Here is a 72,089-nt window from a genome sequence, read left to right on the forward strand (position 1 = left end):
ATAAATGTTAACCTTTTGAGGGTCAGTTGGTTTTCACAACTTTACAACACAATATCCATGTATACTGCTGGTTTCTTAAAATATAATCTGCATTTATTGAATAGCAATTGTTATTTTTATTCTTTTGAACAGCATACCGCCCTCACATGCTCCCATACAAAGTAAACCAACAATTTCTGCTCCAGCTCTGTATCTGAGAACTATTTCTCAAATCAAGTTGTCTGTTTTGATTGAGTGGGATGTTTGCCAGATAGGAATTCCCCTGCCATTAATCTTACTGTGGGTCTGAGTGACAGACCGGATTATCAACTTAAACTTTCAGCCACTTGAGACTGCTACTGATGTTTGACTTTCAAGAAGAAGAAAGAGTGGGAAACAATTCTTCTGGTGGAAAAGAGCAGACATTGGTGTAACTTAAGCATTGTGGAAACCCTCAGCAGCCCTGTAGCATTATCTGGACAAACTAATATTTGCTCTTAAGACAGAGCAAACACACTCATTTACTCTGGCTTTATTCAGTGCTGTGGCATTGTTGATGGATTAACTCTAATGATGAAATCTAACCTATCTTCTTAGTTTGATCTAAAGGTCTCACTTCTGAGAGTGCTGTGCATCAATCACTTCCAAGTGAAATTACTACAAACAATTTTTACACAAAAAAGCTGACAACAAATGGCATTTATTGGTTAAAGTTACTGACTAGTTGAAGTCAAATATATGAACTATAGCTGCGGAAAAAGACAGGATCTTTGCTTACAAATTGCTCATCAGCTGCTTCACCATCAATGTGCACATTATTAAGGAGACAGCCTCCCACAAAGATGGAAACAAAATCAACAACAGTCTTTTTTTCAGCTGTGTTCAGAGGGATTGGAGATTTGCAGCAGTCTGAACATGAAAAAGGCGAGTAACGAGTTGGTTGGAAGTCTGACCACAGTGCGGTGCATCTCCGTTTGAGTCCGGTCTGCTTTGAATAAAAACTGATTTTCCTCCCCCCTAAATTTAGTCTCCAAAATTACACACTCTTCAGAGCATTGTCGGAATGCACAAGACTTGAAGGTCGTCCTTTCTCACCAGTGTAATGAAAAACTGCTTGTCGAAGACGCTGGTCATAAAGGCAAACACCTGCAATGATGAGACTGAGGGAATCAATCTTCCTTTATCCTGTCTATCAACACCAAATAGAGAAACTGGATTCTCCTGACCTACCCGTTAGCTGCATGCGATGCAAGTAGAGACAACTGCTTTGCTGCTTCAGCCAAGGAGGACGGCTGGATGGGGGAAGAACCTCATACATACTGAATAAAAACACAAAATAGCACATGCAAAATACATTAATGATGCAAAGATCCTAATTTGAGCTTATTGTTGAATGTCTTGTTTTGCCCACTCACAGTTTGGTCATTAATTCATGCAACTTGACGAGTCAGCCAGGGACAATGAACACAAGTGATATATCATGTTGTAGCTTAGATTTTATGAAGAATGTCTTGGAATATTTCAGTAATGATAAGCATGCACATATGTTTCATATTTACTAAACTATAAACGCCCCATACTTTCTTGGCAACATCAAACTGACTCTTTGTATTATAATGCTGCACATTTGCCTTAATAATGTAGCATGGAAAAAGGGTGCTGGAGATAATGTGATGTTAGTGGTGCAAGAAGTAATCAGAAGTTAAAGGACCAGTACAACATTTTTTAAATGTTTCATTACAAGTACAAGTCCTGCATTCAAACTCAAGCACATAACAAAATGTACTTCAAAAGTAAAAATACTCGTTCTGCAGATAAATGGCCCCTGTCAGTGATATAAACTTAACACAAAAAGTAAGGAAATTTGTGTTTGGTAGATTATTTCTCTGTGGTAACAATGCTTTTTGGCAATACATCTTATATCATTGAAAAGCCTGTTCAGTTCCATTTCAAATGGTGCCCCATTGTAAGGAACATGCATTTGTGGGATGAGCAGCAGCGCTGAGTATGTGGGTTGCGCCCATGAAAAATTTGCCAAATCTTCTCTGCCAATGCTGGTCACCAGCCTGGTCACATTCTGCTGTGGGATGGCATCCCATTCTTCAACCAGCATTTGTCGCAAGTCAGCCAACGTGGTTGTGTTGGTCACTCTGGCACGAACAGCACCCCCAAGCAGATCCCTCAAGTGTTCAATGGGGTTGAGGTCAAGACTGCTGGTTGAAGAATGGGATGCCATCCCACAGCAGTGTGTGACCAGGCTGGTGACCAGAATGAGGAGGAGGTGCCAGGCTGTTGTGGCTATGTACGGTTCTTCCACACGCTACTGAGGCTCCTGTTTGTGAAATGAATAAATTGTTCAATTGCCAATATGTCTTGTCTCTTCAAACTTCAATCATTCAATCCACCAAACATCAAACAAGTCAATGGCAGAATAAGCTGTTTGGCATTGGCAGAGAAGATTTGGCAAATTTTTCATGGGCGCAACCCGCATACTCAGCGCTGCTGCTCATCCCACAAATGCATGTTCCTTACAAATGGGGCACCATTTGAAAGGGAACTAAACAGGCTTTCCAACGGTATAAGATTTATTGCCAAAAAGCATTGTTACCACAGAGAAATAATCTACCAAACACAAATTTCCTTACTTTTTGTGCTAAGTTTATTATTACATGATTATATTGTTAATACTGATGCATCAATTCCTAAGTAGCATAAGGATTTGAGTAATAAGATCAATCTAAAGAAGTCATTAAATGATTAATTATGGGGTATATCATTTTACTTTCTCTAATATTTGCTATTTTCAAAAATATTGCATAATTACCTCAGGTATTTAATGGAAACATCTGTTAAGTTTATAGGGGGTCACAAGTAAAAAAGGTTAGGAACCACTGATTTAATCTTTAACAATGCATTACATTTTTTAATTTAAAATCTTTAGCTGTAAAGTAGTACTATCTAAAGCTGTCAAATAAATACAGTGGAATAAAAATACTGTTAAGTAATATTTCCCTCTGAAATGTAGTGGAGTTGAAGCATAAAGTAGCATAAAATGGAAATACTCAAGTACCTCAAAAAGTGTACTTATGTACAGTATTTAAGTAAATGTACCTACTTACAATTTTCTTTATTTCATGCATTTTAAGGACATGAAATGTATATTGGTGGCCGATACATTCTACATAACTTCATTTAACAAGCTGCTTTTTATCGTTGAACATGATTTTTTAGTTCTTTGGAAGCGGAATGATTCAACCTGCTGCACGGTGTATTTTGAGTGCAACCGAGCAGCACAGAGGCGCGTCACCTTGCTTTTCCTGACGTGTTTTCATTGGGTTGACCAGTCAGTCTTGCAGGAACAAACTTTTCTTTGGGGGAAATGTAAGCCTTCCTTCAAGAATGTCCATGTTTGCATTTGCAGGTGGACCCAAGATGGCATAATGGTGTATCCATACAGTGTCTTGTTTTTAATGGACAAAGTCTCAGCATTCTTTGGCACATATCGGCCCCCGAGTAAAACCTCGGCGAATTCATGTGTGTGTTTATTTGTTTTTTTTATTCCGTGTGACAGACAGCGAGACAGCCTTGAATTTCACTTATAGAGTACCCGAAACCTTGTTAACTCAGTAATGGATATCCCTGGTGTACACTGAGACATCCTCTTCATTCTTTTGCCACTGAAAGCAGGAAAAGAAGACAAGCACTTCCTCTATCACTCTGACACTCACCTTTTGTCTGTCTCAGCTAGCAAGGCACCAAGAGCTGCTTTTTTAGCTGTGGAGATGGTTCACGGCTTTTCTTTGCCATTTCCCATGAAAACACAAAGACATATTTAGCTTTATTGTGTTACTGTGGGATAAACATGACTATACTGTCAAGTTACACAGTATACAATACACTGTACATATACCATGTACTTGTACACTTATGTATGATGTCTTACTTTATCGAAACATTTTGCAAATATTCATGTTTCTATTCAAACCTTACTTGTGTTGTCATTTACAAGGTAGGAATCAATGTTAACGTTGACCTGGACACTAAATAATTGTTTAGACAAAACTGGAGTCCACATAGCGTCGACATAAAGAAGCACTTCAACTTCAACAAAAATAGTCCTCAGCCAGAGAACAGGAAAAATATTGTTTCTCATTAGGGTTTCACACCATGACGGACAGAGTATTGGAGCTGAAAGACAGAGGGCTCACTAGACAATTGAATGCAGTTTAAGCATTTCTGCAGAGGCTCACCTTGCTATTGTGGCTTGGAAGTGTGACTAGAGGTTGAATCAGTCTGCAGCGGAGGGTGATGACTGAGAGGCTCTCCAGTACAGAGTAGACACCCACATGGCTTTGTATCTTGTCTGCATAGGAGTTCGATGTATTTTCAGAAAAGAAAAGTGTTACTAAGTATCTTTATATTTAATTATTTAATATTACATTATTGTACTAACAGTATCAACTAAACAAAGTAGTGTGTAACAATTTGCCTTTACAGAATTCAGTGGTGTGGTTTTATTGTTTTGATATGTAGACCCATTTCATTGTATTTACATAAGGCATAGAATAGAAATGAAAGAAATGAGATACATCTGATATAGTGGTCCATATGACATAGGCACAGTATACATATATTTTAATTTAAGATGTTGATTATATATATTCAAGCACAACACCTCTGCACATGTGACAGAAAGTACTTGACTTAGGTACTGTAAGAACAGTTTTGATGTATACTTTAGTTTGCTTCAGTATTATCATTTCATTTTGTATTTCTTACATTTATCTGACAACTTTAGTTTACTACTTTTTTTTAAAGATTTCAAATACAAAACAAATCAGCTTATGAAATAAGATACATTGTTAAAGATGAAACTGAATCAATAAAATATTTCATGATTTTCCACTTTGACAAAATACAACATATAAATGCTGCTTACACATTCACATGTCAGTAAATATGGTCATATACATCTAACACTAAGGCCCCTCTGCATAATGAGTATTTTTAATTTTGATACTTTAACTACATTTTGTTGATAGTAGCAAGATTTGGGTGCAGGACATTTACTCATAATGGAGAATATTTAACATTGTGGTCGTTGTATTTGTATTTAAGTAAAGAAGACTTGTTCCACCGCTGTTCTTCAGGCTTGTGGTTTCATATATTGTTTTGCAGGGAAATATTATTTGCTAATTATTTGTGTATGTATGAGCTGTTGAAGCAACTTTCCCATCTGTCACTATTCCGACACAAAGCCCACATGGCCGGCCTTAGTTTGCATTTTAATGCATTCCTCATTCGAAACTATAAACTTCAGTTTCAACTGCACAACCCTATGCGACTGTACTGTGTAATGATTCAAATAATAAATAAAATATCAAGTATTCTCCTGTGTTGCTTATACCAAGAACATTTCAAATTCAACCGACGGACAGTTTTTTAATTTCCTCTTCCTGTTAAATGCACATTATGCCATGTTGTTTTTCAGTTATTTCCATATTGGTGTGATGTCATTTGGCTTGTGGAGCTGTATACTCCCTTCCCAGTGGAGTGGCTATATCAGACCCTTCATTCAGTTTAAAGCCATGTTTTCGCCATGCCAAATTAACAGCCACCCTTTGGGTCAATGCTGCGTGCAAGTGTTGAGATGGCAGAGGCGTGTCTGAGTGAAAAGCACCAACAACAGCAACTGCATGGTTCTCCACAACTGGCCCCACTCCGTGTTCTTCAAAGGGCCCTCTCCCTCCCTCCCTCCCCACCCAGGGCTTCCTGGGCCTCGCTACTCACGGACAGACCAAACAGAAACATTTGCAGTTTAAACCTGATGACAGTGTCAATATGGGAAAGGTCAGACAATTATGTATGTATTTTATTTCATCCCGGATGTTGCTAAATCAAATAGGTCACGTACGTTTGTGTTGATTTAGACGTGAGTCTGTCCTGGTTATCGGTCAACAAGTTCCTTAGAATCTGACACTTCATGGGTGCTAGCAGCTCTGACTGGCGCTGTTGTCACAAACGCTTAGGGAGTGGCAGCAGATGGGCACGGTCAAAGGGTTGATTAATGACAGTCAGTGTTCACCTATTGTTGCATTATCTGTACAACTCACTAGAAGGCGAAAACATTCACTCCTGGTCCTATACAGTATTTAACAACAGATTCTGCATACTTTACACCTGTACTACAGACCAGTGTGCTCTACTTTGTTATCTCATCTGAATACTGAGGTCATGCCCAGACACCACCCACACACTGAGTTATTATCTGCCTTTTAAACCCTGGTCTCACACACACACACACACACACACACACACACACACACACACACACACACACACACACACACACACACACACACACACGCACAAACTATCTGAGTTAGCATGATGATGTTGCCCCAATCAAACTTAGTAATTTTCTCCCATTTATGGCGTCAAAATTTCATCTTGAACTTTGAATCCATCTGTATGAATTTGTTAAGCTTTATTTATTCTGTAGGTCCCATTGAGATCAAGATCTCTTTTGTAAAAGACACAAATTACTATTATAGTTTATACAAAATCCAGACAAGATGAGGGAGGCACACAATTCATCACACGCTCAAATTAAAAATATGATTTTTAAAAATGGAATGAGGGATGAGGTTTTCATGAAGGAAAACATACGTACTTGCATACACACAAAAGCCTCACATCTCACTGTGATTATACAATGAGCTCACAGTGAGATGTGTGGCAGGTTTTCATGGTGGTATTTGTTTTTCCCTGCATGACCATCAACTAGTTTCTTTGACTGCAGGAAATCTAGGTCTCTGATATAGCTACAAGGCCTTCTTATTTCTCCTGAAGCCAATTAATTAATTCTTTCTTGAACCTTTAAAAAAAATAAAAATAAAAAAATAAAAATATTTAGCATTTCTCGTTATACACAGTTGAATGCATTATATTCAAACAAGCAAGGATATGACTTTGTGACCTCTGATGTGAAAGGTGGAACCCTAACCATAACCCTGATCCTCCACTGGAAGGTGTACAGATGGCATATTATCAGAATGGCAGTTTAAATTGCAGGAACTTTTTTTGGTCATTGACACAGTCCAGTTGAAATAGAAAAGAGGACTCTCTTAATGCTGTTGAAGTTTGCATATTTATACATACATTTATACATATTTATATATACTTATACATACAGTATATTTATACAGTTTATAGCCTACTTATGCCCTCGACCATAGGCCTCTTGTTGTCCAAAAACTATTAAAAACACATCAATGAGCTACACTGTTGACCTGACTGAAATGTTCTTTTATTACCATTAACACACACACACACACACACACACACACACACACACACACACACACACACACACACACACACACACACACACACACACACACTGTAGTTTATGTTGAGTCAATCCCCTTTCCATGAATACTTTAAATACAGTATAGAACTAAACATGTGTTTCTCCACAGCTGAAAATAGTCCCCAAGAAATGTACCGTTTACTCCTGTTTGAGTAGTGTTTGCTATAAATTACAATGCCCAGCTGTTTGAGAAGATTACTTAGCATATTAACAAGAAAAGAAATTAGTCGAGAAGTCACAAAGTATTGCAAGATGGATTAACGCATTGCTGCTTTGATCTTGCATTGGTATATGTTGACAATAACAAAATATAGAATAACATCAGCCATAAAAAAAGAATATATATATAATATTTATACAATAACAAAATATAGAATAACATCAGCCATAAAAAAAAGAATGGCTGATGTTATTCTATATTTTGTTATTGTCAACATATACCAATGCAAGCTCAAAGCAGCAATGCGTTAATCAATCTTGCAATACTTTGTGACTTCTCGACCCTGTCTGTGGTTCTTGGCTCAAAGCCCATTTGTTCCTACGGAAGATGTCAATCTTTAAACATATCACAAACATATAATTTCTTTTATTGTTAATATGCTAAGTAATCTTCTCAAACAGCTGGGCATTGTAATTTATAGCAAACACTACTCAAACAGGAGTAAACAGTGCATTTCTTGAGTACTATTTTCAGCTGTGGAGAAACACGTTTCGTGCTATGTATATATATATATATATTTTTTAAACTAAGTATATTCCAGTGCATCTAAACACAGAAACGTCTATTCACTCATTTCAGAGATCTAACTTCTTGCAGGATTTTCCCTTCTAAACCAACAGACAGTACGCTGGTTCACCACTCACATTTTTGGGAGAAGAGTCATCATCTTATTATCACCTAATAAGAATTTGAGCCAAAACTTAACTTGAAGGCAACCCTTAAATCCAACTCCCCATAGCTTTTTCGCCGGTAGCCTTTGGCATGCGTGTGGCAACATTTAGCACAGTATATGTTACAGCACACTTTAAATAAGTCACAGATGGGCAGTAGGGCAGAACATTAATTCTATAGTCTCCACAAATTAGAGAGGATCCTCCTGCACAGAGGACTGTCTCTCTGTCTGTGCCCAGATCTTCACGAAAATAGATTTCCACTAAAAAACTGCTGACAAATTTCCATAATGAGGGTTTTGACTTTCCAGTAAAGAACTGCACACTCCCTCTAAATGTTGATATTTACATACCCATTACTGACACTACACACAAATTACAAGTGCTCTTAGTTTTACAAACAAATACCTGCCTTCCTTCAGTATTTTCAAAGAATGCATTTTAATTGTGTTTGCAAACATAATTTCATGCTCTTTTAGTCATCTGTATATAACATTCCAAGCTGGGCTCTGCAATTCAATGTGATGTTGTGGTTATTCTCTTTATTACTGTATTGCTGTATCCTCTAAGGACCCAAAACAGCGATGGAATCTACTGAGAGCAAATGCGAAATGATACGTTTTCATTTAGAAAGCCAAATGTCATCATCATGTCTCTGTCCCTTTTGCTTTTAGAGCAGTTGGTTGATGTGGTTAGCTGGCATAGCGAGTAAGAACATGGGAGGGAGACATTTATCATCCTCTAGACTACAGAGCTGTAACTCTGGCTGCTTAGAAATCCTGTGGACAGTCAGTGGAAAAAAAGAAAGTCAATGGTGATTGCATTACAAGGATGACATCGTTACAGACCCACTGCTTTGGTGTATTAGTTTTGGGTGGTAAAAACATGAATGCATCACTCACAAATTAGCCAAATATCAATATTGATCTTGTTATTCTGTTCATGTCAACTATCGGTAAGCCTTTATAATTTTCTCTACACGCCCTGTTTCATTTTCTCCTGTTCATTAAATGTGCATCAAATTCATACATGGGCGTAGATTTTGGGGGGGATGCAGGGGACATACATCCCAATATTTAGAGGTAGATTTGTCCCCCTCAAAAAATATGAAAGACAACCCACTCCCCACAAGAGGTAAAAATAACTGTTCAGGGGGCTCAAAACATGTACGGAAAACAATAATTGTGTCTACTTGTGCTACATCTGGGGGTTAAAGAATACAGCAGAAGTGTGAAAAATAAAGATGTGATTTCTTGTGATTTCATGTCTTTTATGTATAGATCCAAACTTTGGAGTGTATGGCTTTAACCAGGTCTCATTCTCTAATAGATTTGCTGTTGAGATGTACATGATTCCTAAAAATACATCGCAAAACATAATAATAATAATAATAATAATAATAATAATAATAATAATTCCCTTAACGTAAATAAAGACAATTGCACCATTAATTGATGCAGGAAAGGCACAAATTGTTGCATACAAATTCACCCAGACCCCCGGTTACAATGTGTCCCCATCATTGTTCAAACAAAACCTACACCCCTAAATTCGTACAATGTAAACGTTAGGCTGTCAGGTATGGCAAGAAAAGATAAAAAGAAAATGATATCCTGCTTGTCAAAGGCCGTGACAAGGACATGTTTCAGCATTGTACATGTTTGCATCCCCCATGTTTCTATGGCGAGTCAATTCACTTGAAATTTCAGACAAGAAACTGCTGACACTGGCTTTTCTTTTCAGAATTTGACAGTTTTCCAACTTGCCACTCTGTCTTTTTTAAAGGTTTCTCATGTATCTTTCTTGGCTTTTTCCAAGACCTGTCTGGCCTGCCATGTGACCATGTCCTAAGATGCTCTCTTGTTGACTTTGAGTCATGCAAAGGCAGAGAAGTGGGTGAGTGAGTGAGTCCTGGCCAGCCTGGGGTAGTTTCCCCCTCAACATAAAAAGTACAGATAATGTAAAATGTCTTCAATCATACCCAACAAAGAGTCAAACACATAAACTGAACTTTGGTCTCAAAAGAACACTCAATCCTTCCAGTACACTTGGCAGACATTGATGAATTGTTACAATTGAAGATGGGAGTGCCTGTTCTTGCTTTTTAAGGAATCTCTGTCACCATTTTGCTGCCTGGATTATTAATACTGCTTAATATCATATCCATTAGGATCAAGGAGGCCAAGTATTTCTCCATCTCTCCAAGTGTCTGTTTAAGATTGTGGCATTTGAGAATCCTTTCAAGTTTGAGTTGGAGAGGTAACACTCTCAAGAACCTGGAGTAAGAGCAGTGTACAGTGTTTAAGTCTGGGCATCTGTACACTTTTGTGTGTCACTAGTTTCATTGAAGGTTTGGCATGCAACTTCCTTATGTTTTGGGTCCAACAATTACTCCAAATATAGCCTACATATTACAGTGGACACCAGAATATGTAACCAACATGTTGGCAAAATATTGTATAGTGATAATGAAATAGTTTATTGAAATAGCTGTGTATATGTTAATAGCACACATGTTTTAACTTATGAAATTATGACATCATTAGAAAAAGAAAAAAAAAATGAAACGATGGCTCAGTGGGAACTATTTAACAATGTTCTAAACACACAAATCCTAATGGTAATTATGGGTTGATAAAAGTGGCCTCACTAGCATATTGGCACATTGCACCCATCTAAAAGTATACACATTAAAATTGAAGAAATATTATGTTTTTTTGTGCTCTGTATCAATAAGAAACAACCATCTAAAACTAGCCCACCTGCTGCCCCTCTAACACAGAGGGTCTGCAGTAGACGCAGTGGGGGGTATCACTTGCTGCCCTGATTGATGACCATAGGTCCCACAGGAAGTAACCCCGCCACCATGAAGGAGTGTTTTCTGAACCCCAAGTGGTATCCGGGAAAACAGAACGACTCCAGTCAGGGAGCGTGTGTACTCATAGGCCATCTTAATATTTGGATATACTGAGTCATTTGGGATTTTGCTGCAAAAAGGGGAAAGGAATCAATGACTGCAAAATAGAGCTCAGAGGGCACCCAAATTACAGGGTGTATCCTAAAACCTGCTATTAAAACTGATCAGTGTGACACGTCAGTGCTTTGTCTTTTGTTTGTAGGATCATAATTCCTGTTAATAAGTTGCTTCCCTGTTTCCAGGATCCCTTTTCAGAACTCTCAACAATTTTCCATATCAGTCAAAATTCAAAAGTTACTGGTGACCTGTAAGTGAGGTTGATTATTGCGGCACATTTTACATCATATTTGCATGGGGGCTTGGCAGGTAAAATCCATTAGCATTTGTGTTTACATTTTATGACCACAAAATTAGGAACAACTTTTTAAAGCCCAGCAACATGTTCAAAAAGCACACTGTTATCTCTAGTTTGAAAGTAACCCATATATTGAAATAATACTGTCAGGCCTTTTTTCGTGAATATTTCTTTGTTCTGTGGTGGTTCAGCTTGAGTTCCTAACTGTCTCCCATAGCCATAATCAAGAAAACAGAATCAAAATATACATATCTGTAAATCCACAGTCAGTGAGAGTAGCCTGAAACGTTCTTTGTTTGGGATGAAGTGGATTTGTAATTACCACAATCAACGTATGTCCATATGGTACATAACTGAATTCAATATTCATTTTTATGATGAACGCAGGACTCTCCAAATTGATCCTCCCTCCAGTCTCACGTTTTGTTTTTAAGAGTGTTAAAACCCTGAAGGTGATTTGGCTGATCAGGTTTATCATTGTTTACAAAAGCAGATGCAATCAATAGTCTCATTGATTGAGCCATGTCTCAGCTCAGTGGAAACCCAGGCAATGTACAGTATTTCTTGATCTAAAAGAAAGGTCAATGGGCCTATATGTTCGGAACTATAAAACAGTGTTTTTAGCATTACATATTTCATTCATAAAGAACTCCTGACACCAAAAAGGAAAGAACGCTATACTGAATAACATATCATTGTGTCTGGTTGCGTGCTTACTCAATCAAACTTTACTGGCTCCTCACTAAACCAACCATGTTGCACACATTCCCCCTGAACTCACCATCCTGCATCATGTAACAATGTGGTGATGTGGAGCAGGCAGCACCTTAGAGTCCAGTTTAATCATTGAAATTGTACTAGTTGAAAGCTGTCTACACAAACAAATGACCTACTATAACAAATATTCATATGTTAAAAAAATATGTATTTTTCTTTCTATTGCTCCAAGATAATTTTGGTTCACAATAAGATTAGAAATACACTATTAAAAATGAACTGTAAATTCAAATTTATGACATACTAGATGTGTGTTATTTTGATTTAAATGTTGGGCTGCTGATATTAATTAAAGGAAATTAGTAAAAGTATTGATTTGTTGTAAGTAGAAAACAAATTCAAAAACTAGGCCTACTCAACTTCGATATGATAAAACGAATTATTTGTTGATGACATTTTAGCCAAGAGGTTAATTTGCTAATTAAGGCCACATAACAAAGCATTGAACTTTTCTTTGAAGGGATCCAATGTTTTAAAAATGATAATAACAATTCCCTATGAAAACATATCTGCATCGCACAATCTTATTATTAATATTAATTGTGTATAATATTTTGGTAGTATTGTACAAAAGCGTTGTACAATATAGACAAAGATCGGGTCAGTTGACCACCCCAAAAAAACAGAAGCCACATCATAGAAGGCTAGAGGCTGTGAAGAGGCTTTCTGTTGAAGCAAACAGGCCACAGGAATTAACAGTTTAGACTCTAAACTGGTAATTCCTGTGAACTGGTAATTCCTGTGGCCTGTTTACCCTCTAAACCTTAGAGAGTGAACAGACCTAAAGGCCAGTATGGGGAAAGTCTCGTTATTTGTATACGGGAAAACATATCCCTGGGCAAGCATCTGTGGCTGCATGCGGGTAGATTTGGACTGTAAGCTGCTCTCCTGTAGGCTACACAGCGTCCATTAACGTGCATGATCAGGTCTCTGATTTCCATCATGGCAGGTATCATTTACAAGTGAGATAACATCAGCGGAGGCGCCCAGTCTGTGGACGTGTTACACCTGAGTCAATAAATGACTTAGGTAGTGTTGTAATGACCCAATATATTTCAATTCCCTTAGGTTCAAATGTTGTGCAAAAACTTCGATTATTCACTTATTATATGTTAAAATGTAGGCTATTTGTATGACACTTACAGAAAACAAAATGTCACTGATCGAACTTCCATTCAGAGAAAGTCATCTTTCTGTTCCTTCCAGTTGGAAAGAGGACAGCGTTTGGTATACCCCTTTAACACATTACCAAAAGTCACTTTTTGAAGTTAGGGAGCCGATACTTTCTCAGGGAAACTTAAATTTCCTGTATTTTAAGATGATATCATCAACACCTAACTTCCATGACTTAGACTGTAACCAACGGGATGAACCAAACAATATCCTTCGTGCCCTTCATGGATCTATACTGAAACATATAAACTAGGACCACATGGCATTTAAGAGAGCCTTTATTTTTTTATATTTACAATGAAATTATAAAAATATATAATTAAAGCTTTGGCAAATATTTTACATTTAGACAATTTACCTCTTTGTTCACATAGTTGAGTCACTGTAGAATCGAGATCATGGCCACAAATTATGATAATATATGGCGGATTACAGAGTAGCCCTTTGGTTTTTTATAATTACACATCAATGACAGAGTGGACTGACAAAAGTGTATTTAAAAAATAAAAACTGCAGTCTCCATAAGAGAATATACAGTCTAGCAAAATGAAGTATTTCAAAAAATTGGGAGGGGAAACACCGATGCATCCATGCAAGCTTACATTCATATGGCCATAAGGCCGATAAAGCTATACTGTATTCATAACGAATGTGAATAGGCCTGTGTTTGACTGTAAGCTGCAAACACTCTGAGAAACGAGCCGTTAGTGTTCAGACTTACTGTTGGAGTTGTTGAAAAGAGTTCAGTTAAATGGGTCTGGTAATTAAGGTGGTGTAAGTCCCGGTTATGATGATGAGGTAGGGAGACTGAGTCCATGCACACTGTTCAAGTCTTCATGTTGCTGCTGCTGCTGCTTGCTCAGGGGAGTGGGTGGTTTTCTGTCTCCTACACAACACAAACAAGACATACAGTTCACCTGTGCACGCCATTTCAAGTCAAATTATTATTTACACCCTGATATAAATTCGTTTAACGCGAGTTATTTCTCCGCTCGATGGTGTTTTTTGCCTCCAACGGCGCCTTCCAGGCAGCTAACCCTAACCCTAACCTTAAACCTAAACATAACCATTGCCACGCTGCCTGGAAGGAGACGTTGGGGGCAAAAAACACCAAAGACTAATTTGTCCTACAAGTTAGAACAGATCTGAAACGAACAGACTATTCAGAAATACACAAACAAGCAGTCTCTTTAACAGAATGAAGCTTCTCTTCCATTTGATGTGTGTAAAAATGTCCTCGGACCACCTGGTAGGCCAATTCTGGAAGGTCAAGATTTAATGATTGACGTATAATTACGCTTCATTTGGGATTTGGTAAATGTTTACACTCGTTGCAGTCGTTGTTTATTGCGAAACTGAGTGTTCGTGAGAAAGGCACGGTGGAGGGAGAGCGACTGTGCGGACGTAAAGACTATAAAATAATAATGCTAATATAAATACATATTGCACTGTAAACAAAATGCATTCAAATATAAAGCAACTGCATCCTAGAGCTAATTTTTTCTTCACATTTGTCACCAGTTTTTACATTAAACTGTGCTGCCAGTCCCACTCTATCTCGCTCCGTACCTTCTCGGGCCTGATGCTTGAAGGTCATCGGCGAGTGGATCTCCCCTGCATGCATGCTCATCCCGCCGCCTGGGTGGGACAGGGTCGGGCTCTGCGGCTGCCAGTGGTGGTGACCCGGGGCCACGTATCCGCCTGCTGCTCCACTGTACACCCCGTACTGGTTGGTGGGAGAGTAAGCACACGCCGAGACATAACTGGACAGTGTCGAGGAGGGCTGCAGGCAAACAGATAAGACACAGACAAAATAAGCACGACAAAACCCCAAACGCACAGCGCTTATAAATGTACGTGACAGTGACATATGTGGCCTCCAGCAGTGCTTCTCAAAGAATGTGTCTGAGTAGGTTAGAGGAAATTGAGGAATACAGTGTATTCACTATAATTCCATTCACCATAAATAAGACTAATTAGAGTATGTTTACACAGATGGATTCCGTCTGTCTGTCTCAGTCCTTAAACAGAACATTTAATCAACAGTAACAAAACTCCCTCGAGTCTCAGGGCTAGAATCTTATCAAGCAGAGTTCTGTGGCCTTAAATGACTTAGTCTGAGGGTCCCCAGATATGGAAACTTTTCACAACTCTGCCACAGACCTTTGTAGCGAGAGCACTAATTTGAAGGCCTATGCCTATTTTGGCACTAAACATGTTTCCCACAAAGAAAGGAAAATGGCGCAATTATAGCAATGCAGAGTGAACAGAGTTGGTGTAGAAACGTCACAGGATGTACACATGTTCAGATATGTATTTACCTGAGCGTATTTTATGTCGGCGTCTATGGCTGATTTGTCAATCCCGTTGACCGTGTGAGCAGCGGGGAAAGCTGCTCTGTTGACGCTACTCCAGTCCTCCATTTTTGGTGGATATCCCTCCGCCCCAGCAATGGCTGATTTAAAAAACAGTAATTTCATGTCAAATATGTAGAAAACGTGAAAAATGCTTAAAACAAAGCAGTCCTATTTAGCTTTATAATTAATGACATAAATTATAGACATATTTAAAGCGCTTTACTCATGAGCCTATCTAGGCTATAAAACACATTTCATTTTCAAAACAGCAGGCCTATTTAAAATGATTTTGAAGTTAGGGTAAATCAAACAATTATAAAATAAAATTAATATAATTATCAATATAGTGCGTAATTGTTTGTATTACGTGTGTATTATAAAAATAGCCCTGGGTTTGTGACAAAATACCCAGACAAATACAAAACAGAACACAAAAAACGATAAAGTTTTTCATTTTATTACCTATTATGAATAGTATTTCCTTATTTAAACATGTATATTAATAATAATGTAGGCTTATCGTATAAAACCCTGTATGTTATCTTTGCGTAAAAGAAGCAACATTCTCGTAAAAATAGGTTTACAGCATCGAGCTATTTTAATAAAAATAAATAAACAGAGTTAAAATATTTAATGACGTTGGACCTTATGGCACAAAAAAACACTGGGCCACGCGACTTAACACTGGATAAAAACTGACTAAAGGACCAGAAAGGCAAAGATAAAATGGCTGTAATGACTACTTGAGGGATTAGAAGGGATATATCAGGTGAGCAAGGTGTTTGCAAATGCATCACCCATGAAAAGGCCTTTTGAGAGTGGCCTAATGCTTTCTGGCTGAATAGTGAAAACGGAGGCCTGCACGACTTCTAATGGACACATTGTCCTGCCTGTTGCCTGAACCGGTTGTACGGAGTGCTATGGCGATTCACCATGCTGAATAACACACTAATAACCAGCTGCAGGGGTTTATTAAGTTCTGATGTGAGGACAGTGAGAGCTAAAAGATTATGGCACAGAGACGCACAGGCCTACGATTTCTCCCAGAGCAGAAAGTGCTTGTTTTCCTCACCTGCAGGATCCATGAAGGCTCGTATACCGAGGATGTTGCTAACGGTGTGTGCAGAAGGCCAGCCCCTGGATATGCTCATATGTCCAGCCGTCATCGGTACTCCAGGAGGGCTGCCCATTTTAGTACCAGTGGGCGACATGGTGTTGGGGTAGGAATAGGGGTATATGTGGTTGTAGGAGAGCCCGACCTGCGCGGAGGCTTGCTTACTGCTCTCATACTGGTTGGGCTGGGAGAGATTTCCAATCTTGTTGCGTAAAATCCTGCTGATCGAGCTAACCGACGGCACATTGTACTTGTCACAAACTCCATCTGCCAAAAGCCTGTCCCGGATCTCCCAGGCAAAGATCCCGGGGTCGCCTTGTTTGTATTCCCTGATATTTTTCACAACGTTAGGCGTCGTGACCCGTGGTTTGCTTCCACCGATGGCACCGGGTAAGATGGAGCCCGTCTCGTTGTACCTCGCCAAAATCTTGCTCACGCAGCCGTGGGAGACTCGGAGTTGCCGGCTTATATCGCAGGGTCTGATCCCGAGCTGAGCCAGCTCCACTATTCTTAACCGTATGGCATTGGGCAGGGGTCGCCCATTGACGAACACGCCGCCTAACTGGTTCACCTCTCCATAGTTTTGCTCTGCAGGAGAATAGAGATACACAAGTCACATATTTACACTGCATGAATGCATTTCTGACATGCAGAAAATAAAATATAATATCCTCATGTTGCCATTGTAATTCACATATTCTGCCACAAAATATATTTCCATAAAACCATTTCAATAATGTATTTATTATTAAGAAACAACTTTAAAATGCCGCGTCAGTTTGACACAGACCAGCTCCTGTAATTAACACCAGTTGCATAACATTTGACAGCCTACACAGAGTGGTAATCTCTGGTTGGTACCCGCTATTTTGCAATTTTACGAAAGTGTGTAAATTATTTCTGGCTGAGTTTCCCTTCCACTATGCCTGCATACACAACAAAAAACAACATCAAAAATGGCGAGCTTGAGGAATTGACACTCGGGAGCTCTTCAAAGACATACTTTTCTTAGCATAATTGGTGGTGTGATTTCATTTAAGATGTAAAGCTTTTAACAATGCCTGCTGAACAGCTGGGAAAATCCACCATGAAATCCACATGACAAGCTGTCGTCAAAAGACACTCTTCATTTGCGCTTTATCTGAACTTGGAGAAGAAGAAAAAAGACAATGCTTAGTTCTGCCTTTACGCAGGCGTGGTGAGCCTGGATACGCTTCCATAAGCTCCCTGCCAGTGAAGCATGCAGATGGTACCACGGGCTTACCCATTTGCCTATATGTTTCGAGATGCCGGGAAATATAGGTGTCCCTTCAAATGGCTGAATGTGTCCGAGCGAAGGCAGCGAAGGAAGGGGAACGGGAGGAATGAGCCCCAGAAAAGGAAAGATAGACCTCTTAAAAATCTCCACCGAGTGCAGCGCGCCCCCTTCTCTTTTTTTGGAGACAAGTGACTGCAAGGTACAATGGCACCAAAGTGATCTTCATCCGATAAAAGCAAATTGGAGTTATCCTGGAGAGTCCGGCGTCTGCTGGAATTAATTTGATGCGTCCTCCACGTCAATCGTTGCTGTTATACGACGAGCCTCTGCTTAGGTTTCATTGGTCGTCCTGCGCAAGGAATTCTGTCAGCCAATGCAAACCCCATCCGGTTGGGGCCGTGCAGCCTCCTTGAATATTTTGCATATGGGAAGTGGCAGAAAGGAAAGCGTTTCATCCAACATGCAGCCTTCTGGTAAGGACTTATACATCATAAGAGATATATAGCCCAAACTGGGATGACAGTATACAGTAAACCTAGACTGGTTACCAGTGTTTTATATTGGTAATATATGTGCATCAGAGGGAGTGCATGCTTGATATTAAAAATAACATCAATACACCTGGAAGTACGCCTGTGGATGAGAGTGGAATGCTGGCTAGTTTGCATGCCAATATTGTCCAGGCTATTTTAGTTAAATCGTTTTATTACGTCATAAATAATATAGAATATATATTTTTCTGCATAGTGGTTCATAAATTGACTATATAACCGCGCAGGGTTGGACAAAGTGAAGGTATCGAGTCATTTGACCATTAGAGCGAAAGTTGCACACTAGCAGACTGAGTCTTTTTTATAAGCCAGTGTTGGAGCATCAAACATGAGACGGGGCTCATGTAATCGATACCTCTGTAGATCGCAGCGCTCCCAGACTATGGTATATCGACTGGATGCCAGAGACATACATTATCACAGCGTGTTTTCGGAGTTTCCTGTGGAAGTTTAGAAGGTATCGTTTATAAGCTCGCAAAACGTTACTTGTAAAACTTAACAGTCGACCCAATGGTAACAAGGTGCAGTGTCCTTCTCCCACCACCACTACTTCCACTACCCCTCTCCTCTCTGTCTCCTGGCCACTTCACCATCCAGATCCGGGAGCAGGACACATGGAAAGTATCAGGTTGGGTCAGAGGAGCTGGGTGCTGGAGATTCTAGTGATGGACCCTTTTTTATGTCTGGCTGTGAAGTCAATTCATATCTCATATTTGCGTGATGTGGCCTTTTTGAATGCGTGTTGCAGAGTGGTGGCACACCGGAGGAAACTTCATCTGTTGCTGCTGAGTATGAGTGATGGTTTTAATGAGTGGTATTTTAGATCTCAGTCTCATTCCGTCTGTGTCCCTGTCTCACTCACTCCCTATCGTTATGTCTCTCTCTCTGTCTTTTCTCCATTGCTTGGCTGGCAGGACTCCCCTCATGTGGACAACGTAGGAATTGCATGGTTTTATCAGCACTACTTTGACATGTGCACTATATTCGGGGTATGCAAACTTCTTTCTGCATGCTTCAATAGAAAATAAATTACATGTTTTAATATGGATATCAACATGAGAAGGTGCGACTCATATTATATAGTTTTGACTATATTACTATTTTTCTTCCTGTATTATGCCTCTATACAACTTTTAAATAGCCTACATGTGTTTTTTAACATAATTTTTGCCGTGTTAATGTATGCATTGTATCACTAGGCTGCAGTCGTTGTCTGATATAATGTAATTGCATGTAACGAATGAAATGTCTGTTTTTAGACCTACAACAGTCTTTAATTGAATACTGGAATGCGAAGAATAGGCCTACATGCAAACGTGAATGCAGTATATTGCCTATACTGTGACATTTAATTTGCATTACTTAGTTGTTTTTTTCTTTATTCACCTTTGCACGGGCGATAGGTTACAAATGCGCACAGTCTTTGACATCTAAAGTAATTTTATTCTGACTGATAAATTCAACATGTTTTATTTTTATTTTATTTCTAATGTTCAGATGGTTTAAAATATATAGCCTATCAAAGACCAACCTGTGCGCGGCAGAATATTGGATTTTCTACAGTCTAAATTCAGACTATGTAGGTTAGATAAACAGCAAATATCCGTACAAAATATAGTACAAAATAGAGATCTGGTTTATTACTGGAATCTCACGGTATTCTGCTAAATTATTTCTCCCTAAAATGTGTTTTAATTTGTCCATATGGACGTTGAAATACATGTATTAAAAAATGAGGGAAATATAGAAAAAATATTAATAAATAATCCACGTGAACTTTACACACTACACCCGTTGGTGCAGTTAACTTTTGCACATATATCCTAAAATGTGTTGGCCTATCAGGTGCACGGTTTAGCAACCGTCTGTTTAGGTTTGTCGTGTGTGACAAAATAAAAACAGTCTTGAACGGCTCCCCTCATTTTCCAGGATAAACTGTGTTCATACAATATATGCCCACATAAATAATACAGCTTAACACAAACACCAAATTTAGTTCTTAATATTCCATTTGAAATGTAATGGTGGATGACGCATATGCTAATTATTATATATCTACACCGCTGACTGACTGAAGTGTCATTACTGTAGGCCTACATGTGGCCTACTGCAGTATTTTTCTTTTTTCTCCGAGGTGCTCAAGTGGCCAGTCTACTGCCATTTCATCAGAGGTGTTCAAACCAAACACAAACTTAACACTGTCTCCCCAAACATCCCAATATGGAAGTAATGGAAGGACGTTTTAAGGCTGGGAGTGCAAATTAAATATTATTTTCCGGTTATAGCCAAGCCACTAGATTCATCTTTATTATAGTGGATGTTTTGTCTGTCTGATGATTAGACCTACCGCCTAAAGGTCATATTACCGCATGTTTTAATTGCATTAGGCTACTGTTGCTGGCTGAATAGTAGGCTGAGAGATTAAAGCGTTGAATGTAGAATTCCTACTTTTTAAGAGTAGACTCTTATTAATTAGGCTATCGATTGTTTTTGTCTCTATTTCAATTTTTTTAGTGAGTTGTTACAAAGAGATCATGATTAATTCATATCCAGGGACTATATATGTAATTTCTACTGGGCCAATAATGTTTGCACAAGGCCCTATAATTGCAAACAAAAATCTTGATTTGTATTAAATACTGCTGAAGTAAGTCAGCCGCTTTTCAGTCTGACGTCCTGAAAATATAGGCTTATCTCTTAGGCCAGATCATCCTATATGTTCTCAAATGTCCATATTGTTTTTACGTCAAATGGTTTAGCGTTATGTTTTATGTTTTATTGTTTGTTCAGTTCAGTAAGATTATGACAGTAATAGTCCACAAACAGACGCTGGGCTTCGAAGTGTGACATTTCTTCCAAATCGCTTTTAGATCAGACAGGAGTTAAGTCATCCGATCGACACCTGACGCCCGCAAAGTGCAACGACCCCCGTCAGTAAATATTGATGTTGGTTTTAAGTGACATCAAAGGATTCACTTCCTCAAGTGTGCTTTGTCTTTAAAGTTTTAAGGTGAATTTAAAGTTGTATTAGTCATTTATCTCAAAGGGGTGTGTGTGTGTGTGTGTGTGTGTGTGTGTGTGTGTGTGTGTGTGTGTGTGTGTGTGTGTGTGTGTGTGTGTGTGTGTGTGCGCGCGGGTTTGTGCAGATCTATCACAACAAAATGTTACACATGGCCTACCTCTGGGGTTATTTGCGAAATAAAGTAGCTGTGATGCATCAAGTTTTAATTATTACTAATAATGTGTAGCATGTTGGACATCAGCTTTGCATCTCTCATTAGGTAAACACCATAATCATGCTCAGATTAATGCGTCTTTCCCATTTCAACAAAACAGAATCTGTGTATATTTTTCTGTCATTGTTTCAATTTTATTTCCACAAATGGATGAGCCATGGTGTTTTATTGAAGAGCCTTTTTGTGTACTAATGTTTTTGATTTAGTGTTTGTGAGTTTAGGGGTTCTGCAGTTCTCAGTATGGGAATTATTAGACAGGGTCCAGATTGTGTGCATTTAGCACACCAGGGCCAACATGCAGCTATGAGTTTGAAACAAAGTCAGAGAAAAACCTCCTGCTCTTTATATTCCCATAAGGATCCAAACAGTGTTGGCAAAAGCAAACAATATGCATTTGCTATCAATTTGCAGCAGCTACTCTGTCCCTCACATATTTTTATTTTTTAATTAAAACCAATACATTAAACCTAAAGTTTCACATTTAGTCTGAAAGGTAATAATCTCTTGTCGTTTATTATTAGAAATGGAGGGGGGGGGGTGGGCGATCAATGTTGATTCTGTTGAAAGCCAACCAAGCCCAACCTGTAAAGAAACCCACCGATTCCTCGCTCAAGTAGCCCCCCTCTACAAAAAAAAGGTTTGTCCACTCCTATCTGATCCAGAGGTGGTGATGTGTAGTTTCTTTGTGCTCCTGCTGGTGAGGTTCTGCTAAAAGGAGGCTTGGAAGGCAGCAAGCTCAGTTCTTTTATAGCCACAAGACCCACTCTGAGCTGCAGAACACGCCTAATGAGGGCGTGCAGTGGTGCCATGTGAGACATGCCAGCTTTTACCAGGCTGGGTAATTGCTTGTGACCTTCACTAAACGTGTCTCAAGTGTCTTCATGGTATGAACATACTTCTAATTGTTACATTTAGGTAGATGTCTTAGGATCATGCATGTACTTTGACTGTGTTGTGGGGAGAAGCAGACAGATCCCTTGCAAAAGTTTTAGGGAGGCAGGGTTTTTTTGTCAATGTATTTGTTTGTTTTTCGTATGTGAAGAAAAGTAATTGTGCGCACCTTCTTTACCTTTACCTCTACTTGCAGTTATCACATTTCAAAGATAATATAATATTAAGGCTTCCAAAATATTCTATTAGTACTACTTTCAGCCATTGTTTCTGTTATTTACTTTACACCACCTAAGAAAAAACTGCTTGGTTTAGAAATGGGTGGTTTCAGTTTGTTTTAATTTCATACCGCTGGCTGTCCTTGGGAATCCATGACAACTTTGTTCTGTGTTGGGAGACAAACCTGGTTTTCATTTAAAGTGGAAACATATTAGGAAAATACAATGGACTTTTTTTTTCTCTGTTACTGGTTAAAAACTGTCATTACTAAAATATGAACAGACTAGAGTGTGAGTGTTTACAATATGATCTCAGATCTGGAATGTATGAATTCTGGTAGTATTCACACATACTGTACTTTGTGATCATATACCTTTTGTTGGAATACACTTACACCAATATTTCACTTTGCATCATCTAAGAATGTAATCTGATGCCTCATTCAAAATAAGAATATATGGATGAAACACACACAAAAAAACATGTTTTAAAATGTGTCAAGAGGACATTTCTGAGGGGAAGAAGCAGTAATATTTGTGATTTCAGATGTCTCCGGCACCTCTTCTTCTGCTGTTTCTTTTAAACTAGACATTTTGTTAATGTTATTTTAATACTTTTGCCAGATTGAGTTTAAGCCTTCACACCAAGTGCTGTGTATATTTAAAGGTCCCATATTGTAAAAAGTGAGATTTCCATGTCTTTTTTGGTTTTAAAGCAGGTTGAGGTGCTATATAAATACAGTGAAACTATCAAAATGCTCAATCCACAGAGAAATGCACACAGCCTGTATTCCGAAACTGTGCCTTTAAACAAACCTTCATGACTACCAATCAGTTGTGATGTCACAAAATACTATACAGTATATAGGTAGAAAGTGCTGCTACAGTGCTGTTACAGTCATTCCCCGGCTGCAATGACTGTGCAGAGACTCTGAGATAGCAGATACGGAAGACCCAGAAACACTGACCAATCAGAGCAGACTTGGCTTTTTCGGAAAGGGGGGCTTAAAGAGACGCTTAAATGTGTTTCAAGTGTTTTAGAACAGAGGGCGAATAAGGCTATATTCAGACAATCTGTATGAGAAAAATAATGTTTTTTTTAAACAATAAAGCGTTTGAACATGTTCTAGTAGAATCCAAAATACAAGTATGAACCTGAAAATAAGAATAATATAGGACCTTTAAGTAAGTGTAAGAAAGTGTGAAGTAATGTCATAATATAGGCCTTCCACTCCTGCATTACAGCAGCTGTTTCTTCTGGAACATTGTGTTTTATTGCACAGTAGCAATCTGTATGACTGAACAGAGAGGCTGCACTTATCATGATGCACTTCATTAATATATTAAGATAAAAGTATGACTTCTAAAAAGAAGCAATAACCATCAATTCTGGACGATGTTGTTCTGTTGTGGAAATAGAAAAGATAACTCATGTATTAGTGATAAGTACACACACATAAGCATCTGCTATCAGACTACGGTCAGCAAGGTGTGACCTCTTTATCAGACATGGTTTTTAATTCACCATCACAATCTAGATGAAGATCCAAAAGTGATGCACACCAAATTGAAAAATTATGGTATCTTACTTCCTGCAGATAAATGTCCAAATTATGTCAGAATTATAGAATCCAGGTTAAATGATTTCAATTTGAATTATTATTTTTATTCGTAACAAATAACTTTTCCCTGTCTCATACTTTATTCTGGTCTACATCTCCAAAGGTTATTAATAGTGTTGACTAGGCAACACTATTGTATACCTATTCATAATAATATATGCTTTAAAATATAGGGGCTTATGATTTTCTGTACCTTTTTACATTGACTGTGCTCAGGTAAACATATTTTTATGTGGAACTTGTTGCCATGTTTTAACAGTGCACTGACACTTATGCCACATTTCCACTGCATGGTATAGCTCTGCGCTACTCAACTTGACTTACTCTTTTTTGTTTTTCCATTAACAAAAATTAAAGATAGTACCTGGTACTTTTTTGGTACCACCTTGGTCGAAGTTCCAAGCGAGCTGACCTGATTCTAGAAGGTGGAGTTAAAACAAGTAAGAATTGTTACTAGTGTGACACGGGACATCCTGCACAAACCCACCATTTTTGAATAGCTAAGCTACCGTCCAGCCCGTCCTCACCCAGAAAACGACCATTTTGGTCAATTAAGCTAGCAACTCATAACGACCCACAATTACTGTACATTTCTTGTTAAGCTGCGACCCCTTGTGGCTGTAGTTATTACTGCGAGACTAAACGAGGAAGTGAGGTGACAAAGTATAAGAGCGGGGGTTTGTGTCCCATGTGAAACCAAAAGTCATTTTGAAATTAACAAAGTTTTACCTATGAGTTTAACGGACCTTAGACTGTGATGCAATGATGTCGGTGACGTCCCGTTACGTCCTCATTTTAGTAGTTTGACGTGACTCTTTTAAGCAAATCCCTGATGTTTTACTAACGCTAAGTATTTCCGTTGCCTAAACGTAACTAGTTCTGTTTCATAACAATTACTACATGTTTAAAACGGCACAATGTTAAATAGAATGGTCACATGATTAAAGGGCCGCTTTGTGGCAGTACATAGAGCAGACGTATGTGTCGTTTTGGGAGCCTTAGGAAATCCACCTTTAATGCCGTTTAAGTATGAGGATACGATCCACCTTTAATGCCGTTTAAGTACGAGGATACGTAAACTTTACCATACAATTGACAAAGTGCAGACATTCCTCTGTTTGGTTGCCGATGAATGGATCTAGCAAGTGTTGCGTTAAAGATGATCCAATATGACGTTACATAAACTTCATGAAATATTGAAAAAAACACTTTTTAATGGGGTTGGTTACTACATCATTAAAACTCATGCTCTATCCAGTCTGTTCAGTTAGAAAGCTGGGCATTATTACATGCACCTTTTTATACTCACGTGCTTTGTTGTTGTTTAACTTCGCTGGGCTGGATCTGTTGTCAATTAAGAGGAGGAACCTTAATTACTTTTGGAGCACTTCAGACTCTATCCACGGCTGCTGCTGATTCATGCCTGCCCTACTTGGAAATCAGCCTAAGGAGTCGAAAACACTGGGTCACATGTGGAATTTGACATCAAACCTTTAATTCTGCTGTGATATTTGATTCACTTTTGACTTTTAGCTTCAGTACTTTTCATTTCACTCATTGTGTCCTCTCTCTCTTACTTAGCCCTAAATTAGTTTCTGTACTTAGATATAGCGCTGAGACACCTGTAATAACAATAAGCAGTGATTCCTCAAATGACCCTCTTTAAGCCGTAAATCCAGTCGTGTGTCATGAATTGGTGTTATTCTCTGCTTCTAAACTTAAGAATGCCAGATCCGTAATGGAAAAGCCTGCAAAGGGACATTCAAGGCCTTCTACCGGAGGCAGTGTGATATCGTTTTCCGCCAAACCAGAAATCAAGGCCTTCAACGGGCCTTTTTTATGTCAGGGATAGGGGTACTGTATGTTTTCTGACAGTTGCTCCTTTTAAGATTAATGGGCTTATGAAAACCGTGTGTCTTCTTCCAAAAGCCAAGCTCCATATCAGTCAATGTTACCAGCATAATCGGGCCGTCCTGACAAAGAAATCCCAAAGACAGATTGAATATTGATGCCACAACACAGGGGAATCAGAATCTGTGTTGTGTGTGGATGTGTGCATGCACAGGACAAGGTGGCTGGTAGCCATACTGGATTTGATTTCTTACTTCTGGGATGAAACACATGCCAACAAACTAATGCAGTGCTGGTTTTACACAAAGACTTTTATATTGACCATGCAACAAATGGTACTGCATAACAAAGCTAAAATCATGAAAAACTTCATAGATTTACTAATAAGGCAGAAAACCACGTGATCTACAAGCCACGCTAGCTCTTCTTCTGGAATATGTAGCTCTATCCTTGTGCTCTATCAGTGCACTGACCTCACTGAACCACAGCCAGATGCTCATAAATACATTCCCTTATTTCTACCCTTGTGTGGATGCCAGTTGGGCCGGGAAGTGGGTTTGTTTTGGGTGTTCTCAGTATATTCCAGCCAGAGCTGCGCTTTCACTTTTCTCACAAGAGAGCTGTGCTGACTTCCTGAAATGCATATGTATTCCTGCTTGTGGTCGTCTGTCATGGTGGTGATCTGTTGAAAGCTGCATAACTCGAGTCCAGTGTCTGTATAATGGAGACTTGTTTGTCCCGACACCCATGGATTAATCAACTGGACGTCTCTCCTGCGTGAATTGTAGTGCTGCACTGTGTGAGTTCAGATTCAAGAGTGTAAATGTGAAAACGGACTCCAGACTCTGGTTAAGTGAGCAGTTAAACCTGTGTCGACCAATGTCAGAAACTCAACCCACATGATTATTTTTCGGTCACATCTGGACACATTGCCTTTCAGCTTTCAAAATATGCATGTGTGTTTTACAGTTTACAGATATTTCAGGAATCCTTCATGTCTCTCATCAGCTTACCATATTTAGAAAGAATAAGCATAAAAGCTAATTATGTAGCATTAACAAATTAACCCTGTTGAGTACAACTCAACCTACAGCAAAGGAATGGGAGACCTTAGCTCTCTCATGCCGGTGGTGAAATATCTGACATGTTTGCGCTGAGTAGGGACAGACAGGCCTGCAACCAAGCCTGGACTTGCTGGCCAAGAAAAAGCCCCTCATAGCTCCCCCATTTTCCTTAGCATGCCCCTTCCTGAATGAATGCACTGCCTAACCTTGTAGTCGCTGGGTTTACAATAATGAGCAAGTGTGTGAAAATATCTACCTCCTGTGTGTAAATCCACTTTTACTGTCTGTTTGTTGCTGTCTATAATGACTGTAAATATATGGAAGTTGGTATGTGTAAACAGAATAGAAACCAGCTGGCAGAAAATGCATTGTGTGTAGGATTGAGAGATAAAAGCAGAGTGAAAGAGCAGGCTAAGTAAACTGGGCAAATATAAAGCACGTGACAATACAATTGAAATAAATAAAAAAGAAAACAGTATGAACTGTCTTTTCTTTGTTCTTGCTGTTATTTTTGTTTGCTATTTACAGTGGGTAGAAGTATTTAGAGTGTATGAAAAATCTCACTTAAGTGAAAGAACTTAAGTATTAGCAGCAAAATGTACTTTCAGTATCAAATTGAAAGTCCCACCTCTTGCAGCTATAACTGTGACTATTCTACTTACGCATTGATGGATCAAACAATCTAGCAATATATTGCATAGTCACAGTTATAGCTGCAAGAGGTGGAGCTAGTTTGAACTACTTTATATACAGTTAGGTAGTTAGTCCAGAGTTGGCCCCCTTTAAAGGGTCAGAAGATAAATCTTAGAGGTCGTGAGATGATCAACAGAGTATGAAAGACAAAAAATCCAAGTTCTGATTCTCAAATCTGTATTAATTTTTGCTTTGCTTTGTGACATATTGGATCATTTTGCCTCTTTAGACATTAAACACTTATTTAAATGATACCATGTGATAAGTTAAGAGCAGAAATCACTATTTGGTGGATCTGCAAACAACTCACAGACATCTAAATGTGAGCTCACAAGCCAAAAAGGTTGGAAACTTTAACAATGTAAATTCTGAAAAGTAACCATAGCTGTTAAATAAATGTTGTTGAGTAAAGTAAGTAAAGTACAGCGCTTGAGTAAATGTACTTAGTTACTTGGCCATTTAACAATAAGGTCTGTTCTCCATACACAAACATTAGTCTATTCAATAGTACCAAGCTAGTGATAGTTTGTTTCCTTTAGTGCAATGTTTTGGTTGTCTGTGAAGATGTATTGTTTGGATGTTTTGTCTGTGTGTAAATACCAATTATTTTCATTATCAATTCAGCTGATGATTGTTTTTTCAATTAGTCCATTCATCATTTACTCTATGAAAAATGAAGAAAGAACTTCCCAGAAGCCAAGGTTGTGTCTTCAAATTGCTTTTTTTGTCCTACAATCAGTTCAAAACACAAAGGTATGCAATTTGCAGTCATATATAAATTTGATAAGCAGATGTCTGGCTTTAATGCTTGATAATTGATTTCACTGATTGATCGATTATCAAATGTTCTGCCCATCGACTGCTGTAATTGATCAATCGACTAATTGCTTCAGCTCCAGTTCAGTAGTTTTGGGAAACAGTCAGTTTGTGCATATTCCATAAACACCTGCCTTAGTTGTTTTTGGAATGGATATTTGGATTTTGACTATTTAAAATGTTTCATTTATTTGCTGTGTTTATTCTACAACATATCATATCCAATAATAACTAAAGTAATATCATCCCAGACAACAGAAAGTATAAACAGCTTGTGGCTCCACTTCTAATTATTTGTGGTCAAAGTTACAAGGCAGATCACGATTCATGTCAGATATTGTTGACATGAGTTGTAATGATGATGGTGTATGTGGTGGAGCCCACATGTGATGATGTTATTAGTCAGAACAGTTTTTGACAATGTAAAACCACGATTGCTCAATGTCAGTGTTGATGTAACCATATTTGAATTGTGTACACCCATATTACAGCTAATTATAGGTTCGGTCAAAGGTCTCAGTGAGATTCCTAGAAGACTTGCAGTCTAATAGGATGTCAAGGAGAGCTTACCTTCATCCGGTGTAATTAGAGGACGTTCAGAGCCTCAGCTAGAATTTGCAACATGAGGGAATTATTCTGCCACCACCTTGCTATAACTTTCATTAACTCATTACACCGAAGACAATTTGTCCAAGATGATGAATTAAGTGTCATTTTATGCTGTTTAGTGTTATGCTCACAGGTTTGGGGTTATCACAACAGATTTGTCACTGGAAAATCTGAAGGGGTGGAAACTTTTTTGTCAACAACTGTGTTGATAAATCAAAGCCTCCCTGGCCTAATTCATGGTACAATTATCTCTAAGGAGAAGCTTTTGTGGAGGTCTTAAAGTGAGCCCATATGCTGCAGACCACAACCTGTTGCCACATCTCCAAAACATCTACAGAGATGGAACTCCACACTGAAGTGTTTCCTCCTACAGAAAAAAACATGTCCCAGACCTCCTGTCCGAGACAGAGAAACAATTACAACATCAAATAGAAAGAGTGCGGTGCACTTCCCAGGATCAGAGGGTTGAGTCTTTCCTTGGCAGTGAGCAGCGATACTGGCTGAGAGCCGCCTTCACTCAAAGACATGGCAAGGATATCCTCGTCATGACATTCTGCACAGGATACATACCCAAGGATAGGAAGATCAAGCCAGTTGTGGACTGAAAAGTTAGGCATTCCTGTTCTTTGTCACTGTAATTATATGATTGCTATAATGATGATGATACATGCATTCTGTCTTCCCTGGTAATTGAATATTAAAACATTAAGTGGACTGTGTGTCTTTTTTTTGGAAATATGAATGAACAAATAAGTTTGGTGGTAGAAAATCCTAGTAGATGACTTGAGAATCCATGAGAAAGCAATCAATTCATTATTCGTATAAGTTTAGGAATATTTTTTTTCGTATTCTCAAGAAATCTAGTGAAAAAACAAAACAATAATGTGTTAGTCGGTCTCTCATTAATACCTGACTTCTCCTGTCTGTGGCTCTCTGCCCCAAGTTTACTGGTTCCTATGGAAACGTTTAAAAAACAGGAACCAAATATATACTTTCAGTTTTTTAAACCATGCTCAATAACTTCCTAAAACGGTTGGGCATTGTAGATTTTAGCCATCATTACTCAAACAGAAATAAATAGTGCATTTTATTTTTTTTATTGCCGTGTATTAATACACATTCGGTGCTCTACTGAGTATTTACAGTGACAAGACGGTGTTTGTGGGATTGACTCAAAACAAACTACAGTAGCCACATTCCTCGTATTGACTCTGTCGCTGTGACTCAGTTATGTGTTTTATGGCACAGAGGAATAAGCTATGCTTTGGATACACAGATGAAACATGACATCACTAGACTTATCCTTGAAGAAGACAAAACCTTCTACTACAGTTACTGTCCCCTATGACTTGCCTTTCAAGTAGGCTATAAATACAAATGAGTCACAGTACATAGCTAACAGGGTAAATATTAGAGGCCCATGTTATGAGCCAGGAAGTAGTAGGCTTCTCAAATACATACATGAGTGACAAATTCAAGGAAATTAAATTAAATATAACGTGTCTTTAGTGCTGGCACCACAATGAGTTGCATAAACAGCTTCAGTGCTGCTTGGCATAGACTCTTGTAAAGAGTGTGTGAAGCTCTACTGGAGGGAAGAATAATTTATTTGGTGCTTTGATGATGGTGGAGGACAGTGCTGTATAACATGTTGGTTTTTGCTTTAATTTGTCACCTTTTAAATAAACTCTTTACTACCAATCCTACTACATAAGAATAAGAATCCCTAGAAATTAGTTTTCAAATTACCAGAAGCAACATTTTAATCAACAGCAACTTTTACACACATTTACACTGACACACACAAATACTGTAAGAAGTTGTTGTCTCATCATGGCTGAAAATACACTTTATAATCCATGATACTTGCAACATCTGATTCTTATTTTTGGAGCACATATAATCCGCCTTCAGCTCCTGTATCATAACTTTACACTCCTGTATGAAGTGTTATTGCTGGGGGAGTTAAGTCGGTGTCAGTGGTATTTCTACAGCAGGGCTGTGACCTGTCAACAAAGAGGGAAAACCTCTGAAAGTGATACTCACTCTTCAGAGACTGTTTGACTAAACCAAGCGAGACGTTATTAGCATTCTGGAGCTAAAATGTTTGAGTTAAAGCTAAAAATGGATTTGTCACTGTCTCCTTGTCTTCAGATGATTCATTCTGAGCCATTCTCGCCGCCCTCTTTCTCTTTTTCTGAACTTGAGCAAAGACAAGTGCAAGCAAGTCCTGGAGCACAGGTTTGATGGGCTACTTTTAATAGTTTTCTTTTCTTTGCACACACATCAGTGAAAGAGTTACATCAGTTTTTCCAGCTGAATTGGAAGGGAAAAGGGACATGTTTTCTTAATCACAATGTTGTTTAGCAATTTTATTTATGATTGTTTTAGTTTAGAAATGGGAAATTACTCTAGATGAAGTATACAATGGAATAGGCCTAACTTCACAGAGGTGGTGTACCCTTAAACACAGCGGCCTATGACTTTTACTGTGCAGCTGTGAAGGCACTTTTCCCTTAATTCTATGCAACTTGACAAACTTACAGACATTCCCGCCACTTTTTTCTTCACTTAGCACTCTGGGTCATATCAAGTTCTCAGAGAGAATGCAGATAGCTGCGATAGCGTCGACAAGATGGTGCAAAGTGATGACACGTCTTACGAGGCGTGGGTCACAGGTGACTGAGAACACGTAGTCAGTCGGTCATGTCATCATCGTTGAAAAGCATTGTTGAGACTAAAGCTTAGTTTCCCGTTTTTCTCTTGAGAAAATCGCAAAATGCAGACTGAAGTGTTGGAAGCAGAGCTGCACTTAAGAAATAATGACACTGATTAAATCAAACCTCAACAGATGCAGAAGCCAAAGAACCAAAATGTATTTGGGAATTTCAGTAATATCAGACTGAAGCATAAAGGGAGTTTTAACGGGGGAAGCGATTTTGATAATGATCTTCCTACTAACTTATCCAGTTACCCTTTCTGGTCTTTAAAGTTCAAACTAGTTGGACTAGCTGTGTAGCCCTTCCATGATTAAGAATGTTAGAAAAACTAAAAGTCACAGCTACACACATTTGCTATTTCAAGGTTCTTTATTTTCCTTTAAGTGTCCCACCTGAATACCTTGTATGTTGTAAAACTCTCTTTAGCTCTATCCATTAGCATTAAACTCAGCTACTCAACAGCTGCTGCCTCTGTCTTTATCATAACATGTACTATGACCAATCAAAACTCAAAGATTCCTCCTGGTTGATTTGTCATGTTGTAACCTAACATGACGGACCCCAAATAATCATATGATACTTTACTTTTGCTACTTCAATTTACAGTAGAAGTTTTACAGATTTGACATGTTTCTGTAGAAAACACTTGACAGTTGTGTATTAGCTCGTTCATCCCATGAGGAGCACCCTGAGCAATTTGTTGTCATTTTCCAGAATGCTCCAGCTCCTTCACACAGCACACTCAGATGTTGATGATGTAGTATGATAGACAGAGACAGAGAGAGAGATGGGGGGCAAAGACAGTGGAAAGAGAGCATGACCGAGCTTTATCGCCAGATTGACAGAACAGAGACCTTGGAGTGAACTGCCTCTCTTTAAGGGGAGTTTACATATAAACACCTTCAACATGCAGGTGGAAACACGGGCCAGTAGGGGTAAATAAATAGTCCTGGTCTGGAGTTCTGGGCTTTTTGCAAACAATGGACTATTTCAGATGGACTTGAAAAACAACTTTGCGTCTTCATCAGTGCAGGACCTGATGGGAAATTGATTACCTTCAGATGATCAGATCAGAAATGAGCTTCTTAAATCTTTACCTTTCCTTGCAACAACAAACTAAAATCATACTCTTCTGACTTTGCTGAAATTGATTGAAGCTCGCTCCATATCAGTGGAGCTGCAGAAGCTCATCCAGGTCATACAGGTCAGGTCTGTTAGTTTGCTGTTCATTTCAGATTTGCATACAACCCTACCTCACATTTGTACATGCCTGCGCTGCCTGGTACAGACACGCCATCGTCTGGCCTCAAGTGGAAGTTGCTCACTTGATCTTCCAATTGCAAGACACTGTTTTTAATGTCTCTTAATGCTGAAACCCAGATAGTGTGTTTGTCTCAGAAGATACTCAGAAAACTGAAAAAGTCTAAGAGGAATACATTTGTGATTAAAATACTTTCTTTTCTTTTTTTTTTTGATTTTACACCTTTTAGATGTGTATCTCAGTGGTGATACAAACTGCACAAGCCGTTTGTTGCTCTAGCACTGGGAAATAAAGGAAGATGGGTTTTTAGGGAGTGGTGTGTATATTGGTAAAAGTTTGAGTAAGTTGCACAAAACACTTGTGGGCTCAGGTTTGATTTTTTTTTTTAAACAGTGTCTTGCTGTTCAAATTCAGAGCAGAGACGTTGAATGCGGCTCAGTTGCTTCAGAGATTCATCTCAAATTACACACCATCATTTTGGTGTATCATCCAGTAGATGGCAGCATAGGCTCATAGAACAGTATGTGCATTTTGTGTACAAGCAAGGATCTTCTTCAATACTTTTGACTTATTTTTTTATCATTTACCTAATTTCTAAGAATATTCACATCCTTTAAATAAGACTTGTTTGTGTAATTCTCTCAAAGCTGGAAATGGAAATGTGCTAGGATAACCCCAAACCATTAACATAACATCAACAGGGGAGCTCAGTCTGCAAGGTTGCCAGAGGGTGGCAGTCCTTACCCACCTTTTCAGAGTAGGTTTAACATCTTTTATTACCATCTTTTTATGGAATGAGAAAAGAGAAAATAATGACTCAAAACAGCAGGCATCTTCTCTCAAGAGCTAAACTGCAATAGTCTACCACTTTTAGGATTTTGTTACTGTGTAAATTACCACCTTTTCTCATTTGTATTTTGCTAAACTGTAAGTGTGTGTTATTTAAAAAAAATGTTTAAACGGGTTTGTGTCATAAAAAGGATCCTTCTGGTCATATAAATAATTCTACAAAGCTTGTTTAGATACCAAACCTTTGGGCTTAACCACTTTTTACAATTTGGTATGTAGCAGTCACAGAAATGGTTCATGCTGCCAAGGTCCTCTTCTGATTAGAATAGGATTAAAGTGATGAAAAATTTGACCCCACATTGTCATTGTTAATCACTTCACCTCCTTCCATGAAAATGTCTCAGTTTCCGGACAAAAAGCTACAGAAACCAGACATTTAGCTGAGATCAGGGAATGTAATATCTCCATTACGAATGTCTGCGCGGAACTGCACTGAGAAGTTGAAAAGACACCTTTGATTGATGTGACACAGTATGAAAAAAAATATTGACAGCTAAGCCAACATTTCTCATCGGGTTCAGCAGTGTCAGCTTTCTTTTCTCTCCATTCTTCATCCGCTCAACCCCGTCCCCTCAACGATGAAAGTCTAACAAATCTGCTGACATTGATCCTGTCTCCTCTGCTGGCCCAATTTCATTTCAGCCTGAGAGAGACGGCAATCTCCAAAGATCTTGACAGACAATTGTATTTACTATTTTCTTTTCACAAGCCAATAAAGGGGGAGCAGTTATTGCATCAGATTATATGAAAAAACGTTTAATGATTCCAATTTATAACTCTAGACTGAATAATGATACAGTTAAGAGCTGACAGGCCATGATAAATGAAGGCTCATATAAAACATATTTAGTGTGAAGAATGGCTGGAGATGAATTGCACAGTGATACAAACTCATGATAAAGAACAGTAAGAGCCACTAGAAGACTTAATAATGTGCTATTCATTTTGAAGTGATTTTGCTGGTTAATAAAAGAGCACAAATTAAAAATATATTTATTGTACAAAGACGTCTGGGAATATTGCCCCCATGTCTCCAGACACCCACCCCCACCCAATCTAATCGCTCCCCATCTTTTTAGATTGAACCTATCAAATCCTCAGTTTCCCTCTCCATCACTGCTGACTCTCGGTGCATTTTGCTGTCTGTAACCTTCTTGATTTAGTGCATGTACAGTATATGATTTCTTCCACGGCATACATTACCAGATAGTTCTCCGAATGGACTAGCAGCATCGTTCATGCTAATGTTTGGACTATGCTGCTGAAATTTAAACCCGTAACACACTGACAGCTGCAGCAAAAGCTAAATTACCAGCTAGTACATATCAGCAAGGCTCGTTGTGCAAGAATTGATTTAGCAATTGAATATGGTTGATTGCTTCATGTTGCAGGATCCTTGAATTGCAGCGATGAAAACATTCAGTATACACATATCATTCAAAGGAAACTGCTGCATTGCTGAATGATGAAAAACCTTGGTCAAGTGGTGAAACCTCAAGGACTAGAGTCCATATGCTGTAACTAGACCAGAGAATGTGTAATATCTGTAAGGATCTTTTCACTGATTCACTGAGATGGGACATTGAATTTTCCTCATACAATTTCTGCCACAATTTCTATACACTGGCATGCTCATCTGATGTCACTAGTGCTTTTCCGGAAAAAGGGTTCAACAGCTGTTTTGTATCATTCCTATTGAAAATAAGGTCATACTCACTTCACTACAAATATAATCCATGTGGAGCACTCTAAATGGGATATTTCCAGAGGGTTTTAAGGCAATGCAGCCGTATAAAGAAATAGTGAAACAACGCCGGCCTCCATTCTCAGATGACTTATGATAGCTACATATACAGACCCTCAAACACTACCCGTTGCTCATGTTGCACATGGAGAGCAAGGGCGACAACATCTCCCATTTATCCGCCCATCCGTTGTTCTGGACAACATACAAATTTGAATAATAAAAGTGCAGAGCTAATGAGAAAATGTAAATGAGACTAAGACAGGCAGACACTAGCCTTCATTTGATGAACAAGAAATGAGAAGCGAGGTAAATTATCTCAGGATCATGTTTGCCCTGACACCTGGGAGACAGATGAAGTGGAGGCCATTGTTTTTACCTCCACGTAGATCAGCGGGGGCAGAAGATGGTGAGAAGGAAGCACATCGGAATAGGTGACCCCCCCACCGGTTTTGTTTGTTTCTAGAAGAAGAGCTGGATCAAACAGAGGGGTTGAGCAGTCTGCTGTGTGTTTGGGAGCACTGCCTTTGACACTGACACAGATTGACACAGACCACACACTCATTAATGAATATTGCATAAAGTATAATTTAGGACAATACTAATAGTTTTGGCATGTGTGCCATTTATATAAGCTACAATCCCATTAGTAGGAGGCAGTGGGTTGCAAAGTGTCACTAACACAACAGATTCTGGTTATTTCTGTCCATCCGGTCATGATTCTCACTTAATATATATCAAAGGTTCCTTAAAAGGAACAGTTAATGGAAATACCATCAAATGGTTTGATCAACCCAGGCTGTAGGGATGGTGATGTTAGTCTGTTGGTCAGTCCATCGCTCTGGTTTTTAGTAAAGTATCTTTACAGCTATTGTACGGATTGACATGAAATTTGGTACATACACCCATGTTGCCCAGGGGATGAATCACAATGGTTATAATGATCCCCTGACTTTCTGAAGCGCTACCAGCAGGTTATAGTTTTCACTTATCTATTTTCACAAATATCTCAACATGTACTAGAAGGTCTGGCACAAACATTTTGTCAAAATCAGGTCAGCATTAGTTGTCCAATACTTTGGTTTCTGACCAAATACCTGCTAAACTAATGAAATTCCCATCAGCCTCAGCAGTACTTTGTAATGAAATAAATATAAATATATATTGAAATATAAATAATTCAATAAAGAGTATAAATTATTATTAATTAGTGGTTCTTAGTGCTGCTAGTTAGTGCTTCTTAGTGCTGCTTAGGAAATGCTAGCACTAGCGCTAAACTTTGATGTTGACCATGGTGAACATTATACCTGCTAAACATCAGAATGTTAGCATCGTCATTGTGTGCATGTTAGCATGCTGGCATTAAGCTTAAAGTAAAGCCTCAAAGAGCCACTAGCATGGCTGTAGACTCTTGGTGATTCTTGACTTTTTTCTTGGGGATACAGTCTGGAGAAACATATATTATTGTAGCCTGCTCAAACATTTTTTAAGATACCATCTCTACTGTATATGCACAAGGTGTAACAGTGGACAATGTTCCACAAATAGTTTTTTGAACCTATGTTTCCTTAATTAATTAATTAATTAATTAATGCATGTTACCAAACTGTTAGATTAACCTTCTCATAAACCCTAAAGTACCTCCCATACAAGATATATCCCAATGTGTTCGCATTGTAAAGGGTTTAGAAAAATAACAATGAAGATAATGTATCTACAGATACAAATAATGAAGGACAATGATTGACTCAATCACGCACAGTGTTGGGAAGGATACTTTCAAAACGTATTCCGTTACAGAGTACAGAATACATGCCCAAAAATGTAATTTGTAACGTATTCTGTTACGTTACTCAATCTGAGTAACGTATTCTGAATACTTGGATTACTTCCACATTGAATTGCATTTTATAAGTAGGAATGCGGCCATCACATACAGCTTACTAAACAGGCCTATTCTGGTGTGTTCGTCTGTTCCAACTGGCTGAATGTGTACCTAAACAAGCAGATAGATTTTTGTATTTGTAGTCCCGAACTGCATACTACAAAAATCTAAGCTAAGTCTAAGCTACCATGAGCTAAGTTTAGCTAACGTTAGCTAACATATCAAACGGGGCTAGTCTTTCAACGGCTCTGGGGCTAGTAAATCAGCATGTAGGAGAATGTTAAGTCGCACGTCAACTATAAAATAGCAAGGTGACCAGTAAAACTACAGCAGACGACTACCCTTGGCTAAAAATAACTTACTTTAAGACGCTTCTTCAGGTTGGAGGTGGAGTAATTCGGACGCTGAAAGGAAGTTGGTTGCTGGCAAGCAGAAGTTGCACTGCAGTGCACAGTTATATTTCGTTCTCCCTTCTCTTTCTTTAATGTGAAATGCTGTTTGAATTTCCAAGATAGAAACACATTCCTGCCCTGGCTCTGTTGTGCCGGTTCCGGCTCCATCTTTAACTCTATCAGTGATCACGCAAATAGCTACTTATTTAGTTTTCCTATTGGGGCTTCTGGGAAATGCATGGAGTTGCGAGAGTGAATAAACCGGTGAAAAAGAGAAGTATCGGCATGTAATCTATTGATTTCAACAATGTAACTGTATTCTAAATACCAACTATTTAAATTGTAACTGTAACGGAATACAGTTACTCATAATTTGTATTCTGAATACGTAACGCCGGTACATGTATTCCGTTACTCCCCAACACTGATCACGCATTAGATCAAAAATCAAAAGGTCTAATTTGCTATAAATCATTCCCTCTGCAGTATACTCTGATAGGGGAGAGAAAGAAAGCGGAAGGAAGTGTGTAATAAGGAAAGCAAAACAAACCAGACAGAGGCCTATAAAAATACAGCTTCTTCCTCTCAACAGCCCCCTCCTTGAGATGCAGATCATCCGTGATCACCTAATAGTTCCGGACACAGTGAGTGACAGTAAGCTCTCGTCGACTTCTCAGAGACAGCCTAGCAACACCCTCTGTCCTTATCCTTCCGGACACCCACACACTGCCTCTCTCTTCTTTTCCACCTCCCCCAGGCCTCCCACCCAGATTATCAGTCCTTGGAGAAGACCCCAGGCCAATGGTGAACAAGGGGCTCCTGAATGGGCCCTGTACTGGCCTTTGTCTGGCCCTATACTGCAGAGTCCCTTTATTTACACAGTCTTTAACGCTGTATGTTTTTTTTGTCTCTTAATTGCATTGGCCTTTGCTGGCCCTTGGTCAATCAATACCATCTCTCCAATGACATCAGCAACTCTATTCAGCAAGGCCTTTCCAGGTGATGGGTGTTTCGTGGGAGAGCTGGTGGGAATGAGCCTTGTAAATGTAGACCCACTGTTTTCTTTCCTCCCATCACTGACCCTGTCTGTATATATATATATATATATATATATATATATATATATATATATATATATATATGACCATTACATACATAATACATATAGCAACATAAAATATTGGTCTATATATGTGGGTTCTACAACCCTCTGTGCCTTTGTTAATTCCAAAATGATGCACTCATGCGGACGTGTGGTTTTGGGGAAGAGGGTGTGTCTTCTTCAGCTGCAGGCTCAGCACTCTGGAGTCCATAGGTGAGCTCATTACATCATAAATCTGATTGATGCGACAATCAGTGCCATCAAACCAATTTTGCCGACCCTTGACTCCAGAGGAGATCAGGAGAGAGAGGGAGTTGACATGCCTTTACCAATCCTGAGTGTGTGTGACCAAGCACATTAATCATAAGAGGTCTAACCCTCTCCTGTGTCCAATTCAGCGATGATTCTCTAGTGTTGCACCATGGCAATGTTTAGACAGAGCCGGACATAATTATCTTTTTGTGTACTTTAATAAGGAGAATTCCGAGTGTTCAGACGACAGGGGCACACACACCACAAAACTACCGTGCAGAGATATTATCCCCTTCATTCAGTGTAATTAAAACATAAATAATTAAATGCCACTAACTAACATAACTGGTATGCAAATTTGACGATTTAGTGAGTTGAAGAACACAGGGATTTTTTTTTGCCAAATGGGGACCATTTAAAGTTGACCTTTGGAAATGTTATTTTGAATGCAATGTGATGGTGCTGTTTAATTTGAAGAGGTACTCATCTCAAAGTCAACATCTTACTTCTGTTTTCCTGACGTAGTTGCCATATATTAGGCAGTAGCCTGGCAACCACAAGAGACGAGCTGTACCAAATGGATATGTTTGCAGTATGACAGGCCCAGTGTGCACCTCACCGCTGACCCCGCCTGCCATTTTGTTTCTGTCCTGCGAAGGTGTCAGTGATAAACGTTACCTTGTCTCAGCAGGTGTGCCTGGATGGAGGGCCCTGCCGCACAGAGGGGGTCACCAACCCCACAGTGTTTCCCCCATTTATTTGAATAATGGGCCATTAGGACGGCTGGATATCCAATGTTAAAGTAGCTGTATGTGTCTCCTACATAAAAGACATAATTACTGGAGAGAGGGAGGATGTGTTGGTGCACACTTTTCCTCAGCTGTACTCCAGAGCTCGGAATGAACACACACTCCTGCCATTAGGTGGCGACAGAGAGAGGGTAAAGGCCTGGCACATGGCTTACACACAAACATCACCACAACTGCTGTATAAACAAAGTGTGCACAGCCAAATTGAGTCAAGAAGCAAATGTCTGAAAAGGCATCCATGGAAATCAATTTGAAACTCTGACATATTACCATAATTTTAGGGCAATCACATAGTGTATTGTGGATTTCCAACTTGGTGCTGAGTTTAGCAGCTTGTCCTTTTTGAGTCAGTAGGCACCTATTCATGTTCGAATTCAAATTTATTCAAATAGGCGACAGAACATTTATTCAGTTTCCAGACGGAAGGTTTCTCTAAAACTGCTGTATATATGTATCTTTTTGAACTATCATCAGGCAATTACTGTTCTCATTGAATTGCACAGTATCATGGTTAACAGAGAGTGGGCAATTTGTAAACCTTTGGCTTGCTGAGAGATAGAGTTGTCCTTTTTTGTCGGCCTTGTGGCTCCTTTTGCCTTTCATAATTCTGATTCAAGAGAGACTTGCCATGCAGTCAATGGAAATGTGGATGGGACATTTTGAGTGGTATTTATATGAACCAAAAAGATTGCCAATTAAGGATGAGTTCTTTATCATTTATTTGCCCTTGGGGTTTTATTCCTCAATTGCTATCACCTTATAAAAGCATCCTTTTAGCGCAAAGAATAGAAGCCCATTTTCGTGACCTCCTCTAATGCATTTCCTATCCATCTTCATTGTCTCGAAAAAAAGTTTTCACCTCTCCACAAAACATGTTAATTGCCATCATGGGCCCAGTATAAAGAAAATATCTACACGTTAATTATCCAAATACGTTGGCAACCCATCTGCAGACAGCCATTAAAATTACTAAATTGTGTTTTCTCTTTTCGCCTTTCATTTTGGACACATTGATAATCAAAAGGCTTCAAAAATGTGCAGATGGGTAATCCTTGTGTCTGCAAGGAGCAGCCTGGTTCAAGGTGAATGTTTCATACCCCTAAGCCCTTCTGTTTCTCTCCATTGTGCTGTTTAGGTTACATATCCTGATGGGATGTTCACAGTACTCCAATAGGGACTTTCCTTGCACACACACACACACACACACACACACACACACACACACACACACACACACACACACACACACACACACACACACACACACACCTAGTCACAGCAAAGCTTGGCCTTCACTATGTAATGACTGGTCATTGTTAATGTAATTACTTATTTTACTGTGATTTGAAGCAAAGAAAATGCATTCCTGCTCAGCATTGTGAAACCAACAGTAATGTGGAAAATGTAACCTCAAACTTCCAGGGTGTGTTATAAGAAGAGGCCAAATAGTTGAGAATCATTTGATGGTGGTTAAGAGACTTTCACATTGTGTTTTAAAGCTTTTCCATAACTTGTCATCTTTTATAGAAATTATTTTTCATCATGACAGCCTTGGTCCAAAAATGCACTAAAAAATTGATAATATTTAATCTCACTTTGATTACAATATTCTGTTGGATACCCAGTTTCATTAATGAGTAAGTGTGGATAAGTATTCTCCTATTCTTAAAGTGAGTTGGGCACAGTTTTCAAGAGACTGAGTGATAATGAAGGAAGTTTTGCAAATAATTAGCTCTTACTGTACAAAATATATTTCTACAATGGTTTCAGTGGTTGCCGTATCACCTTTATTGCATGTCATGTGAGCTCTTATGTTTTTCAAGTCTTATTGTGCTCCAAAACATCAGCCAAAGCAAAACCTTTGGATGCAGTGACGGTGTTTGGAAATTAAGACCCATTAACTGGTCCATCTTCTGTAAAGTCTCCTGTTTACGGTGCAATATTCACTGCAAAAATGTGCTAAATCTTCAATAAAACATTATCAGTGATTCAGAGAAACAAGCAACCTCAACTACATGCAGCAATTCTCCTTTTTCAGGTAGCTTTAGCTTTTGACACAAACTCTTATCAGGAAAAAAAAAAATCTGCCTCCTACACCTATTTCTGGTCGTCACTACCAGCGTTGTCGACTCAATTTACAGAACAATCCATAATTGCATTCTCAGTACTGACGGTTGATTTTAAGGCCCCAGGTTGATGCATGTGAATTATTTCAAAAATTATTCAAAGATTTTCACTGCAAATGACAATTTTTCAATGGAGCTCTGAATTGATACAGCACTGTGTCCTCTATATCTTTAATCCAGATTTCACGACAGTATCTTTAAATATGTTGTCAAACATCTTAGCAGATCATTGTTAACCAAAATCCTACATCTTACAGGCAGAGTTAGAGTGTGTATGTACTGCCTACTAGGGGTGTGAATCTTCACTGGTCTCACGATTCAATTTGATTAGGATGATCCTGTCAACGATTCGATACAATTTGATATCACGATGCATCACGATGCATCACCTCCTAAATATTATTATAAATTGCTACACATGGTTTTCATCAAACAAATTCAAGCAGTCAGATATATATGAACTCCCCTTTTTATTGCATCTGCTCTTAAAAAAGACACTTCCTGAATGTAGTGGAGTCTGAACACAGCAGACAACAGACAAAAGGCAAAAACAAAAAAAGCAGCCAACGGAAAAATCAACAAGCAACATCAGTAGGCAATAATCGATTATTGTCTGTCACTGCATCGATGCAGAATCATTCTGGTTAATTTCAACACCCCCTACTGTCTACCCACATGCTATTCAGTTCCTCTGTCATGCAAGTTCAGGTAAAGTGGCTGAACAGCCAAACGTCACTGAGCATCGCAGGCTACTGTATTGTGATATTTCCTGCTTGTTATTTCTGTGACTTGTATCTCTTTGAAGAACATGTTGAGATTCCTATCTCCAGAGTGTCTAAAGAAAGGACGAATACACCACATTATTAACAATAATGTGTCTATCATTTTGTCCTCCTGGTAAAAAAGTAAGGTTATATCTGAAAAGATTCTGCCAGAGGGTTCTTTACATGTATTTTTCAGCAAGATACATTTGTTAAAAAATGTCCATGAGACATCTCTCTTTTAATTCAACATGTTTTGTTAATGCAGTACTATTCAAATACAAGAATTATATTCTTCCTTCCCTCCTTTACTATTGACCTAGTGCTAAAGGTAACAGCCAGTATCCTTGCAAAGCTTTTGAATCTTTGCTCCAAAGCGGCTTTGTTCTGCTGGAGTGAAGGCAAGGATGAACTCGCCCATCTTGCAATGATCTGTCCTTGATTCATGTTACGATTCATTGTTTTAAGATGGAAGCTTTTTGCATTTCTTCATTTTTTTCTTTTTAAATTCAATCTGGAATAAATAGAGTTCTGCAGATAAACACTGGCTACCTTAAGAGACTGTTGCAACCCTTCATGCTGCTCTTCACTTCTAGGTTTTATTTACCACATGATTTGCTTCTCTACTCGTCTCAAAAACCTCTCCAACAGAGAAAGTGCTTTACTGTTGAAGTGGTCATAACTGTGATTTGATAGCAATCCTCTGCTTTTACCTTGGACAATGGCTGTTGTCCACAGTGGTGGAACTGATGCTGTCAGGGTACCTTCTTGCTAATTACATAGACGTACACCAATATAATGCTCCTTTCATAAATCCAGCTACAGAACAAGAAAGCAGCCTCACACTATATCTTGCCCCTTTCTTACAATTAGTAATTTACACTTTGAATGTGTGAGGGAGAAGTCCAGTTTCATTATGTATGTCCCTGCTCTCACAGTTGTGGCTATTGCATCCACATCAGCTGCCTTTTCTAATGGTATCTGACTTAGTCGACATATAGTTAAGTGAAGAATTTGTTGGGGTCAGTTCTTCATTATTATATGAAGCTCACAGCTTTTCAAGCCTCTGACCTTGACTAGGGTGTTTGTTTTGTACCCACATGCCACAAGGGCTAAAAAGGTATTCAAGCCCAACATCATTCATGTCAAGTAATGACCACAAAATCCTTCCATCCAACCCATAAATCTAACATTTTGATGGAAATAACAAAGATTTCATCAGTGCTCTAAAATAACTTTTCACTCAGCTAAGACTTTGACTCACCAGCTCACCACGGTCACACTATTTGTTCCCTCCCTTCTCTTTCCCTCCAGCAGGTAACATAACAGGACAAAAATGTTAAGACCGATAGCCCTACACTCCAGAGCTCCTCAAATTCACAATGCACCGTTGTCATTTAAGAAATGGTAATATTCACCGGTGTGTAGAACTGGGCACTTTGTTGGAAAACAACTCATCTCCTCCACTTTGCTTCACATCTCTTGAAGGGCTAAAAACACCCATTCACTTGCCTTAACACTAAGGGCTTGGTGATCAAATGCTAAACCTCTCTAAGTGCATGTATTTGTGAAGAAAAATTGCTAAGCCTTTCGCATTGATAGGACTGGCTGTCATCATGTATGAGTCTCAACCAGTACAAGTGAGCCCTTAGGTCTAATCAAACTTTTTTTCAAAGTGTATCTTCCATGAAAATCAACTCTGTGGCATTTGTGTGTCGAGAAGCTCTCCCTCTCTTCGTTCTCCTTGAGTGGTCGATACATTAAAACTTGAACTGATTGATTTCAGAATGCCGTGCCATCAGTGCCCTTACGCAGCCGTTAACTACATCTGAAGTATCTTAGTCATCAAGCTTTAGGCCAGGGATTGATAATAGCTTGACCGGCAGGGCCTATCTTACCCATCCCTTTTCAGGAGACCTTGTATTTAGCACCCAGAGCACTTGTGGCAAATCTCAAACAGCACAAGGGTATTCACAGAGCGGCTGAGTGGGAAGCTTTTTTTTCTTCTCATTGGTCTGCACCTCATGAATACATTCCAACTTTAACTAACTACTTTGCCTAAATGTGGAATTTCAAACGAGGTATGAGGCCAATTTATTTATTTGTATTCTTAGAGTCTTAGCGATACTCTTGAACGCAGCGATGGCAGGGAGGATAATCTCTGTCTTTCATCAGCAAAGTGGCCCTGCACAAAACCCATCAGTAATGTATTCGCTATTGATTGATGGCCGCTCCTGCACTACTAGGCAACGCTATTATTATTATCACGCATAGATTCCAGACTGCCCACAATAAAATCATTGTCTTGATTTAAGTTACCCCCCACACACACACACACACACACACACACACACCAATGTGTCATAATAGCACAACTGTTGTTTGGCTCATATTGCTTTCTTCCTCAACAAGTTCTGTCATCATCTTCACACCAACCAGATATTCTTATAACCTTTGATACAGGAGAGGGTGTTTTCTATACAGGGAAATGTTGCCAGTGAGTGTGCAACAGGTGCAAATAGACAGTGCTAAAGACACTTTTATAAAGCTACTGCATAAAATAACACATTGTTATTTTGTGTTCAACCAGTTAGTGGAAAATAAGAAATGGATTTGTAATTTTACACTCACAAACACATATTCCCCATATTACAGTATAGTGTACGTAACCTGTAGCCTCTTATTTTGAGCCAAAGTGTCACAAAATTATTACTGATTTACTTATAAATACGTATAGGCTATATATTATTATAGCCTATTTTACCTATAAATGCTAAATTAAGATGATTCAGTTAGTAATTACTAGTACTACATGATTCAAGTTGACTATACATGACACACGTTTTTAATTATTGTATTCTACTCTAGATTTAACAATATGGAAAGCAATGTATTACGTGGTAGTTGTAGTATCCTAACGCAGACACGTTTAAAATATGTTGCTATTTTTTGTGTGGGGCTTTAAGACAGATCTATGTAGCTAAATGCGTATACATACATGAACATAATAACAATAATAATAATAATAATAATAATAATAATGATAATAATAACAATAATAACAATAATAATAATAACAATAACAATAACAATAACAATAACAATAATAATAATAATAATAATAATCATTAGGCCTACTATTTCTGAGCAGATATTTTGGAATTTATAGCTGTTATTTTCTGACTGCCTGTATGCGCTACTAATGACATTTTCTCCTTTGGCCTCATCTCACATAGTTACTGGTGTCGACACGTGGATCTATGTAGCAAACAGTATGTGTTAGTAGTCTGCCTCATGGGAGATGCCCGGGTCTCGAATCATTGTCAATTACTGTGACCTTGGTTATCAATCATTGGATCAGTGTATCTAATGTAAACGCAACTGTGGCGTGGATAACATGCCACATCTGCTCTTTGGGCAGCGCTGCTTCTTGGTTACCAAGCGATTTATTAGAGAGCCCTGTGTGAGGAATAATAGGTCGCAGTATAAAGCTCAACCAGCAGCTCTTCCATAGGCGTACAATTATGTCTTAAACAGGCTGTTGCAACAGTATCACTCATCTACATTATACAGCAGTTAGTTTCGTGTTCCAAAAACATCCTAAAGAGTGGAAACTAGCTGTGCAGGGTTAAAAGGACCGTCCGCAGGGAGCTGTGTTTGCGCTCAAGACCAATTTATTGCCGATGAACATATGGCCAATATTTTGTCTCACGTCATAGCAAGGGGAAAGCAAACACCATGCAATGTTAGCCAGTCAGCAAGAGCAAAGCCACTTGGCCAGCTATGCAAACGCTCTTGGACAATATGAGAAGAGGAGCACTTGCTTTCTGGGTATATAAACCACATCAGGCTTATCTCTGCACGCACTCCTGACTCCCATTTGGAGATATTTCATTAACTCTGCGCGCTGTCTTAACGCTGGCAACACATTCAGCCCCCTCCTGTCTAGGTAAGCGCACTCGATGCTCCAGTCAGTTTACATACAGTACTTTCTGTTTTTACAACCTAATAGACACTGCTTATTTTCTTTTGCTGCAATGTTAAGCGCATCAGCCCGCATCTTAGTCCTTAGTGTAGAATGGTCTTTGAACTGTGTTTAAAATATGATGCGTATTCAGACTGTTAGGCCTGTGCGTTTTTAGCCTGAAGTAATAAATGATCATTACACACTCACGTGGGCTTCTAGTTAGACATTATCGTTGTGACTGTACATGTGAGCGTGGCCTGCACCTTCATGTCCGAGCTCAATCAGGAGAAACAATGTCCTTATTATTTGGAAATATGTAAAAGGAAAATTGTAAACTATGTTTGTTCTGAGAAGCTGTAGTGAGAAGATTGGCTTCTCCAACAGCCAACACAAAAAATAACACATGATAGATAACACACCCCCTCCATGAATGGTTACACATAATGTACTGAAGAACGTGTGTCTTAATGTAGGATGGACATGGATGAAGATAACCTAAGTCAAAAACAATTAGTATTCCTTATATCACAACATGTGTCTAATCAAATGCCCAATATATTCGTAACATTATTGGCTAATAGAAGTTGTCTAAATGGGTGCACACAATAAGAACCCCCTGTTGTTTCTTAAACGTGCCGGTAGAGACCGCTAGAGCTCTACAGATGTCAACAGCTGTTAATGTTATTACTGCACTCACACACAGGCTGCCCAACAAGGAGGACAAGTTGTCTGTACTTGTGTCATCTAGAACGGGGCAGATCAGGTTTTCCTGGAGAGGATGATTTATTTATTTATATCTGTTATTTATTCATACAAATTGTCTACACATTTAAAAATAATAGTGTCCTCCTTTTTTTGGGATTTATCTGAAGAAGTCCCAGAGACTCAAGCCATTTCTCCCTCCTCCCTGCCAATGTCAGTGCGATACTGAAATAGGAAGTGATTAAAAAATAATAAACCCCTTTTTAGCAATTCGTCTTACACAGAAAAAGATTAAGGCGAATGGCACAGCGTGGCATGAAATTCAGCGTTACAAATAAACTGGTGGTTTAACAAATGAAGGCATCTCCTCGGGGCATGGGCGCACTGCTATAATCTCGCCGTGACATGTTTAATCATTAGAGGAAAGGAGACGAATAAAGACTTTTGCCCGGGAGGGAAAGGTGGCTGGTTTTCCGTAAAAAGAAAAAAAAAGAAAAAGATTTCTACCCTGAAGCCAAGTCTCCCCGGGCTATGGCTTAGCCCCCATAATAAATAAACCGGACCCGCTTTACCTGCATATCATACATAGGCTTTTAATCATAGAGGGAGGAAATCGGTCTTGTCACTCTGTACATTTATCATGGGCACCCTGAGGCAGAAGGGGTTACCTTTATCAAAGACTAACTCCCTGCCTGAGGCATCCAAACACGCTGAAATTCAGCGATTAAAGGAGGGAATGATCAACATTATTATGGATTCTCCTGCGGCATTCTTATTTGTGCATTCAATCGAAAGATTTATTTAATCAAGAATATAAAAAGCTCTTTCTTCACTTATTTGGGAACAATCGTGGGCATGCATTTTTAGGAGGGAATTATAATTAATCAGACGGGGCCCGTTTTCGGGGGTTCATCCGAAAAATTAATTGTTTTTGGATGAGTCCATTCTGCTGTTCGTTTGATTGCAAAGCTGGGATCAGAAGAAAATGTAACGAGCTTTAATAATGAGCCAGTCAGCTCTGTTGCTTATAATATTAAAATGGGAGCACTGGCGAAACTGGTGATAGCATAATTATAACAGCAATGATCACATAAAAAGGTTTGTCTTGTGCAGGCTATGCACTATGCAGTTTTATGCACAAAAGTCAGATAAGAAATACTATTTCAATGTATCGTTTTAGAGTCAGATGCGAAGATTAAGTGCCAACTGAACTCAAATAAGCGGGTGATGGGAAGCACCAGCCCTGCGCCCCGTATTGTCCTTTAAATCCTGATGCATCTGCAGCTCAGAGGCCCTGCTCTCTGGTTTAACACCCCCAACACGCACACACACACACACACACACACACACACACACACACACACACACACACACACACACACACACACACACACACGCACGTTTCACAGGATTGAGGATGATTTACCCACCGGGAGGGAAAAGCAGTGGAAACATATTTGCAACAATGTTTCAACTTTTTAAGTTTGTTAAACGGAATAGTTCATATTTTACAACTTAATAATTACAAGAACAACACCAATAAAGAGCTAATAATGACACAAATAATAGAACTCGATATTACATCAAAAATTATAATAGCAACACTGTTATTAGTATTCTTAATAATTATGAGTATTAATATTATGACACAATATCCATCCTGTAAATATTAGTCTCAAAATGTGTCATGTATTTTTACACTGATGTCATTTTGCGTAATTGTACATAATTGCATCCTGAAAGCATCCTGAGCAGATTTACTGGACTGTGAACATTTCCCGGTGCTGGTCCTTGTCCCGCTCTGCAAAAACAGTCTGCACACTGGCTACAGTCAGAGTGAAAAGGCAAGCGGCCTGTTTGAACTACCTGTGAAAGTAAACAGGTAAACAGAGAGCGATAGGCTCTCCAAGTGGAGTACGTCCACTTAGCCTGTGCACATTTACCTCTTCTTGCCGAAACCCTCGGCTCAATTGATCAAATAGTACATCCCCAGCAACTGACCACAGTCTGCAGCCCAGTGCCGTTACCAATCCTACTGTGACTTCCCCCTTGTCACTGTGCCACACGCAGAAAAAACAAAGCAGAATGACACGGGTGATAAGCATGCGTGCTCTAACACACACTGATTTAGCTCCACACACTTTTGAGGCACTAAATAAGTCTCAGTGAAATAATGTCCTGCATGGGCCAAGTCAGTCTCCTGATGAGATGCGCATAGAGGCTACAGCCTGGGCCATTCCTCCGCGGTGCGTAAAGCTCTCTGGGTGTCTGCTGCGGGCTGGATGTCCCTCCATATGTCGGATTTAGCTGTGCAGCATTACTTGGTGGATCAGGTCAGTAACCTCTCTCTCCCTTAGAGAAGCTCAGGCGCTGCTTCAGTTTGTCCATATAGCCCGCGCTGCTCAATGGAGCCTTTGTGGGAGGTTGAGACTTGTGATTAATTCTGCCAGTCTGGTGAAATATTTACCTCAGGCCTGTATATGTCAGCTGCACTTCTATATGGACCAGAAACCTTAGAAACTGTGTTCCAGAGACAATCTGGAAATGATGCAATGGTAGTTTAGGTAAATATGTTCAATATTAAATTGTATTGCACAATAATACGATTATACTACTATGGAAAAAACGATATCATAATAATCATAAAATAATTTAGAAAGTGTCAATTCAATCAATTTAATTTAATTTCAATTCAACAATCTGTGGAACTACAAGAAACTAGAAGACACAATAATTCCTGGCTTTCCTTCATGGAGACAGACTGTGTGTGTGTGTGTGTGTGTGTGTGTGTGTGTGTGTGTGTGTGTGTGTGTGTGTGTGTGTGTGTGTGTGTGTGTGTGTGTGTGTGTGTGCTGAGATGAAGGACTTTTTCTAACATTGTGGAAGGATCCAGGAATTGAATGAAGAGATAGTCCATTGAAAGCAGTTGAATGCCATGACAACTAGGAACAACCTCAGATTTATTCCAAACAGTTAGAAAGCATTGTGCACGGGGCGTCAATCATCTATTATTTCGCCCCTGAAATAAATGCAAAAACTGCGACCGGACAAAAGCTTCCAACAGGAGCCGGACATTTGTCTACATTTCCCCCATTGTCTGCAGCTTAGCAATCGGTTTGTATTTGTGTTTGCCCGGGTCCGACCACCCAGGATGCGCAGAGGACTTGCTAAAAAACGTGAAACATTGTCACCCACATCACATACTGGATAGGAGGCAGAGGGAGGAGAACGAAAGGGAAAGTCTTGAAGGGGAGGAAAATAAAGTAACCAACAATGGTACTCGGATTTCCACAGAAAAAGCAAGATGGAGCACTTTAGAGGGGGCTCTACACACGCAGAAAACAAATATTAGGATGCGCTGCCAGGATGAAGCTGAGGAGATTAATTGAGGGAAAATGCAAACGATTTTTAAATTTGTAATAGTGTAATTGCATTATAAAGTATGCAGAAATATGTATACATAAACTGAGAAAACACTGATGTAGGCCTATTGGTTTTTTTACGATAAGCCTCTAGATTTCTGCTATTAGACATATGTTATCACCATTATCATTATTATTATTATTTTATCATTATTAATAATATTATTTCTGTTATTTTTTATTAAAGGTATAATCATTACAGGTATTGTTATTGTTGGCTTTATTATCAGTGTCCCATTTGGATAGGCCTACTGTCTTAAATACTTGCTTAGCGCTTTCAAACAAACAGAGTCCTGCTTCAGTTTCAACACAGCCTCTTGTCCTTAAGCCCTGGCAAAAATATTGACACAAAAGGTTTACATAAATTATCCCCGAATATTTGAACAATTGCCGTTCATCCTCGTGGTTCCCATCGCTAAAAAAAAAAAAAAGAAATACCCCAAAATGCAGTTTTTTTTATGCATGAATATATTGTTGAGGAAAGTAAAAGGCAAAAGCTTCCGTGGGAGCAATTTGTTTAAACGGGATTTTTAAGTATCGTGAGTATGAAGCTACTTGGAGGTTCTTTGTATGTAAATATGGTGTAAAAAAAGGCCCTCCCCGTCTTTGTAATTAATTGACACGTTATACCACTCATCATGCTCTGAAGCACCAATGGTAGAGGCTCGGATCTCCCCAAAACCCACAATTTCACATCTGCAAACACTGTCTTCATCCACTTGACTCCTAAGACCCGCCCACACGTGGCCAACCTTTCGCGTGTTTTAATGCTTTTACACTGCAGGTTCATGTGTTGAGACCAACCTTATATGGACTGATCGGACAAGGTAATGGCTTATTTCCCTCTAGCACCCAGCAGTAGCACAGTATCCATGAGCCACATATAGCACTTCAGCCACTTTGGCATTCTTCCTGGACTTACAGACACTGAATCCACTGCTACTTGCTTAGGTAATGGTTATCCACAGTGGCTGCTTTGACTGTACTTCAGCGTAGAGCGACTCTTACTCGTCCTATTTTTCCTGAAACATCGCCTCTGCTTTCTTTTCTTCCTAAACAGCGGATTGTCCGAAAAGCTGGTGCAGCAACTTTTCCCTGCATATTTCCCCCCACCAGAATATGTCGTTGACCAACACAAAGACGGGCTTTTCTGTAAAGGACATTTTGGACCTTCCTGACACAAATGACGAAGAAGGATCTATCACCGGAGCGGAGGAAGACACGGAGGGATCGGAGACCACGTCCACGACAAAAAACACTGGAGTTTTGGTGCAAAGTCCTCTAGAAAATGTTCCTAATCTACCTTTAAAGAACCCCTTTTATGACAGTAGTGACAATCCTTACACACGATGGCTTGCTACTACGGACAGTATTCAATATTCATGTAAGTAGAGTCTAAGAATCCTTGTTGATCTTGTTGATAATGACTTCTGTGATATTTATAAGCTATGCGGTTACATTAAGCCATAATTGATGGCATGCAGACTCCTATTCCATCCGAACGATGCCCCTGGGTGGCGTGCAGCATTCATTTTTATGCACCGTGCACTGCTGCGCTCGTTTTGAGGCGTTTACAGCTCAACAAATGCATGCAGTGTTTAGGCTCAACGCACTTTGCATTGTAAGAATGTGATCGATAAAGCACCGTGGAAAAACAAGGGGGCTGTAAGTTATTCGGAGTATAAGCACGGTGTGAAATATAAGACTGCATTATGTGGGGATTTACAGGCAGACAATGCATCTTTTAATGCTTCACTGACTCGTTCTGCTTGTGGAGATTTGGGTTGAAGATTTTTTTTTTTTAGCTTTCCACTTTAAGAATTACACTAACGAGTTCAAATTAGCCAAAATGTCCCGGTGTTTTATTATTTAGCCATTTTTCTGTCTTAAAAAATGTTATCTGTGTAATCCTGTTTTGACAAGTGCTCGATCAGGTTATTTTTCTTGTTACGCAGCAGCACCATTGTTTGCCAATGCACCCAAAGTTTTGATTGCTGAATAGATGGCTTGTACTTATGATAAATGTCTCTGGGAACTTTACAACATAACATTTTGACAGTGTTTCTCCCGTTTCTTGCCGCAGTGCACGGTCTATCCGCCAGCTCTCAGGACTCGGCCAAGTCCCCGGAGCCGTCCGCGGACGATGAATCGCCGGACAACGACAAGGAAACTTCCAGCAGCGGCGGCAGCGACTCCGGCAAGAAACGGAAAAGGAGGGTGTTGTTTTCCAAGGCGCAAACCTACGAGCTGGAGCGTCGCTTCAGGCAGCAGAGGTACCTGTCCGCCCCGGAGAGGGAGCACCTGGCCAGCCTGATTCGCCTCACCCCGACCCAGGTGAAGATCTGGTTCCAGAACCACCGGTATAAGATGAAGAGAGCCCGGGCCGAGAAAGGTATGGAAGTGACCCATCTCCCTTCTCCCAGGCGGGTGGCCGTGCCCGTCTTAGTCAGGGATGGAAAGCCTTGTCACACTCTTAAAGCTCAGGACTTGGCGGCCACTTTTCAGGCCGGGATCCCCTTCTCGGCTTATAGTGCCCAGTCACTCCAACACATGCAGTATAACGCGCAGTACAGCGCCGCGGCCACGCCACAGTTCCCAGCACATCACTTGGTGCAAACGCAACAGTGGACTTGGTGAGAGAAATTATAGAGACTTGGCTTGGAGGCACGGTAGGGAGTTTCACCACAAAGCAAAGAAAAAAAATAAAACGCAAAAAACAAAAGACTTTTCATTTTTGCAGCTTGACTCATATATATATACTACCATTTTTATTCGGGGCTCATGTGTGCGCCGTGTTTACATGTTTTCGTTAAGAGAACTGGGTCCGAACCTCTCCCTTATAGATTTTATTGAGAATGTCAATGCTCTTCTTGTGAATTCTTTTGTAAAGTATGTTGTGTGTTGGTTGTAGAGATGTTTTTCTCTTTTTTTTTTCTTTTGTCCCTTCGTGTTATTATCAGCACGTACGAACCACTTTATAATTATAGAAATTTTAATTTCTTGCTTCTTTTATGGACCGAAAAAATATTTATGGCCATGAATAAACACTGGCAACTTTGCAGCTATTTTCCTTTTGTTTTTATTTCCTGTAAATATTTTGTGGCAAATGTTTGCAACCTAGAGAGCTTTAGGGAGCTTAAAGCTGAAGATTGGCCTCTATATATTTACACATTTTAAAAACAACGGGGGAGTGATTTTTGGCAAAACGTTGTGACTACACATATGTAAATAACAGTCTAGCCGCGCGGTGTTGGCTAAATATCCCACATTTTTTATAAGGATTTTAAAATAAAATGCTGTGTTTTTGAAAAGAGGGTTTGGTTTATATAAGTGTCCATATTCGATTTGATCATCTCTGAAAAGACATCTAAACATCACAATGAAAGGCGAGGAGCTAAACACTATATTGTGGGACAGAATGGAGCTTGACTCTGGGAATAAATCTCTAGCGCACTTCAGTTCTTTCTTTTTAGGCAAATTTAATCCGGAGAATATTTTTTCCCAATCCGAACACCTCACTAATAAAGAGCCTAAAGTCACTTGTGAAATGGGACTAAAATCCACTCACTTAGTATAAGAGGGCTTCTTCACATAAGAAGCCTTTGAGTCAAAAGCTCTCCTTTTTGTCAGCATTCCCACTCCCGGCCTTGGGCATAAAGTGGCAGACTGTGGGGGGAAAATCGTTTTAATGCAATAAATGTTTTGTTATCTTGTTAAGCGCTAAACTGCAAATAGAGCAGGAATAATCAATGAGTCACCAGTCTTCTTTGTTTAACCACGGCCAACGGTCAACTAAAATACGCACGGCTTAGAGGGGCTTTAACCGCCTAATAAAGTTACTTTTCATATGATCATATAACGTGTTAGCAATGACATTCCACGTTCAACTATACTTTACTCTAATAGTCACCATCTTCTTTAAAGTGAAACCAAAACAAGCACAAATGGCTCCCCAGTGATCCGTAGCGCACTGCGGATTATCAGATCCAGTCAATATCTTGGGTAAATATGATAACCTAGTAGAAAAATCTATGCATCATGACAGAAATCCCACAACAGATGTTAGAGTCGCCCCTATCATCACTGAACAAACAGCCAAATTGGGCAGATTTGCTAATTATTTACAGAATTGAGTCTCAAGGGGCTACTGCTTTTGTGGGCGACGCAGACTCAATTTGTCCCGGACAGAGAGGTTTTGTGTTTCAACACTGGTTGAGCGTGTAGGTCAAATAAATCAGCAGTTTGCTTATATTTTTTCGTTTTTGATGTATTTGTGGATAAACAAGAAATTACGCGTTGCTTATATCGTGCCAATCATCGCCTATAGCATATGAAGTGTGAGGAGAAATACGATATGATATGAAAATTATGAAGTATATTGCCAGAGGTGGTGATGAAGGACTGGCTGTGATTGGATTGTTGTGGTTGATATTCTGGCTTCTTAAAAAAACAACAACAAAAAAACGGAACAAATGGGATTTAAGACTAATATTTAAAACCTCATAGAAAAATGTAGACCTTTGCGTGGCTCTTTGCTTCCAGATTTTGCCTCTGTGATGAGACAGTTTTGTGACTCTATCATTGCATAATACAGTACACGACACAACAGTAGAGACAAAAGCCCCGGCCTGGTTTTGCTGGATGTTAGAGGCGTGCATGTTAACGAGCAGCAGAAGCAGCAGCAGCAGGAGAGGGGCTGCAGACAGTGTAGATAGAGAGACTGACAGAGTTTCTTGGTGCTGTTCAGAGTCAGGGAGATGTATCCTTGGGCTTTTTGTCCTGCCTGTCACTTGGTGCCATTGTGATCTTTGCTGCACACGTTGTATCCCATATGGGCAGCTGGGCTCGGACAAGGAGAAAAGGATCTCTCACAAACCCCAAATTGTATCAAGCTTTCAAATAAAGCATTGTTGTCTCTCAAAGAAAAACGAATTAAAAATTCGTGCTATATCTATTCTGGTAAAAAAGAAAGAAAAGAAGCCCCATTCACAGATAACAGGGAGTCCTTCTTCCTTGATAGAGCTATGCCAACAACAGCCTTCTCATTTCTCTTTCCCCTCTCTCCCCCGTTCTCCAGAGTGAAAGGCGGATTATTGTCTGTCCAAAAAAAGTCGCTCGTCACAGCGCAAAAAAAAACTATTTTTAATACCAGACAGTGTTCTTCCTTATTTGCTTTGAGTCCCGCTGGTATGCGTAGGCCTGTTTCTAAAATAGAATTTGCCCCCTTTAGAGTCTGTTTTATGGATTTCCGCATCAGGTGTAAAACCGAGCTGCTGCGAACATTCTAAAGATTGGATTTCGCAAAACCTTTCCTGTATTTTGCTGTACATTAGCCTATACAAAGACGCTTTTCAAGATGGTAACATTTACAGGATATGCCAATAGAAAGGTTAATTAATCTAAGAGGTAAATGTTGAAGCTTCCATTTGCATTCTAATTTCATTATCAGTTCAGTTCGATGATCTGAAAGTGGTGCTGTAGGATGCAGATGTTTTTTTCATGGGAACCAAAAACTGGTGATACTGGCAGGTGTTTAGTGGACTAATGCGCCAAGAGTGACTGCCGTTGGAAAAACTGAACTTAAGCCATGAAAATGGCTCCTTTATTTCTAAATGTCATATTTTATTATGCATTTATATTTATATATCTATTGTATTTTATTATACATTTTACAAAGCAACCCCCTTAAAATCTAAAGCATTCTGAGCCTGTTTGTCCCCAAATTTATTTTAGATTTAAACACATTTTTAGGTCAACCCCCCAAAAAAATGGAATTGTGCACACAGTCACGCTCTGTTGTGTTTGCGCCTAAACAGCGGCAAAATAAAAAAATATCACTTTGTGTAAGAGCCTTTATGGTAAACTTTTACGGTGAACAATTTTCGCTTCGCAACCGTATTTTGTCATTAACGCACCAGAAAATTACACCACCCCTCTACCAGCTCAGCAACAGGGTCAGATTTATCGGAAATTGCTTTTGGCTGCTTGAAGGGATAAAACAGGCGACATTAAAACAAACATCTTGGCGTGCAGCATAGTTCAACCTGTGTGGATAACACTATTATATACCTTGGAATACAATACTTGAGGAAATATGCACTTGGGACACCATGGATCTCCGTCATCCTGCCCATTTGAACCTCGACATGAATCATTTTTCTATCGTGCACATCGCCAAATAAACGAGGATTTCAAAGCTGTAATAAGCGGTGCTTTTCATTTAAAGGAAGCTATCTGGGTTTTATTGCCTTAAAGGAGATCCAGATTAGATTCGCCACAGTGCCGATATTAAAGAGAGAGGGAGTGATGGTGGGTAAGGAGGGAGGAAGGGAGGGTGGTGGAGGCAGAGGAGGAAGTGTTGCGCCAAGCTGCCACAAGATGGAAGCAGAGGTCTTTAGTTGGCGTCATGCAGCGTTTACCTGCACATGTCCAACAGCCCAACTTCATCTAACTCCAGCACTGCAAATGACGGCCACTCAATGACACTGAAACTGCTGAAATGAACGTGTTTTTTTTTTGATGAACAGACATCCCAGCTTACTAATTGACCGTATTTTTAAATTAAATTAAATTATTACATTGTTCTGGATCTTAAGAGCATAATCATATCGCTCTCAACAACGAACTAGACTCAACGTAAACAGTCCGCAGGCATTTAGCACTGTTTCCATTTCCAACCGAGAGAGAGAGAGAGAGAGAGAGAGAGAGAGAGAGAGAGAGAGAGAGAGAGAGAGGGGCTGGGTATTTCCACGGTGTGGCGCAATAGCATAGGGGGACAAATATGGTGCAGATTAATTCACATCAGTGAAAGTGAACAATGGAGCTGAAGTGAGGTTTTCCAAGGAAAGTCCCAGCTCAATAGTGTCCTTCACAACAAAGAAGACTTTGAGTCCTCAGCAATATATATAAAAACTGCATCCGTATCACTGTTATTTCTTTTCTTTTGTGAAAGGCATCATCTCTAACTAAACATGACAACAAATATCCCCTTGAAGAACTTCTAAGTGAAACAAAGGATCAGTGGAGTCTGATTGCTTTATTTAAAACCAAAACCAAATGACTTATAATCTTATACTTGGTACCTAGAATCTACTCACTTGTATTATTTACATGTCTATCACGTCCTGCACTATGTAGACTTAGTAGGCTGCAAAGTGCCTGAGCACCATCATCTCCTCATGCGGAGAGGAAGTATGCAAAGCATTGCAAAATGGGTCAAATGGCAAAATAAAAGGCTACCACTTTTATGCACCTGCTCGGTTCAGCATCAGTGAGCTTGCACCTGTAGGGGGCCTCATTGGGTTAGAAAGAGGCAGCAGCAGGGGGTGGAGGGATGCTGGACACGATGGAAGAGAAGAGTGAGAAAGGAAGGAAAGACATCTTTAATCTGCAAGAGTTTTGATCACTTTAATAAGGCTGGTGTGGAGAAACAAATACACAGAGAGAACAAACAGCTTCTGCACAGGATAGCACAATCATATCCAGATACTAATATTTCAAAATCTGGTCTAGGATTTCTTCTGTTTAATTTTTTTGATTTGGGAATACAGAGATGGACATCTCAAAATCTCATGAAATATCTCCAAGAGACAAGACACGTTGCTGTGTGTGTGTGTGTGTGTGTGTGTGTGTGTGTGTGTGTGTGTGTGTGTGTGTGTGTGTGTGTGTGTGTGTGTGTGTGTGTGTGTGTGTGAACCAGAGCGAATCCACACAGCAAATCCACAAGTTTACTCAGTGGGACAGAGCATCTGCAGAGCATTGTTCAGATCAGCCTCCCGTCTGCATGAGAAGAAGCCGGTGAACACACACCATGTATCTGTGGTTTAAACAAGGAAGAAGCAGAAGAGCTGCAGCTTGATGGCAGTTTTTCTGTGGATTTTAAGGAAAGAGAGAAAGATACCCACAGCATCTTTGAACATCTCCGGCTTTTGTCATGTTGTTTTCATAACATGAATAAAAATAGGATTCTTTTTGTTACTTCATCCAATTTGAAAGCAGATAATAGTCATTGATATTACACCTGCAACAGTCTGCAACCAGTCTGTTTATTTCATGACAAATAAGGAGTTAAATAATCATTGTTGCAATGTGTTTTTTCAAATGCATTCACAATTCTTAGATGGCTTTTTAACATATTTAATTAATGGAATTATTAACCCCTCCATCTGCTTACAATTTATATCCTTGTCTCTCGGGATCCTATACAAAAAAATTGATCCTTATTTGGCAGTTTAGCTGGAATTGAGTGGGAGAATATACAGGGGAATAAAAAGACCAAATTTAGTTTATGGAATTGAAAGGGGAAAATCTACTGGTAAACCTATGATCATAAAAAATATTGTGTCATGCATTGTTCTTTACCTCATAGTCTACATCTGTATCACATGCATCATTTAAATCATTTGCATGCATCCAGCAAATAAACATCCTGACAATATTGCTTAATTGCTTTTATAAATTACTCTCCTGCTACTTACTCTGAAGTGTCATGACACTTGCTTTTAGCTCGTTTTTCTCATCAGCTGTGTACAATGTTGCTCTTTCACATGCAGTTAGAACATGGCTGAGAGAAAATGTAGAACCCATTTGCTTAAGTGTCCTTGTCTCCATGTAAGGGCATTTTCACAGACTTTAAGTGTAAGTAGATGTAGAAGCTATTTCCTTTAGCTCATTTCATGTTCCGAATCAGACTGAAACTGAGGCAAAGCTATATGGCAGGACTGACTAACACGCTCCAGTCAGTGTGACATTTTACTGAATACTAAAATGCTAATATTTAACCGAGTCAGTGAACAAGATCTTATAAGGGCCTCACATGGAAATAAACTTCCATTCTCGCTTATTTGGACAAGACAAAACATGCAACGGTGTGGAGACGCTGATAGTGCAGTTCTTAAATTGTGCTAGCAGTAGGTCTGAGTTTAAAGTACTGCAGATGAGCAGCAGCCAGTTTAGAGTCATCTCTGTGAGAAAGCAGTGAGCGTCAAGGTTCTTGACTTTGCTGAATGTTGAGATTAGGAAAACAACAGAGTCTGCAGAGTATCATGATCTGATCTGGTAGCGTGTTCAGACAGAGCAGCTTTTTTTTTCTTTTCTTCCCAGGTACCTTTCTCCACCTGTCTACTAGTAACCCATGACTGCAGCCATCTAAAAACATATCATGGTGAATAAATAAAGGACTACAGAAAATCATATTGGCTTTTTGTTGTGGTCACTTTTGTCTACAGAGTGGGTTTATAATGTATTGGAAGGTCATTTTTAACATTTTGAAGTTATTGATATACTGTACTATACATCACCAGATGTATTCAGTATATATCATTCTTTATTTCATCATCATTTATCTTCTATACCCTATCTATTTCTCTGAGAGTCAATGACAAAGCAATGTGACAGTCAGTGTAAAAAAGTAAAAAAAAAAAAAAAGGTTGTTGAGAGCTATTAACAACTAAATGTGCCTCAAGCAGGACTGTTTCATTCAGAGTCCTCCTGCTCTCACTCTGGTACATTACCGGGGAAAATATGATCTATATATAACCATTCATCCATCATTACTGAATCAATGTACAAGGAAAAAGTTGGACAAATATAGTGACCATTAATTAGTTTTATACCATGACCTGGCATGTCAAATCTCATGCCAATTGCTATTTTTTTTTATTTTATTTTTTACATTCGTAAAAGTTAGTTACTCTGCATTATTCTAATGAAGTTTGTTTCTTTGTTGCCATACAATGCTGCCTATCAATCTGTTAACAATGCAGTCTTGGAACAAATATTTCTTCCATAAAAATAATAGGTCAGCTACACTAAGTGGTTGTCCTGCTGTCATATAAATATATTATTACTGTAAAGAGATGTTAACGTCTTCCTGAAAGAAACTTTAAATAAGACAAAAGTCAATTTAGTTGCAAGTTGCAGTGTCTGCATTATGTTTCTCACACACTCTTATGCTTGGCTAACACACTGGCTCATGACAAAAACTGACTGACTTGTCTTGGTGGAACAAAGAACAGAATTTTACACAAGTGGCTAAAAAAATCATAATAATTACAGACCACGTGAGGTGTTCATGACACTCTTTGTAATGGACTGAAACTGTGATAGACAACAGCGACCAAATGTTTATTGTCTACTGGATCAATTTTGTAGTTCAGGAGACACTGCTTTTGTTCAATTTGACCGTTTTGGTATTTTATGTAGATTTGACACTTAATAAAAAACTGCCACATTTTAATGACATTGTGCTAAAAACAAACGTGTTTTTATCCCATTCTATGTACATGATCAGAGATCATAGCAAATTAATGCTATTCAATGTCATTGTTTTAATGTAATTGATTTCCTTTTTCAATTATTCAATACATTTGTGTTGCTCAAAGAAGAAGACCAACATACATATGACAAACATGTCATGTACTCAAACATATATATATCTATATATATATAGATATATATATATATACAATGTGGTTAGCTTAAAATTGATAGCTATTTCTTGCAGGTAAATTCATATCTTCAATGCATGATAATGAATATTTAGAGCCAACTTGTCTCAAAGTGTTCCATCTCTTGCATCTGTGAGCTCTTTTATTAAAAGTTGTGCTGCTGTGTTATGATATGCAAATTGCCATATGGTCTTATTTCCCTTTGTCTTCTCTTTCTCAATGTTCCATCTTAGGACTTGAATTGTCTTGTATAAAACCCACAGTCCGCTGCAGTCAGATGGGCTGGATGGGGGACAGCGCCAACAATCAGGTTCCCAGAGTTGAGTGTTTATGCCTTTCACTTAATGGATTGTCTCACCTTCTTCAGAGGATGAACATGAGGTGCTTGAGATGCCAACACTGCAAATGGATCCTGGGGCTTTGAGCCTCATAACAGCCAGCCATCATCTGTTTCAGACATGCTTCAATCAGCATGCGTGATGATCAAAGAGCAACAATGTGGCAGCAATGCGTTTTACCAATTCAAGTTGCCTAATTAACTTCCTGGACAAAGAGGATGTAAAATATGTGTAGCAAGTTGTGCCCATCATGTGTTTGTGCACTTGTACTGTGGTGAATTTATAATGTGTTTTGGAGCTATCTTCACTAAATGGAAAATACATTAAAAAAAAAAAATTGCTCAATAGGTGCAGTATTTCTACATGAGCCGATCAATGCATGGTCTGACTTTATTGTATCATGTTTCACAGTCAGTCTTTATGCTCCTTGTGAGATGGAAGCAATAACCTTGAATGTATTTGTCTTCTATAGTCACAGATACAATCCCATGTTTTCATCCACACAAAGGCGATGTAGTAGCACACACAACTTCTCATCAGCCCACTGTCCTTTGCTTGCTACTGGTAGGGTAATCCAGCTGAGTCAATTAATGGGGAGTATCACATTCATGGCTGCCATTGCCAAAGTACTCCTGAGCAAGGCACAAACCCCCATTCTGTTGCAGGGCCCCACTTGACCTCCGGGCCCCTCAGATCCTCTGTGCATTGCCCTAGTTAAAATCCCGTGGAGTGGTCGAGCATTTTCCATTGTTGCCCAGATTGTCCAGTTTATTCTTAACTGCCAGGTCTTCCACTGCTATTGGCTATTTTTATATATTAATTCTTATACCCTACATTTTTACTTTAGCTTTTGAGTCTTCACAAACATAAATATCAATACATTTAGTTTATGTCTTTCTATGTACTGTGCTTTTTGTATTTTTTACAATGTATTTATTGTCATTTAATTGATCTAAATGTATTTTTAACTTATATGTACAGCACTTCAAAGTCAAAGTTTGTTGTTTTAAAATGTACAAATTGACTAGACTTGTTCAATAAAATAAATGCCACCCTTACAATAATTTTATAGTTTTTATTTTAGGGGGTTAAAATCACAATTTTATGACACATTCATTAGGAAGAATGAATACAACAAAATGTTACATTATGTAACACAAAAAACAAGTTCCAGGTTTATTTACATAAAAACCTATGCATAATAAACTGTAAATAAGTATATTTACACATGTACTTGCTAATTGTACGAGACTTGCTTTTACTTCTCTACACTTCAGAGGGAAATACTGCACACTTGATTCCACTTTATTTATCAGCAGTTGTTAATAGTTACTTATTGCAGAATAAGATGTAACATACAAAACACTGTAGTTGAAACCACAGTATATGCAGTAGCAAGCCTACAGGTGAAAGGAACACCTACAGCTGCAGCTCATTGATACACTCTGAGATTGAATTCAGAATGAATGCCTTTACCTGTGACACCTAAGTGAATTCAAAAATTTTATACTGTATATAGTATTTGAAGTCATTTTACATTGTGGTATTACCGCCTTTACCCAAGTACAGTGTTTAAATCCCCCTCTAATTAAATGGTGGAATTTGTGTTGAGCCGTGTGCCTTATACCCAACAGTATGCTGGTTCATTATGATACATCAGATATTTATTCATTTGAATTACCTGGGGTACACAAATGTCAAAAACAAACAACTCATGCTCAAGTTTAATACTTGATGTCAGGATGATTAATATATGTAGGAGTTACAGAGCATGTCACTATGTTGGAAACATAGATAGGGTAAGTTAGTTACCTTAGGAAATGAAGAATAGTGTAACAGGAATACACAATGCATTTGTGTCTTTTAAATGTAATACATGAAGTACATAATCCCTGTCAAACCATTTCAGTAAATACAACAGGCATATTACTGTAAAAGCAGAGTTATTTTAGGACGTTCATTTTTAAGCATACAATGGAACTGGGCCAGCCGTCTCTAACAGAAGCACATCTGTGAACGGTTCAAATCCCTTTTTGAGCTTGGAATGCCTGGGAAAAGAAATACTCTGATTAAAGGAGCCCCCTCCCTCTACAAATGCTACTGAGATGCTCTCGAGCAAGACACTTCCCCCTCCACTGCTTAATGTCCAGTAGCAGAGCACTGCACTCTTTACTGTGCGTGTTACCTCTCCACTCTATGTGAGCCAGACTCTGCAGCGTGTTCCGACAATCTCACATTAATGAATTCAAATGTTTAAACATATTTTAAAAGGTTCACTGACAATGCAGTTGATTTATTAAAATAATTGCTAGTAAAAATGTAAAAAAAATATAGGATCTTATATTGTACACATTAAAGTATAGTTTCCAATTTGTTTAAGTCTGTTCTAAAACAATAGTCAGGTGTATGTGAACATTGAAACAGGTTTTGCTTGCTGTGATCATTCCTTCTGTTTCCTTGTGTCACTTATTTGGCAATAAATCATATTCTGATTCTAATTCTGATTATGTTCATACTGACCAGTAACAGATCCTCTCCTTATTCACTTTCAATGGAAGTGATGTGGGACAAAATCCTCCTTACATGAAACAAAATGCATTCCAAAGTTTATGTAAAGCTTATATTAACCTATCTTTCAATATGCAGAGTACATCATTTTTACATTTGTTGTTTATTCCTTTAATATCTGGATCATTCACACATAGCTTAAACCAAATGAAATAGACACTTGATGAGATGAAAGCAGTCCCTCGCAGTGTGTTAAAGTTGAGGAAAATGTTTATACATCAGTATTTTCATGAATGATGATGGACGCAATATTTTGATTGCATTATCAGTGTTCTTGGTGCATTTTTGCAGTGACTTCTGCTTTCAAGTATTGACATTGTCCACTGCAGTCTATTGTACATTTCATAGCAGACCATTTCACTTATCATAGGAGGAAAAGCACATCTGTTACTAATAATGTTAACAATGACAGTGTGACAGCATACACAATACCAGAACCTGAAACTGAAGCAGCCAATTGCAATTCAGCCATCATTAATTTTATTATTTTCACCTGCGCTTTTCCTACTGTGACACTGCAAAAGGACCTCTTTTTTTAAACAACTTGGTATGTGTCCATTGAATATAATAACATTGCTGTAAAATGCCATATGCTACTAACATCAATAACTCAAATAAGAGCTGTGAGCGGTGGCAGGCGGCTGAAGGATGTTTTGTGCATTTTCCCTTTGACTGGGCAGCAGTCGTCCGAGTGGAGGAATCTTTTTCTGGCTCCTGCACACTTGGCTGGAGGGAGGAGAGAGGAGGAACAGTCTGCAGCGTTTTAGCACACAATTTCATGATGGTTTCAGAGAAGAGGCCAGCCAAGCATTTCAAGTGGCGGAGCAGAGAGAGGCGAGCATTGTAGAGGAGAGCAGGTAGTGTAATGATCAGGTAGACAAGATGACATCAAGCGTCCTCAGGGATGGCCAGGCACAGAGAGCTGACATCCTTCCAGAGAGGAAGAACCACTGAAACACGACGAGACAAAACCAACAAACAGGAGAGCCATTAGCCCCAGGCAGACTTGTTATTACTGTACAGCAGCAGCAAGTCAGACACTCATTGCAATACACACATAGGAGACAAAGAGATTTAAACAGTGTAAAAATAAATAATGAAACATGTCACTGTGCAGAATATCATTGTTAGCTTTTGTATTTCTCAGCATGAGTCAGTAACAACAGAACAGTCATATTAGGAATATTGTGTTTTGCGTACCATCGGCTGACAATGATGGGAGAGAACATTTACAATTCAAATACAGTTCCTTCAACTCCCTTCTTGGGTCTGAAAAAGAAAAAAGTGGAATTGTGGGAACTGTAGGATGTGTAAAAATGCACAAGTCACATGGAAAAAACAATAATGTATTGTACTATATATATATTATAAAAGTAATATTTAAGATAGCTGTGTGGTTCCACTTTTAGTACAAATGATTTATATTTTGTCTAAACTGATAAGAATTTGTAAAAATAGTTAATTTACAATATGATCATAAATAAGCTAATAGAGTGCAGAGTGTAGGATAACTCTTATGTTTTATAATATTTTATGATCTTATATTGAGACATAAAAAAGCTGACCATGAACAGTAAAATAATACCTTCTACATGACGTTGAGTCAAGATGTTGAAATGAATAACAAGTCAGACAATTTACTCAACACTAAAATCAACACTAAACGTGGGCTTTTTAAAACTAAATCATATGATTTACTTTCCATATAAAGCTATCCTTGATTTTCCAAGTTCAGGAGCTATTCTATTCAAATACATATTATTCATAATATACATATTATAAAATACAAATACACCATTTACACCAGGTGTTATTCTCCTGTCATTACGCCTGTGAGCTAAATCCCAGTGCTTTGGGGCTAATAGTATGTTGTGTTTAGGCACACATCAAAAGAAAAAGGTGGAAGCATATAATGTCACTTTACAGAAATGTTGAATTGTAAAACACCTTTCCCCCATGCATTGATACAATTGTATAAACTATAGTTGTTATGTTATATACATGGTTTTCTTTTTTCTATAGCTATGAATAAAAAGATAAAGACATGCACTAAATGACACATTTAAGAAGTAGCTAGACTCAAAGCAATCACTTATAACTTAGCAATAATTGATGTCCCTGATGACAATTAATAATGTCACCTCATAATGGTTCATCTTTGTGTTTTAATGTCTTTTAAGCCATCCTTGATACTTGAAGACACTGTTCACACACGCTAACTTAAATCAAAGCTGCTACTAATCCCAGCTCTCCTATTGGTTCAAAAAAAGCCTTTTGTATCTCAGGACAGCATGCTCCTTGTCCTGCATTTCACTCTGAATCAATATATCATGAAAAACAATATGTACATACAGTGTTGTTGCTGCAGTTATTATAGGGCATTGGACATTTTGACCCCCCTGCTGTAGTTCCTCTGATGGCCACTAAAGAGATATATCACAAATGATGTGAATCATTTTCATGTGGTAAGTGTGGATGTTATTATTAGAGGACGCAGCACAATCTGAGTAGGCTACATATTAGCTTTATATTTTGACTTTAACATGAACATTTTACACATGTTACACTTTACACTTTAGTACAGTAGTTTTTTTTTTTTTTTTTTACTTTGCCTTGGGGGTAAATGCACACAGTTTTCATTATAATATGTCTCCTTGAAAATGACTACAGGCTTCTAACTAACTTCCAGTTGCTAAAAAAACAAATGTCCTATACTTCCATAATATTGTAACTCCTTGTTGTGTGTTTGAAGTATAATCTTGGTCAACAACTCTGCATTTAACACATCAAAATTATTTAACAAATACAAATAATCCATTTATAAAGATTTTTTTTTTTTAAATGGTGAGCAAGAGGGAAAGCAGTTGATGACCATGACCAGAGGAAAATAATACAAAAAATAATATAAAGTAAAAACAGAAATCATGTCAATACAAAATAATGCTGGGATAGTCACAAAAACAGTATTATTTGAATGATATTATTTGATATTGTTCATATGAATACATATTTTTTGTTTGTTTGTTTTTTGACAGAGGCAAATATAAATTCAAACTACACAAGATAGAAATGAGGTGGCAAAGATAATTATGAATTAAGCACACAAATTAATAACTATAAATAGTTGCATATGCAAACAGTGCTACAATAAACAGTGCTATAGTGCTATGCGCACACATTAGTAATATGATGTTGAACTAATTTACAATATACCAAAACTTTATTATGTGTTTTTTTGTTTATCACTCCACTGTATTTTTTATAGTTCTGCAGATAATCTTTGACTCTCAGAGGTTTAACTGTCACTCCCCTTCAGCATGTGGCAGTGGATTTAAGGCAGTGGTGAAAACAAGTAGAAGTAAAAATTGAAATCTTTTTACACAGTGCAGTAAAAACGGGCTTTGACTATATTCTAAATTGCAGCACGTGGCGCATGCTTGTATCTGTCAGGATCAATACATTCAGAAGATGAAGTAGTTTTGTGATGTGTCTATGTGGATTCATCTAAATAATGGTAGGCGATCAGGTGGCCTACTGGATAAAAGCATCCCAAAGTGGGGATAAACAGATCGCATTGATATGCAGCTTCTGTTCACATTTCCATTGTTGAGTTGTGAAGCCATTTAAAAAGTTTCTGTCTCCACATATAGCACTCAAAGTGCTTTGAAACTTTGGATTAGAAGATGTATCTCTTGACTGTTAGATGAAAACAAGCTGAATAAATGAATTTCTGGCATAAATGGACAAAAGGAAACACGTGATACAGATTGCAGCTATTTGCATGCATTTCAGGTGTAAAATCACATTTGATTATTATTATTATTATAATTATAATTATTTATTTTACCACACATGATGGCGTGAAAGAGCTTGAATAGAATCCAGCTGAACTATTTCTACGGCATCAAAACTCAAAATTCCTGGCAGAATAAAGGAACTGAACTAAAGAAAGTGCATTCAGATTCCTAAAAAAACCTTGTAACCCACCTAAAAAGCCCCAAAGCATGCAAATTATTTTAGAATTGATATAAACCTGCCACAATTACAGCAAGACATGTAACTCTGCACAACACCCTGTTTTTTTTCAAAAACAACTGTATGCTTAATCTGCTTTTAGAGTGATGTGAATTTAGCTAACAAATAGAAAATCAATGGCAAGAAACTACGAAACAGTTCTGATGTCACTTGAGAGCTTTGACTGCACTTTGCTGACAAAATAAATAGTTTATACCTAAATCTATCTATAGTCTAATTCCATTACTTAAATACAAGTGTGCTTTCTGCAGTGAAGTGAACCAATTCTTTATATATAAAATTTCAGGACATGTCATCAAACAGGCCTCATCTTATCACAACAAGTGGCTGCCAAGGGCAACTAGTCGCAGTGAAAGATTGGCAGAGACATTCTGTTATATGAGTAACTGGGTGACAAAGCTAGAGTGAGCCGTGGTTGAGTCACAACCATACTCTCTAACAGCTTTGTTTACCTGCCCTCACTGCTGCCACAAATAATGCAACAGAGAAGTGGACGAACCAGGTACCCTTGGAACCTTGGTAATCTGCATTGATCTGCTGCTGTGTTTTTTTAATTATTGTTACAAAAGAGAGCAGCTATGCTAAAATGTTGCCACTCAAAACAATGCAGCGGACAGCGGCTCTCACCCAACCCTGAGTACCTCAAATTTCAGGAGGATAAATCTGTTTCAGACCCACAAAAGTGGAATTTTCTGGCTTTTTTTTCTTCAAATCTCAAGTAAAGAATTAGAGAATTATTTGTTTACACAGTATTTATTCATCTATTTGATATATACATTCTTTAAAACTGATCACAGTAATGTTTATCAAAGAAACTGAGAGCTTATTGAGTTCTATTTTGAAGGAAATAACAGGGTGGAGGTTGACATTATATCTTTATACTGTATGTCTAATGATGAAAATTGAAATCATGATAATGATTTCAGTTTTCTTGAGACAGCTTATCAGTTATGGTCTAATCATTTGTAAAGAAAAAAGAAAAATGACACCAACAAACTTTCCCCTGTGAAAGAGTACCTGCAGTGCATATCATCAATCAGTGGCTTCTGCACACACACAAAGTTCCAAATATAAAAAATGTACTGCAATCTCACAGCAAGGAGGGGACTGGTTTATCTTTGTGCTATTATCTCTTTTAAAAAGAGAAAATAATTGGTTTTCATATTCTATCATGAACAGTTTTGTCCTTTGGTGTTCCATGGCCTTGGGTTAGTGGCTTGAGAGCTCAAGGAATTGAATTGTTTCTTTGAGGCAACACAGACAGGAAAAACTCAATTTAACAATTTGCTTCCAGTAGTTAAACGCTGTGTAATACAGTAAAACTCCAGTAGTTTCCAGTGACAAACTCAATTTGCTGCCTGACATGCAACATGGACAGTTATAGGCTTCCTCCAGCAGTCAGTGCAGTTCCCAGTGTCTGATTATAACCTTAACTGTAAAGTAATCAGGTAAATGAAGTGCTGCACATCATACAGTGAAGCTTAAAGAACTTCTACACTCTAATCCTATTACAAATTTGAATTCTCCACCGTTTTCCCCAGCTGTCAGATTATGGTCAGCATCCCATAAAAAAAGCCCATATTCTGTTTGTTGGCGCCCTATTAGCATCATTTCGTCCATCAAGCGACATTAATTGTGAATGAATGCAAACTCCTGCAGAAGAATACGGTCTTCAAGAGGCCTGTCGCATACTTTCTCCACTTGGGAGGACCTTTAACCTACTTAGCTGAGGAACCGCACCGTTTCAAGTAGTGCAGCTGAAAGATATGCACCTGCCCGCTTTTTACTCTCACACTGCTAGGAGATTTAAGAGGAGAGAAAGTATTTGATCTAAATGGTACTACACTGACTTACAGGTGTGGGATTTTCTCCACAAATGTCCGCACAAATTCAGCCACTGGGCGGGTCACGATACAGATGTGGTTTAAATCCTAAAAAGAGTTTGGAGTGAGGAAGACAATTCATTTGTGGTGTTGCAAGATTCAGTGTCAGTATTATATAGTATAAAGTTCAAAATTAGGTTTCTGTTTCGCGGAATAGTACATAGGCTAATTATATTTCGTGCGTAATAACGTCCCGAAACAAATCTTTCAAAAGCTTAAGGAGAAAACATTTTATAGAGCCACAGACAGTTTGGCATCAATTTAAATGTATATCGTAGCCTATATCGCTTATTGTTTGATAAAAAAAAAATAATTGAGGGAATTATTTTCACTTTTTCTGTTGCCAGACATGAAATATTTTATAATGTAAGACTTGGAACACTTCACATAGCTTTGAAGTATTTTTTACATTTTATTTATTTATGTTTCTCCTCAAATTTAGAGATACAATTAGAGTCTTGAAGGAAGTGGTTTAGCGCGGGACCGCTTTCATAGGAACCAAGACGCACCTTTGTCTTTTGAAGAGTGGCTAATGTATTGCTATTGCTATATATATTAATAAATCCCTAGAAATCTAATAAGCGACAATAAGACAAAAGAAAAATAATGTGGTCGTGCGTACATTACGCACGGAAATTTTGCCTGGATTTTAGTTTTATGTCTATCATCTCATCTTTAACGTGGCAAGATTTTTTATTTACTTGCAGAAAATCATCTAAACTGTACGAAGAGAAGCATGAGGAGAAAACTGGAAACCTCTTGCATGTTTGGTATTCGTTCAAATCACATTATAGAGAAAAGGTAAAAAGTTAAACTAGAGATTTAAGGCCTGCGAGACTAAATACATCCCCATGTTTTCTGCACTTTGTGCTCGGCCGGTGTGTGGTTGAGGTTGCAGGGCAGGACCCTGGCCCTTCAGCCGTCTCTCAGGGTATTGAACCCGCAACGACGAGATGGAGAAAAGCACTTCAGTAACCAGGCGCCCTGGTCCATCTGCTGAGCTGAGGGGGGTGATGGTATCGGAAAAAGGTTGTCTCTATGATGTAAACTACATAAGTGAGTCGTATTTGGTTCTGGTTAA

The 72,089-nt window shown here is 38.7% G+C and overlaps 2 protein-coding genes and 2 long non-coding RNA genes across 6 annotated transcripts in view; 1 reads left to right on the forward strand and 3 right to left on the reverse strand.

The window, feature by feature from the left end:
- Window positions 1–663: 663 nt before the first annotated feature.
- On the reverse strand, window positions 664–4,766 carry LOC144535676 (uncharacterized). Of its 2 annotated transcripts, none has more exons than XR_013503684.1 (3): window positions 4,230–4,766; window positions 3,708–3,772; window positions 664–1,298 (listed from the first exon to the last, which is right to left on the reverse strand). It is a non-coding gene; the product is annotated as an uncharacterized LOC144535676 (long non-coding RNA). The 2 variants fall into 2 exon arrangements; XR_013503683.1 differs by having other exon boundaries at window positions 3,708–3,777.
- An 8,958-nt stretch (window positions 4,767–13,724) lies between these two features.
- On the reverse strand, window positions 13,725–18,464 carry pax1a (paired box 1a). Its single transcript, XM_078278305.1, has 5 exons — window positions 18,200–18,464; window positions 16,894–17,523; window positions 15,786–15,919; window positions 15,034–15,247; window positions 13,725–14,350 (listed from the first exon to the last, which is right to left on the reverse strand). The coding sequence occupies exons 1-5, from the start codon at window positions 18,201–18,203 to the stop codon at window positions 14,250–14,252; spliced, it is 1,083 nt and encodes a 360-aa protein (XP_078134431.1). The 5' UTR covers window positions 18,204–18,464; the 3' UTR covers window positions 13,725–14,249.
- Window positions 18,465–18,566: 102 nt separating this feature from the next.
- Window positions 18,567–54,797, forward strand: nkx2.2a (NK2 homeobox 2a). Of its 2 annotated transcripts, XM_078278306.1 has the most exons (3): window positions 18,567–18,666; window positions 52,797–53,120; window positions 53,820–54,797. In XM_078278306.1, exons 1-3 carry the CDS (start codon window positions 18,567–18,569, stop codon window positions 54,371–54,373), a joined length of 978 nt encoding a protein of 325 aa, XP_078134432.1. In that variant the 3' UTR covers window positions 54,374–54,797. The 2 variants fall into 2 exon arrangements, with proteins under 2 accessions (XP_078134432.1, XP_078134433.1); XM_078278307.1 differs by lacking the exon at window positions 18,567–18,666 and having other exon boundaries at window positions 52,818–53,120.
- A 9,936-nt stretch (window positions 54,798–64,733) lies between these two features.
- Window positions 64,734–72,089, reverse strand: part of LOC144535374 (uncharacterized) — a 9,308-nt gene continuing 1,952 nt past the window's right edge. Inside the window, exon 3 of the long non-coding RNA XR_013503662.1 lies at window positions 64,734–66,040. This is a non-coding gene — a long non-coding RNA (uncharacterized LOC144535374). The remainder of the gene's footprint in view (window positions 66,041–72,089) is intronic.

Source organism: Sander vitreus, chromosome 20 (assembly GCF_031162955.1).
Source record: "Sander vitreus isolate 19-12246 chromosome 20, sanVit1, whole genome shotgun sequence".
NCBI lineage: Eukaryota > Metazoa > Chordata > Actinopteri > Perciformes > Percidae > Sander > Sander vitreus.

What these genes read in the sequence shown, in the direction of transcription:
- pax1a (XM_078278305.1), bottom strand. An exon ending in CCGACATAAAATACGCTCAG is followed by an intron (nt 15,248 to 15,785) that starts GTAAATACATAT and finishes GTTTGCCTGCAG; the next exon opens with CCCTCCTCGACACTGTCCAG. An exon ending in CAAGCATCAGGCCCGAGAAG is followed by an intron (nt 14,351 to 15,033) that starts GTACGGAGCGAG and finishes TGTGTTGTGTAG; the next exon opens with GAGACAGAAAACCACCCACT.
- nkx2.2a (XM_078278306.1), top strand. Translation starts at nt 18,567, where the DNA reads ATGCAAACCCCATCCGGTTGGGGCCGTGCAGCCTCCTTGAATATTTTG. An exon ending in ATCCAACATGCAGCCTTCTG is followed by an intron (nt 18,667 to 52,796) that starts GTAAGGACTTAT and finishes CTTCCTAAACAG; the next exon opens with CGGATTGTCCGAAAAGCTGG. An exon ending in GGACAGTATTCAATATTCAT is followed by an intron (nt 53,121 to 53,819) that starts GTAAGTAGAGTC and finishes TTCTTGCCGCAG; the next exon opens with TGCACGGTCTATCCGCCAGC.